The sequence below is a fragment of the Lampetra fluviatilis genome, chromosome 1 (assembly GCF_964198595.1).
Source record: "Lampetra fluviatilis chromosome 1, kcLamFluv1.1, whole genome shotgun sequence".
NCBI lineage: Eukaryota > Metazoa > Chordata > Hyperoartia > Petromyzontiformes > Petromyzontidae > Lampetra > Lampetra fluviatilis.
The window spans coordinates 24,886,432-24,958,520 of NC_136275.1; the positions used below are offsets into that span (position 1 = coordinate 24,886,432).

The following is a 72,089-nucleotide window of genomic DNA, read 5'->3' on the forward strand; positions in this document are numbered from 1 at the left end:
CTGTATGGGATTAAAGTTTATTCAATAAAGAGGCAAAGGAAATAAGGTTGGAGTGTTTTTAGAAACTTGAATTTAATAATGAAAAGCAACACACCAAATGTGCCTAAAGGTGTTCAATCAGCAAGTCCCAGAGAAGAAGCTCCCAGCACTTGGAGCTAAAGATTTGACACGCGATAACAGACCCAAGAACACATGTGAGAGCGACGCTGATTAAACTATTCAAACGGCCCTTTCTGACACTCCACCATAAGGCTGCGGTCAGAATCAACCACAAATGCAAAGCGAAAAAGGCCTCACACATCTGCTTTGTGGGTGTCGAAGATTCTTTCACATCCACAAACGTTTACCCGGATGAGACACTTACCCCCTGAACATACTGGCTATCGATCTCGTAGCCACCGAGCACAATATTAACGCAGGGTCAAGCATCCGATCGGTGAACGTTGAACCATAACGGCAAGTGAGTTAAACCACTGCACTGCCCAGCAGCAGCAGCAGCAGCGCCCTGCGGTGAACACGAGATGCTTTGACAGGTCACGTGACAACCGATCGATTTGGCATCCATGCCAAACCCTGCAGACAAACCGGGGGATTTGTGGAGAGAGGCACTGAGTCTGACATGACATAGCAGGGATTTTTAACATTGAAAAAGTCAAATATCCACAAGAGATTCTAATGGCCATGTTACCATTGAAAGATCTAATACAATTCATTATTACGTGCACATAAAACGCCAAAAAGTTACTTTTTTCCTCTTTATGTGCAGAAATCTGTTAACATTAAACTTGTGTGAATGAGAATCAGTTTCCAAAATACAGTAAGGTCTGGATCTAGTCTATTTTGAAACTTTGCGGAACAGCTACATTTTTAAAAGTTACGCCTATTTAACGTTGCACATGTTGCATTTGTTTTGTTTATCTACGTACATTTATCTGATGAACACTTTTAGGGGAAAACTGCTTGTCGGAGGCTTTTACAGGCATTTGTCATACTATATTCTCCATATTATAAGATGCTCCAGAAAGTAAAATGCCTCCAAACGTAAAATGCGACAACTCAGGTAACAATCGGGAGGATATGTCTCTATGGAGCCGTCTTGCAGAACACATATTTTCTGAAACATTATTCTAATTGGGTTGGTAGTGGTTTTATCTGTCATCTGGGTTGTAATGAACCACTATTAAAAGCTGTGTGACAGAAGATAATGAGAATACACGAAGTCAATTGATTATTTCAGGTTAAAACTGTTTTTTCCTTGACCTTCACCCACGTTAAACTAAATGTGCATTCTCCAGATAACAAGACAGACACACCACCACATTTTATAGCACGGAAAAATTGTATTATAATCCAGAAAATACAGTATTTTGTAATTTCCTTATTGAGAATTTTGTACGTGTGATGCAACGTTAGTATTTAGATAATCCATATATATCTAAAATAGAAAACACCCAAAATACAAATAAATATTTCCGCAATCTACTTTTTACTTATCACTTGCCATCTCATAGTCTTCCAGGTGGGTGTCTTATGCACATGACGATCTATGTATGATCCAGAAACTCCATCTGCAAAGAGGTGGATTACATGAATGCTTAACCACGCCCGGAAAATTATACCATCACTCAGTAAGCACGGAGACAAAAGTCAGATTTACCCAACACACAAAAGGGCATAAGGCTCACGCAGAATTGTGGTATTTCAGAGCCAATCAAATTGTCACCATTAATAGCAGAGGTGGCCAGGAGATGCAGTGGAGACTTAGCCAAGTCAACTTCTCCATGCTCCAATAAGCATTGGACAGTGCCCTGAGCCAATGGTGGAAATTTCACATTCTTATGATGGTGCCAGTCTGGGCACATGACAACCAACGTCGATTTACCCAAAAAAGTTAAACTCATTTTGCAGCACAACAGGGATAATGGACTGAGTTGAACTACGCATGGGATTTTAGGTCGCAATTTTACATTTGTGAGTGAAACACTCTAAATCCTTAATTCATCTCAAAATGGCTCGGGACATGAACACGGCACACCAGAACCACCCAATGTGTTTGCCAGACACTGAGAGATTGTTCACTCATAATCCCAGCAACGCATCGCTCGGTTCACACGACGCAACGACAAACTCCATGCACTGTACCTAAAAATGGCTTCACCTTTAAGTAGTCAAACGCAACAACAAAAAAACATCAAGGAAAAATGTGGGCTACTGGCAACGCCCTTTGACCAGGAACACTTAAAACACAAAGCATGCTAACTGACAAGAGGTAATCCTCTAGATAAAGGGCAGCCATATCCAGTGCTACCCCCAAGGGCAGAGTGGTGCATGGTGTCATTTGCCTTCTTTATGTGTGTGTGTGCATGCGCGTGTTTGTTTCTGTGAGAGACGCGACAGGTCGAGGCAGGGTGAGCTGTTTGTTTCCATGTGACCATAACACGGGGACATACAGAACACACACGACGAGAGATACTCCCCCCCACCAAGCCAACCATAGAGACATTGTCTTGGTGCATCAATTATATTATCAATGTGTACGCAGCGCACTGGATCTTCAGATAAAAAAATAGAAATAAGTCCATTAAATGAAATGTACTCCGTTATCAGCAGTGTTTGCATAGGTTTAATGCGATAGGGGGTAATGCTTTTTTTGTTTGCATTTGAATCTTTCCTTTGAAGAGAGGGTTCATCTCGCCTCCATCTCATATGGGGCTCATGCAAAAACAAAGACTGCAAAGCAAAGCGAGGAAGCCTGCGGCTTGATACATGAGGGCTACTGTGTGAAGCATGGGTGGATTGCACACGCAGTGGCTTCATACGCCACATTATGTTAAACACACTGCATCGCTCTCCGATGTGTTTTAGGGTTGAACACCGCGTGCTGTCGGCCAAAGTGTCCGGCATTTCATTCCATGTCCTTGTTCGATACACTTTTAAATCCGTTCTTGAAAAAGCTCCCAGCATTTGGAGCGAAACTTCGTCCGTTTCTAAACATTGTATTTTACCAGGTAAGGCCCACTGAGCAATATAGCTCTTTTTAGAAGTAACCTGGCCACAAATGATAGCTCAACGAAGTGGCTTATCGTGTGGAAATGTATCAAAGCCAAATACTCGAAATACACATTTTAAAATGTGGAGAGATAAACCGAAGGGCCCAATGAAAAATCCACACGACCAGGGGGAGAGAGACATGCAAACTCCAAATATACAGGTATCAGGGTTGGGATTGAACCCACGACCTCCTGTATACCAGGCGAGGTAGTTAACATCTCGCCACCCTGGCGCCCATCATGCCAAACAATATGCAGTAAAACACTAAAACACAGGAGAGCGCTATACAAAGCACAATCGCAAAAAAACCTGCACAGTGGAACATAGTGCACTGTTTAAAAAAAAAGTCTGGATCCAGTAAATTAGTCCTTTGGAGAGCATCCTTAAGGAAAATCACTCAACCGAACTGTTCTGCGAAGGAAAGTAGAGAACCTGAACATGTAATCAAAACGAGTGAATCCTATTCGACTACCCGGACACAGAAAATACCTGGCTCACTTCTGACTCGATCAGCGTTATCGCTTGGAAACCATACAAAAACAGCATACTGCAGAGAGACACACACATCCCAAAACAAATGCACCCGGATGTTGAGGATCCTACTGGAGGTCTTCCTATATATGTATGTTGAACTTATTTCGCACCGTACATAGTAAACCATGATAATCGGAGGTGCTTTATACAGTGGTACCTCGGTATACGTCGTTAATTCGTTCCAGTAGGTAGGACTTATACCGAAAATGACGTATATCAAATGAATTTTTCCCATAAGAAATAAAGGGAAAGGAAATAATCCGTTCCAGAGTATAAGAAATTATATTTTATATGGCACATTATACATTAATGGGGTTGTATATAAAAAAATTAGACACTACTTATTACTAAAATGCAACATACATTTAAATAAATGCATAAATAAATTAAAATAAATTGAAATAAAAATTAAATGTAACATCACTTTACCTTGCTGATAGGAGTTGATAGCATACGAGGAAGGGGAGGAGGAGGAGATGATATTTTTTGGAAGGAGAGTCCCCTTCCATTAAAACTTCAGGAAGCTGAAATTCTGGGGTTTTTTCTATTTCTCTTTTCTGTCCTTTTTTTTGACTGGACCTGGTTGAGGCTCACCAGGTTTGAGTTTTACCAAAAACCTGTCCATTGAAGTTTGTTTTTGCCTTCTTCTAAGAATGTTCCTGAAGTGTGACATTGGTCATTCCACACAATACTGTTACGGCTTGTTAGAGCCGTAACAGTATTGTGTACGCGGGTACTGTACGCAGTGACTCATCCCGGCCCATACAAGTTCTGGCAAGCGCGTCGTATCCCAAGACATTTTTTTCTCGTCAAAACACGACGTATACCAAATTCGACGTATTCCAAAGCGGTCATATACCGAGGTACCACTGGAAATATAAAGCCTCCTTAATATACAGGACAACTCGTATAGTGGTGATGGTTGTTTAGCGTCACAGTTCAAGCCTGGCTAGGGCTGCGGTTACATTACACAATTGTCATAAAAAAAGTAGCTGCAGATGCTGGGGCAGATAACTCTTGAAAAGGCCTTACACCCACAGCTGCCCTCCAGAATTGAGATGTGATGTAGAGGATTTGCCATTCTACTGAGATTCTAAGCCCTCTAACACGATGTCACTATCATAGCCACTGTCTATTTACCTGTGGCACGAACCACATTGAATCGTGATGCTTTTCTAACAGTTTGTTAATTCTGTTCTTGGGTCTTTCGGTAAAGTCACGTAGCTAGGTTCAAAGAAAGACCCAAGAATTTGAATTCCTACAGTCACGAAAGCTTTAAGTCAAAATTTAGTTTGTGAATTATAAATAATATTTCGTGTGGGCATTTTGAGCTATGGGTGGGGACCTGCACATCTACAGAACAGCCACTGATGACTTCCCACAAAGTGGTATATATTTTGTCGACAACATTAATGATGGGCTGAGACAACCCCAAACAAGATTTTATCTCTTAGCATTATAAGTATGGGTTGAGCTCTGCAGCATAGCACAGCCTAATTTGGTTTTATTTAAGAAGAAACACATTTTGTACTCCATTGTTACATTTGTAGTGGAGTAACGCGCGTGGGGTTTTTCAAACAGTGTGCATGCACTTATGAGCAGCTGACAGTGAGGTCACATCAGGGCGAACAGGAGCTGAGAGAAAACAACGCAAGAGAGACGACCAATTAAGATGCATAGCTGTGATTGGTTGGCTGCAAATGCAGGAGCGGAGTAGGCGTCTTGGGGTCTGCAGATTGAGGCGATAGCAGCGGACGCCACGTACAGGAGGTGACTGGTGGACGCCAGCTTTATTACGGCGTTTAATGAGGAGGATAAATACAGAACGGGTGAGGCACGGAGTTGAGTTTGTTGGAGTGAAGAGAAGAGGGGAGACATGAGAAATCCGGGGCCCGCTCTCCACACCTCTTCCTCTCCAGCGGTGATGGCTAAACTCCCACTGGAGGCAAGGTCAAGGTTGGAGAAGTGAGGGCAGACAAGCTAGCAGTAGAGAGGCTAGCGGAATCCTAAGTGTGAGTGTGTGGACTAGCATTAGAGAGGCAAGCAGAGTACATAGCGGAAGGCTAGCAGTGGAGAAGCTAGCAGAGTATATAGCTGGAGGCTAGCAGTGGAGAAGCTAGCAGAGTATATAGCGGAAGGCTAGCAGTGGAGAAGCTAGCAGAGTGTATAGGGGAAGGCTAGCAGTGGCGAAGCTAGCAGAGTAATTAGCGGAAGGCTAGCAGTAGAGAAGCTAGCATAGTGTATAGTGAGACGTTAGCAGTAGAGAAGCTAGCAGAAGATATAGTGAGAGGCTAGCAGTGGTGAAGCTTGCAGAGTGTACGGTAACAGGCTAGCAGCAGAGAGGCTAGCAGAGTTGTACGGTGGGAAGCTACCAGAGTGTGTAGTGATAGGCCAGCAGCGGAGAGAGCGAAGCGAGCGGAGCGTGGCAGGCAGGCTAACAGTAGAAAGGCTAGGAGAGAGAGAGCAGGCAAGCAGTGGAGAGGCTAGGAGAGTGAGAGAGCAGGCTAGCAGTGGAGAGGCTAGGAGAGTGAGAGAGAACAGGCTAGCAGTGGAGAGGCTCGGAGAGTGAGAGAGAGAGAGAGCAAGCAAGCAGTGGAGAGGCTAGGAGAGTGAGAGAGCAGGCTAGCAGTAGAGAGGCTGAGAGAGAGGAGTGAGCGAAGCAAGCGAGCAGCGCAAGCGGGAGACTTGCGACGGAGTTACGGGGTGTTGAACGCGAGGAGTTCTGTTCAATAAAAAGTTACACAGGAGAAAAAGGAATAAAAACACTGGTTGCATTGCCCGCAGGTGCCAGTGGGCACATCTCCCAAATTGCTGCAACCATAGAGAGGGCCGGTTGATGTGGTTCGAGTTGTGCGGCTGCAGTGTGTCCAGATTCGGTTTGGTAAACGGAGCTGGTTTGTACACCCCTATCGTTTTAAGCCGTTTATCGCGCCGTGTGAGTTTGTTTCATCTCCATATCGCAGGGGCCAAGTGTCGGGTGTGCCCGACGTGCTGGGGCGTGCGTCTGCCGACGCGGGTCCTGAGGAGAGTTTTTCTGTTCCGCCCCCAGGCACCGCGCAATTGATGCCTCGCACGCGGCCGCTCATGTCGGCCTCGCGTTCTCTGGACGTGAAGGACCTGACGACCCGGCCTACTGCTCTTCTTGAGGAGCCGGCTTCGTCGGTTTCTTGTTCCCCCCGGCCTTTCCAGGGCGGTCGAGCCCAACCCGCCTGGAGGGCTGGCGTCACAGACTCGTTCAAAGACTCGATTCGCGTGATCCCCGCGCATTGCACACTCCCACACCGTAATGGGTTGTCGCGCTCGCATGAGTCGTGGAGAGTATTTGGCTGATCCTGCTCGCCATCGAGCTCACGGGCGTTGTTACACGTTGTGGGTTGGAGATGTTAATTGTGGGGATCTTGTACAATGCGATTGTTGAGTTCATTTTTTTCTCTCGCTGTTGTGTGGTTTTTCTCTCTCTCTCGGTGTATATACTGTACAGTTGGATTTGGGTAATTTATTGCATTGTTCTGTTATTGATGGAGCACACTTGTTTGTTATTCTGTATAATTGTACGTCGGTTGCTTACTTGTGGGGGAGTTGGCAGCTGGGACGGTTGGAAGCTACGGAGGGGGGGGGGGGGTGATATAGTGACTGTGTATGTCACTGTGTGGTGCCGGGCTTACGAAGCCACGGCGGATAATGTGTTGGCTTTATGTGTAGCCCACTTACTGGGCATAGTACCAGCCCTAGCAGGGCTTGGGTGAGCGCTGGTCAGCGCGGAGGCACCACGTACAGTGTGTGGTGCGGGCTCCCGGTGAGGGAGCGAGAGGGAGTGTCAGCCAGCCACGGTTACATTGGGGCATTATACGCTGGTTGACCTGCCGACACGTGACCGGATGATATTGGAGGGGGGCCACCAGTGAACGGGGCCACTGGGCGGTCACGTGGTATAGAGGAGCTCTCGGGAGCCTTCGGGAAAGAGCTCGAGATATCTAGAAGGTGGGCGGGGCGTGGGGCGGAGCCAGCCCCAGCCCAGGCTGATATAATGGTGGGCCGTGAGGGGCTTGGGGTTCTTCGGTGTTGCTGGTGATGAAGATCCACGTCGAGTAAAGGAAGTCTCTAGCGACGTGGTCATGGACCCAGCTTGTGGTCCGGGCCGGGATAGCGAACCGTGTCTAGTTCTGCCGTAGTGTGGCTAGATGGGCATTCAACACCCAAGTGTAGATTATGTTATGTTATGTTGAGTTACTGAAATAAATAGTGTTGCTCCCAATACATAGTCTGCGACTCAGTTGGACTCACGACACATTAAAAAAGTGCACCACAATTATAAGACAACAGCAAGAGCAGTAAGACTCCTAATTGGATTAGTTATTCCTGTCACATTGATTTACAATTTGTGATGTGGGACTATTCTCTTTGAAGCCTCTAAGGAGAGAAAACAAAAATTTGCTTTATGCAATAGTCAAAAAAACGAATGCCTTTCAGGGCCCATATTTATTTCCTTTTACATTTCAAAATTCCACCAAATCCTATCACAAAGCTGTCCACAAAGGCAATCCATCACGTCAATTGCTCATGCGCCTCATCTCTCCTTATCTCTCTTTCTGCTACATTAATAAACAGCAAGGAGCAGGGTTTAAGCAGCAGTGATTGAGGCAGAAGTAATGCCTCTTACTTCACAGGTCACAAAGCTGCATTTCAACAAAGCAACCAAAATGAAGGTTATAACCTTTAGAGATACATCTATGCACAGGATACTTGGAATGTTATTGTATCGTAGGGTTAGCATCTCGGATGTCTGGAATAAAACAATGCAGGAAACTTTCTGGAGGTGTAATTAGGAAGAGTTTGTGACGCATAGGGGTTCGTGTGCAGGTTTGAGGACAAATCACAAATACAGACATTGGAGTGGGAACCCAGAAATCAAGAAGCACACAAAAAGCTCTATGATGATGCAAATGTAAGAACAGGTTTTTGAGGTCAGGTGCAACAGTTTCGTGAACTGGCAGTCAGAGGCAATCGCGAGGCATGGTGGTGTGTGCCGTGATGATTGCTTAACCTTAAGCAGCCAGACAGCATATATATTCAGTATTCAGGTACATTAGTACAGTATTTAGTATTTACACTGCTATTTATTGTCTCAGAATGTTTTTGTGTAAGGTTTTTACATGTTTATTTCAATGATTTTCGTTTTAGTTTATTTGGCATACGGTAACTACTTATTTCAATCGTGGTGTCTGGTTTTGGCTGCCGTGTACCTAACCCCATCATTTTAGGGATGGTTTAAGTATCGACTTTCGCGGTTTTGGGTTTCACAGCTCTTTCCAAAAAGGTAACCCCCGCGATATTCAAGGGTCGTCTCCCCCTGTATTCTGTATTCAGCCGCACAAATCGAAACTCATTTTGCCCACACAAACTGGCTCCATCGGAGACCAACCGTGACGGGCCCACCAGGGGTGCTTTCACCCCCACCATTAACGTTGCTTCGAATTCATTCCCAAACACTCCAAACTGCCAACAGGGCTCTCAGAAATAACATTTTCCCTCTGAAATGTGTCTTCAGCACAGCTGTAGTTTCAACATTCCTTGAGAAATCCGCACTGCCTGATGAAACATCAGTTGGCTTTATTTTTCTTTCCCAGCACCACTTTGATGCGCCCCGATGTTTGCTAACTTTAGATTTTGCTTGACTTTCTCATAATTTCTGCCAGTACCTTGTTCACAGACGTTTGTGAATATGCTTTTTTTATTTTAACCATATATCTTTAGACTGTTATTTACCAAAACACCCCAATTCTTTTATCAGTATCAAAGAAGATAAACTTTTTTTGTTAATTTATAATGTTTATTTTAGTCACACTATATTTTTTGGACGAACCTCGTAGGTCTTGCTACAACCTCTAAACGAAACTCTTGACTTAAAGCTTTTATGACTGCAGGAATTCATATTCTTTGGGTCTTTCGGTAAGGTCACGTAGATAGCTTCAAAGACAATAACACAAAACCACGACGTTTTGATCACAACACAAGCGGTTATCATCAGGAAAAGGGGGTTAGCCTCTAAAGGCAAATTGTTTATAAAGGTTTCAAATGGGCGTAGCCCAAGTGTCAGCAGCATTGGCGGGGTAGCTAATGTTAATGGAAGGGATGTTGCTGCTAGAGGTGATGGTCATATTGGGTAGTGATGGTGCTGGTGGTGGGCTTCCAGCAATTAAAGGGCTGCCAGGTCTAAAATGCAAACATTACAGCCAGTTATGACTTAAACTGGTTGATAACGTCCTACCAGTGATTGCTACGTTTGTACCCATCTTCTCGGTTGAAATTGTGTCTATGTCTGTATATATGAATGGCTTCATGAACGAATCTTTGTTGATAGCCAGTGGGTTTGCAAAGTTCCTTCGTCTTAGAGAAATCTATTTTGTGTGAGCCAACCACATTAACACAATGATCAGCCATGACTGAGTTATTGGTCGTCCCGTATTTCAAATCTGCCTTATGTTCATGAACACGGTCCGAGACATGTCGTTTTGTTTCCTCAATGTAATTACTGCCGCAGACACAGCTTAGTTTGTAGATGCTGGGGTATTGCATGTCAGGGATCACATCCTTCAGAGATGGGATCAGATCTCGAATTTTATGTACTGTGTTAAATCGAACCTGGATCCTGTGATTTTGGAAATATTTTGGTGACCCCTGCTATGTATGGCAAGGTGATAGTTTTGATTGGGTCCTCAGATGGTTCTTTCCCAATGGTTGGGGTGATAGCTCTACGGATTGTGTAGTCTGAATATCCATTCGTCTTGAGAGCTTGGTGTACGTGTTTCAGTTCACTGGCTAGGTGATGATGGTTGGAAATACATTGAGCTCTATGGTGTAGAGTTTTGATGAGGGAATTCTTCTCGGATGGATGGTGGTGGGAGTCAGGTTTTAGGTTGGCATCCGTATGGGTTGCTTTCCTGTAGACAGTGACCCATTGAGCGATCTGGTCTCTTTTAGATTAAACCACCCAAGAATAGTAGCTTGCCATCCTTTTCCACCTCCATGGTGAATTTTATGGCTGGGTGTATGGAATTAATGTGGTTGAGGAATTGGTTCAGAGCTGGTCGGCCATGTGGCTAGATGACGAACGTGTCATCTACATACCTCTTCCACAAGGGCGGACGTAGAGTGTATGCCTGGATGGCGTATGTCTCAAAATTTTCCATGAAAATATTGGCTACAACCGGAGATAAGGGAGAACCCATTGGGGTACCTTCAACTTGTTTGTAGAGTGTTCCATTCCAGGTGAAGTAAGTGTTGGTGAGGCAGTGTCTCACCAGGGCCGGTATATCAGCATTCAGTCCTTGTTGGACCATCACTGCCCACTACTATCATCACTTCTAGCAGCAACTTCCCTTGCATTAACATTAGCTACCCCGCCCATGCTGCTGACATTTGGGCTATGCCCAATTTACAGTAGCCCTTTATTGGTGGAAGCCCACCACCAGCACCAGCACTACCCACTACTCCCATCACCTCTAGCAGCAACTTCCCTTGCATTAACATTAGCTACCCCGCCCATGCTGTTGACACTTGGGCTACGCCCATTTTAAACCTTTATAAACAATTTGCCTTGAGAGGCTAACCCCCTTTTCTTGATGACGACGGCTTGTGTTGCGATCGAAACGTCGTAGTTTTTTTTTATTTTAACCTATCTACGTGACTTTACTGAAAGACCCAGAGAATAGAAAGGCTTTCTGTTATGCAGATAAGTACGCAAATAAGTCATCATAGGTGGTCGTACTATAATTAAGTACAAATCCATTTTTTTACAATAGTTATTTTGTGCAGTCATTGATGACCAGTTTGAGTACTTAAACTCAGGACATGAAAAACATAAAAATAGTCTCAAGACTTTACTTCCAGGAGCGTCTTGCTCGGGATGTTTAGCTAAGTCTTTATTGCACTTTTAACTGAAACTGGAGACGTATACAATGGCAGTGAGTTGCCATATAAAAACCTACACAGATAAGACTGCTGTCTACGAGTACCTACCTGCCACTGCAGCAAGGCATTATATAGATTGACAGCCTCCGCCATTTTTTGAAGCAATGCACTACACGTAATAGTGTTAATCTCATCAGATTTACCATATAAAACTAAAAGGTGCATTCAATACCATTGCATTTCCGTGTCTAACCAGATAATCATTACTATTGCACGAATTTGTTATTTAATTTGTAGGTTTACATGTACGTATAACGATGATATCTATATATATAAAATCGCAAATCTGTCTGTCTGTGTGTCGCCGGACCATACGCATTTTGATTGGACGGCGGTTGCCCCTGGCAACGGGTAGCGACGCATTCTCTGCGGGGTGGACGCCATTTTTAATTCCCGTTAAAAATATGCACACGCATTAACACGCGACTCTGAGGTAAATTCATTAAAGTTTCACGTCCTCTTCACTCCCCCCCCCACCACAATGTGTGAAATTACTATTATAGGGTCGGTAGATTATAAAATTATAGCGATTAGACAGCATTATTGTAGCGCGGGGGGGGGGGGGGGTAACGGCCCCGGTACCCAGCCTCAGCCGGGTGGGCAATCTAGGCGAGGCCGGAGGCTCTGCACGGTACTAGGCCTCGACACCCCACCACACTATAGGCCGTACATATTACTGCACAGCGGCCGAGGAGATCGTGCCTGGGGGGGGGCAGGGGTAGCAGCCCATCTGTGTATATATGTAAGGTTATTAAGAAATATATTTTTCACCCGGGCAACGCCGGGTACTTATGCTAGTTTTATCATAAAAAACTAGAGGGGAAAATTGTGCAAGCAATGTGGGTGATTGCAAGGACGTTAATAGTGCTACATCTATTCAGTATTTTTGAAATGTGGGGGTTAAATCAGCTTAATACAGCATACGTTGAGATATTTTAACTCACATGTTTATTCGAAAATAAGATCTTGAAAATAACCTAGTAATTGTATTACTTTCTTGATTTGAAGCTTTCGTGACTGCAGGAATCCATACACTTTGGTTCTTTCGGTAAAGTCACGTAGATAGAAAATTAATAGATCACTACGTTTCGATCGCAACACAAGCAACCATCATCAGGTGAGACAGCAGTTCTCCTGCTGTGTTTGTCTCACCTGATGACGGTTGCTTATGTTGCGATTGAAACGTCGTGATATATTAATTTTCTATCTATGTAACTTTACCGAAATAACCGAAGAGTATGTATTACTTTCCTCAATAAAACAGTGCCACTTTCAGGATTACAATTACCTGACTTAGGAAATAGAGTAATTTGCTGTTGTATCCTTCTGACTGGACATCTGTGAAAAAGAGCTTCATAGCTCATCGGATTTATCCAGAATAAATACAGATTCTGGTTCTGAATCGGTAGAGGGAAAATTACTTTCCCTAGAAAACCTTTGCAGCACTATTAGTCTTCAACACAGACCAACTCACAGCTTGTTCGCCTTTAGGCTCAGGCTTGGAACAAGAACTAAAATTCTCATTACGATTCCTTTCATTTCATGAAAACCGTCTTCTTCTTTCGTACGGCTGATGTAGATGCAGAACAACAACTATAATTTCACATTCAGGTGGTCAAGCCATATAACCTCATCAGGAGCAGCCGAGTGGATCGCTCCTATGTCTCCTTTGTATTTGTGGATTGGGCATTGCGTAGTTATATGCTGTTATGGTCTGTTCTGGATGACCACGGTCGCACACTGTAGAGCTTTTAATGTATCATTAGTGCATCGGGTATCCGCATCTGCCATGGTTTGTACGAATGCAGTTTAGGGTGGTCGATGAGCTTTGTGGAGGATCAAAACCAGGGATCTTCTACGTTGGGTCGTTGTGAGTTCTTTTAAACTCAATGGAGCCCATGGAAATACGGGAGTGTGCGCGGTAGAGGCTGCTCCAACTGATTGCTGCGCGCTGTTTTAATAGCGCTCCTCTCGTCACCAGAGCCCAGCTGCTCCGCCGCCGTCAGACATGGTCGTGCAAATTGGCGACATGGAGTGGCAGCCGCCCTGGAGCTCGCGGAGTGACTGCTGGGAGAGCATGCAGCCGTGGCACATTTGTTAGCAAGACCTGGTGGGCACTGGTCGCGTGTCCCCTGCGTTACGTCATAGTTGCCACTGCAACTCCACTGAAGGGCTTGCCATCTCGTTCTCATGGTCTTTGTCGCAATGTTCAGGTTCTACGCAGTCATCGTCATCGTCTTCCTCACAATCACCATTAGTCTGACCTTCATATCTGAATTGCACGCTTGGCCACAAACGGTGCGAAGGAAGTTCAACATACATGCAAATCAGTCGTCATAATCCTTGTCCTCATCATTTAAATATTCATGCAACCATTACAAAACCTTATAATTATTTAAATGCTTATATTATCAGCACCATTATTATATTATGCATGGCTGGTAATTGAACTTTAATCATGAATAACTAATTGATTTAGACATTTGCATGACTTTCACATTGGGGAAATAAAAGTATTTGGCAAAAAAAATCAGACGTGTTCCATGCACACAGCACACTGTGAAACTGCATTCCCTTCCAGATGGATAGTTTAAAAAAATATATTAGAATGTTTAAACCATGAGTTGGAAAATATAAAAATATATTTCAAATGCTAGACACATAGTTTTGCCTCACTGCTAGTTAGCAGCAGGGCTGGTTGTCTCCGTTAGGGCTGTATCTTGCCTTGTTAATGGAAAAGCTCTATCATCTAATCAGTCCCCACCTCTGTTTCAAGAAAATGCATGCATATGCATGGATTATGTAGCTTCAAAACATGTATTTGTCCTCAGAGTATTTAATTAGTGATAGCATTACCTCCTGAGCCATCCAATGGGCAAATGGATCAAAGAGCAACCCTTTTCTCAATTTGGCTGGCTTTATATAGGCCGAGGTCCCTAATTGCAATACGTACATTATACTCATATGTATTAATATTGTATCACGTTCATGGAAGTTATCATGACCCCTTGTTACAGAGTTAATACAAGTAGGAACAACAGTTCCCCACTGCCCACCAGGGATTATTTGTCTGTCTGTCGTGCATAACCACGCCCTCGATTTGTATTTCATAGAGCGCTTCGGGCGGGCTCAGCACCACGTGATGCGCCGCCCCACGCAGCTTGCGCCGCTTGACACGGATCGTACAAATGCGCTGTCCAACCAAGTTCCTACCTGCCCACTCCGAAGGAACGTGTTTAGTTAGAAAGTCTCCAAAAGAGTAGTTTGAGTCACAATAAGGGGGGATTAAACAGCTATGGCTTGCAATCGGCATGCCTTTGTTGTTTTGTCGACATTCAGATGTGTGGTATTTAGTGATAAAGTGTTTGCGGAATGTCTCTTCAGGGTACTCAATCTGAAACGTTGCTTGAGTTGCAGTCTGGATTCTTAATTATACGCGAGATGCATTTCAAATGAAAACGCCCACAGATAACATTCGAGAGTTCCGAAACAATTGTTCATTGACCAACAAGTCATCCTTTGGATAAGCCAACCCACGCCATACATTCTCACACGTGGCATATGGTAGCACGGAGAAAGGAATGGCTCCAACAAGTTTGCTTATTGGGAAGTTGTATTTTTAGTACAGCTGGCACGGGTAAGGGGATGGTATGTAAATGTCACTTTCCAATCAACCAATCATCATTATCATCCCAAGATAGAAAGCACGCCACCTTTGAGACAAATAAGTCAGCACTTGCCCGACTGCAGGCATTTTATACAGTAGGCCTCTAAAGCTTATGTTAATACCATTAGACATGCCTGAGAGGAAATGGGATGCCTTGGCCTCTAATCTGATGACTTGACTTGAGGGAGGCAGGGTGAGGGGTTAGTGCCGCTTGTTTGCAAACACAGCCAAATGAGGCGTGTGGGCCAAGGGCCACCCAAACATGATACCCACCTTATTCACATGGCTCCTCACAGCCCCAGAGACTAGGTACTAAACAGCCCACATGCTGCATACACCGATTGCTGTGATGTCCAATCATGGTCTACATGCTCAACAACCACTGTGATAGCTTGCGGAGCCCGTGGCTATAGCTGACTATCGCCACCCATTTAACAAAGGGCACGTCCTGCTGCGACATGAATGGTAGAGTCGGAGGCATCAATCGTAGTCGAGCAACTACGCTATAGACCAACACGAAAAACATAGAACTTTACGTGGGAGATTGGAATTTTAAACACATATCTCAAAACCCAGCACACCTCTTGAGAAGAGGGTGAGTGGGGGCTAAGTGCAGGAACTCTATTGGCTGCCTCGCCACTTCCGCCACGCTGTCCCTGTTCCCTGTGTTGTCAGAAACGAGAGACCGGCTTGTTGTTCACCCTGATCCCTTTCCCATAACTCCCCTGTTTTAAGTTGGGTTTCCAACTTGTGGACTTTCACTTCCCCCGTGCTTCCACACTGCCACTGGGACACGCTGTCAAACACGAGAAGAAATAAATATACAGCGTGCGTTTAAACAAAAAATATAACGGATTGGTCCGCACAATGTGTGGACTTTGCGCATGATAATATGTAAAGAAAACAGGGGAATGTTTTTTTTTGTAAAATAGCTGGGGCTGCGTGGTCCGCTGCATGACGCTGTTTTTCGTGAGGGCCGCAGGAACGGGCCGAAGGCGACAGGCCAAGCAGACTCCGCACGTCGCTTGGACAAAAAACAAAAACTGCTGCACTCCGATATCCGCAGCTCTGATTAGCACTTTCGGCTACATATGGTAGGAAAGACGTTCAACGTACATACGTACGTGAATTGCGCTCAACGCTTAGCCTTTGTGAAACAAAACTAAACCGCCTAAAAGGTCACTTTTGTAGGTGCATAATCTCCCTTTAAACAAATACATTTCTCCATTGTTCTCTTTCTCATTGAGCCTTGCAGATTGCGAGATCCTCCAATGAATTTTCTCAATGTTTTGTGTGTGTTTAAAAGACCATCCCGCATATCAAACCCTCGTGGGGACAGAACGTGCATTGAAAAATGTTATTTTCCCTGCCTTGGTTAGACAAAAACAGCACAGCTACTTTTAACATTGTAAATACTGTGCTAATGGTAGCCGTGTGGTAAATATAAATCGTATTAAACTTTTATCTCAAGACATCTGTAGCCGAGAGAGGGACATGGAACTGCAAAACTGAATGGAGCTTTAAAAAAGAATTTGTGCACAAAACCACTAACTTCATAACCACACTTAATATGGAATGGCCACAACCAATATAAACATTCCTGCATATTATAAAATAAATATGCACATCCGATATGTGGGATCAGTGGTCACAGATAAACAAATACATTTGTAAGAGTAGTTTTCATCCTGAAGAAAGAACTGATCTACCACATTCCATGTTTAGCGGTTATCAGGAAAGCGTTTGCAACGTTTTATTTATTGCATGCCTTACCCTCATCAATAAATCGTAATAAAGTACTTTAAATGCTTCATGAAATTAACCATTTCCCACTCCAAGACTTCCGCAAGTTGCAAGGTAGGTTTCGTTCACCACTGAATCTCGGAATGCACAAGCAGTTAGCATGAATTTTATTTAGAAAGGCAGAGAGCCATTGTTTTTAAAGACATTGTACTAACTGCAGAGAACTGTAGTAGCACGACCGCACTCTGTGATAGCTGCAGCCAAACTGTCCCACGCAACCCCCCGCATGGCCTTGAGGGAGCCTCGGTACGTCTTCCGACTTGAAGACGTACCGATAAAGTTTTCCTTCCGATTCCGTTGTGATGATGGACACGTACGTGTGTGCACAAAAGCGCTAACTTAATAACCACACTTAATATAGAATGGCTCCAGGCAATATTCAAATGCATGCACATAACAAAAAAAAATATGCACATGTACATCATCGGAACAGAATCAAAAGAAAAACGGATGACGTACATGTAGGTATACGTCATCCCAATTGGGAAAGGGTTATTAACATTACTTGTCATATGGGTTTAAAGTTCTGCTGGAGGTGTTCTGTAAAAAAATATCCGAATGACATTGCCGGAAGTGTCGTGGACACATTAAATAATATCGCACGTTAATAAGACAAACCACAAGTGTTCTGTTCAACAGGGAAAATATATTATTTTAAAATGACAAGCAAACCCAAACCAACTTTACGGACAACATCCAAACGCACCGTAAAATTGACGTACTACATTTTTTTTAGAAATTACCATGACGTCATCCTTGAAGAATAATGCGTCCACACGTGGGGAAAAAAAACACACACTCTACAGTATTTTACCAAGTGGCTTCAGCCATAGTCCGCTCTGCAAGACAGTAAACATAAACTTAAAACATAAACATAGACAAAAAAGATACGTAAAAAAGACACGTGTATTTGTCGTGAACATGCACTGCAGTTCACAAAGTTTCAGTTCCTCATCAGCAGTGATTCCCTTCGGCTGTCAGGTCACCACGAGGAGCGAAGATAGTCCGTGGAGCAAAGTGACGGCTCGGTCCACACACGGGGGCTCTGTGGCCCGGCTCTTCAGGGCTTCCTCCCCAGATTTCACAAGACTTGCCCTGAAGTCTTCCAAATAGGCCTATAAGTTATTCTTGTTTTTTTACCTTTTTCTCTTTTAACTCCTTTCAACAACATCAGGCTTACACAAAAAAGTGAACGATATATAACCATGCTGTACTGAAAAACAAGCCCATTTTAACGACGGTGAAACGATGTGCTCTTTAAACTTGTGTACAATTGAATAACAACACCGACAGCATCTCCCACTGTTAGTCTGAGGCCACAGCAGCCAACGCAGCAGGAGCAGCAGGAGCAGCAGCAGCCTCCCCACCCCCTCTCCGGGCTGTGCCTCAAACAAACGCAACTTTCTCGTTGGCGCTGCCAGACGAGCCCCAGCGTCCAAGGGACCACGGCATCGGCTTGCGAATGCAGCTCGCGCCGCCCGCGCCGCCATCCGTCTTCTGCCCGCCGTAGACGTGGCCCCAGGAGGGCGCCAGCGAAGGCCACGCCGGGGGAGGCCTGCGCACTGGGCGGACGCACCCCAGCCTCTCGCACGCCGGGCAGCAGCAGCGGCGGCGGCGGCCTTCCCCAGGCGGCTCGCGGTGGGGCCAGCTGTACGGGAGGCGCCGCCGGGCACCGGCGTCGCGCCGGCGGCAGCGCGACTCGCTGCGCAGCATGCGCAGGGCGAGCACCACGAGCAGGGCGAGTGCCAGGGCGCCCGCCACGGGCACCGCTATGACGGCGGCGCGGAACCAGAGCTCGCGCGAGCCGTTCGCGTCCGACGGGGGCCACGCCGCGGGGAGGCCTCCGGCACCACGGCTGGGACCGCCGGCGCCCCGCGGCGCATGCTCTGCTGCTGCCGGACCACCGGTGGGGGGGGGGGGCAAGGGGGGGCAGCAGCAAGGGAGGAGGCGGAGTGAGAATAGCGGACGCGCACGTGGGCCCTGATATTGTGGTAGAAGCTAGAGATGGTGCACGTTTAGCAAGCGCAGTTCTGATATAAGCAACACTTCCTATATCACACTGATGGGGGAGGGGGAGGCAAAGGATAGATTCTGATACAAGCACACTTTGAATATCAGCACACATGGAATTGCTCCCAAAGCAGTGTGCTTGTGTTTGGCTACATGGTTTTATTTTATAATAATCTTGAAACCCAACCAACTTGTGTTTCATATAGACCATGTTGTTAATGCAACAATCATTGCTTCGTCAAATTTGTGGTCTTTGTTTGGATGTCACATGATCAACTACAGGCACTGCAGTGACCTCCAAGTCTCTCTGCACCCAGGATGAACTCATATACATCCACACATCAATACGGGCATGCACATGAGTAGTCTAACGTCTCTTTACATTGTTGCAACGAATGCTGTTGAGGGGCACAGGATAATTATGCGAGAGGGCGGTTTCTGCAATGTAATACCAAACTCGATATGAATCTTAGTCTGAGCTAACCCACAAGATACACAGACCAGGTTCAGGTGCATATCATATGATGCAATGCCTTGGAATTGAACCTCGGTCACTGGGGTCATAGCAGGGTTCTAACTATCATAGCACTGATGCACTCACATACCCACAAATGCACGCAAACGTGCACACACGAGCACCCATACACACGCGGAATGCAGGGTCTCAGCTAACCACACATTACTCTCCCTCCATTACCAGCAAGGTCACAGGAGACAAGAGCCATTAACCTTTGGGGGTTTTTAAGAATGACTTCCCCGACTTGTCCAAGCATCCTGCCGATGGATTTTTAACCCTTTACATTGAAGCTGCTAAACCGTGAATGAAACTGATCTGGGAAGCTACTATACCGTGCGTCATTGTTTTAGCAGCCATAATTAATAATAATAACATTGCCAAGTTGCGTAGCATGTCAGACGCGGTTGTTTTTCACATTTGTCAGGTCTACCAGCACAAATAACATAAAAATTATGTATTTTAAGAACAGTTTTTTTTAAATATATGATCCTTATGGCGGTACCCCGGGATAGCAAATAATACAAAATGGCCGAGGCAATTCAATATTTTATTTCTAGGACACTATTTTTTCGAGGGGTTTACTTAACTCCGCGACTGGAGTTCCAATCAATCCGAAATCAGTGCTACTCCGCGATGTCCAAACGCAGCGAGGACGATTTCGCTGAAACCCTGAACGCACCGTAGTGGTGCATCATGTACAGCTCGTCGAGATGAGCCGATTGCCGCATCGACGACCATCAGCAGACTAAAAATTACTGCATCACGGACATTATGCGAGAGCCGAGGTATTATGGTACCCCGGGGAACTGCCATAAGGTTCATATATATAATTTGCTATTAAAATCAATAAAACAAGCAGTTTAATAAAGTTTTTTTTTTAAGATCAAGAAGTCACCTTGGCTAAAGCCAATGCTGCGAGACACCAAACGGTAGCAACCATTTGACTGCCCATCAACATTGGTTTCACCACTTGCAGTGTTAATGCACTTTTTGTCGTTGTACGAAAGGTGTGGATGCTTTTGAATATTATGAGCAAAATCAAGATTGAAAGAAGATTGGCATCATAGCCAGAGCCATTGATGTCACCACACCTCTACCTGCAGTTGCTGCACAGTAGACACATGTCACCTCCAAGAAGGCAGCACATGGAACTTACAAACAACACTCGAATTTCATAGCAGCAACCCTTTTCTGGACTTTCCCATGTAATTGTATCATCAACTACAACCTAATTTGTGAAGTGGCAAATGAAGAATATTCCAGAACTCTCAGAGCGAGCAGTCTTATAAATTAAGTCGGGGACCAGCCTTGGAAGATGACATCACAGAACTACATCTGAATCACTTCAATCATCCTCTCTCATTCAACGATCAATGACGTGCCCATATATTCCCTATCAGCAGTGTTTGTCGTATAGTAATTCAGCCAAAAATGTGGGTGCTTTGGTCCGAGTTGGAATACATGAATGTAACAACAAAATACTGTATCATGACATTCATGTCCAGTCAACGTGGGAGCAAATTAATCTTATTGACGATCTAAACGTTTTTTCTCTCCAAAAGTATGTTATTGAACAATCACATCAGGTACACACAGAGGGCATGTATGGGAATTGACACCAATAGTATAGATACAATGCAAAGTATAACGATTATTACCAACGTTTTATATTTAGAACCTATCTATGCCATGTGTTTAAATAAACTCTACATCCCTGGTGTCTTATTCCTTAACTCAGATAAGCATGAGGTGCAGGGGTTATGATCTCTATGTATGTATGTATGTTGAACTTATTTCACACCATACATAGCCAGCTGGGCTAACCGTAGGTGCTGGGGAAGGACAACAAATTAAACACAACAATGGTGCAGTTCTCACCGGGGGTGTCTGCACGAGCCGGCAGTGCAGGCAGCCGGTCGCTCAGCGCGTTGTAGTTGCACATGTCGTCCTGGCAGCAGCGCACGACCGGCCAGCGGCCCGTGTGGTTGCGGGGGCGCGGCGCGTGGCACGGGTGCGGCGGCGAGGGCGACAGGGCCTCGATGCAGCCGTGCGCGAGCGGCGAGCGCGGGTCCGTGGGCTCCAACAGGCGACGGAAGCACACGGACATCTCCGACTTGCACATGTAGCCCGTGGGCACGCAGTGCGCCGCATCGCAGTAGCAGCGGATCTCGCCTGCATTCACAGTGATATCAGTGTCAGCATCACGGTGGCGAGATGTTATCTCCATCGCTCAACATAAAGGAGGTCGTGGGTTCCATCCGGAACCTGACTACTGTTGTATATTTGGAGTTTGCATGTTCTCCCCGCGGTCGTGTGGATTTTTCTCTGGGTCCTCCAGTTTTTCCCCTCCACATTTACAAAAAAAGCGTTTAGATTATTTGGCTGCTATAAATTGATAAGCCACTTTGTTGAGCTATCATTTGTGGCCAGGTCGCCTCTGAAAAAAGAGCTCTGTAGCTCAGTGGGCTTGACCTGGTAAAATAAAAAGTTGTACCTGTTTTGTGCAGTTGATCATCATAATTACCATCAATATCATCATCAGCACTTGGGCAAACCTAAACCGCATCAATTTCAGGAGCAAATGGAAAATAAAACAACTCTTTGTTCAGTGTGTGGTGACTGTGGTCGCACAGAACAGATCCTTGGAACAGATCATGACTCAATGGCTGATTCACAAATACGAAGGAGGCATCGTCACAGAGATACACTCCGCTAATTCCAGACGCAATCATCTGGTTCCACCACATCATGTATAATAATAGTTGTTGCTCTTCATCTACATCAGCCATACGAAGGAGGAGGTGGAGATTCACCAATACTTGAGCTGGATAAACTGTTGAAAGGTCATAGTTATGCATATCAATATGTAGGTTCTTGTAGTTGTGCTGCATAGCTCTCAGATACAGTTTTTGTGTTTATCTTGATACTGCAATTTCCTCCAAGATGAAGTAAATAAATAACGTCACCCAGCCAACAGCAGAAATCAGCAGCAAAAAGCAGCAGCTCACAATGCTGTATAATTGAGGGAAAATACGAGCTGCTTGCTCAATTACATTCCTGAAGAGGCTCCCAGCACCTGGAGCGTTGAAACGTCAGGCCCGAAAAACATGCAAGTACAACCCGCAACGCATCAGAGAGCTGTTTAAGTCATGGAGTTCGACTGGCAGGGCGATCATTTGACTATTTTTCAACTCCCGCGAGTGCAAAGTTTTCATTCACCAGACAGTCTATGCAGCATGTGCGGTCAGCTTGCCCTTAATACGCTTTGGTCAGAGCATGTATTTTTTGGTGGCTATAAGTAGTGCAAATTCCACATTATTATGGCAGGGTCCAGTCCTTTATCAGGACAACCACCGTTGGCTTCTAAAAAAAAATGTTTTTGCTGTTATACGTTTTCTACTCCGAGGCATAACTCCTTGGCCCAATGTCATTTAAGAGGTTATCCTCTGCCACACATTATGCTGCTTTTGTTCGCTGTGTAAAAGAGAGAGTGGTGCACTCAATGGGAAAGGTGTGTCAGAAGGGCCTACACTGGATGAAGCCTCCAGAGGAGTCCTCAATATAAAGTAGTTTGACCTACTCTTCAATGCTGGCCAGACATCTAGGAAGAGGATTACCCACACTTTACGCCACCAGAAGTGACCTGCTAATCGCAAAACTGGAGTATTCATGTTTACTGGTGGTTTGGCAGTGGGGGGGGGATTTTAAGGAGTCCTTCCCATTGTTTCGTATGTACGTTGACTTTCTTTTGTACCATGCGTAGCCACCCGTGCTAATAGGAGATGTGGGGGAAGGACAACAAACTAAACACAAAAAGCAATTCTAAATAAATGAGTTTTCAATCTATATGATAGCTTCAGTGGCTTCCTAATATTGGAAGGAAGAGCGTTCCAGACGGCCGCAGAAGTGCATCTGGAAACATATGCAGTAACCGTCTTTGTTCGATGGCGAACCAAAAGCCGCTGCGAGGATGATGGTAGTCCGTGTGTGATGGTTGATGCACCTTGACGAGATCACCAAGGTATTGTGGTTCATTTGTGGCAAGCACTGTGTGTGTAATGAGTGCAGCCTCATCATGCATTCGTTCGGGAATCATAAGCCAATGCAGCTTGGTGAGCACTGGACGGACATGATCGGATTTTGCAGTAACTGTCACGACATGCACCAAGGGATTTTATACACGCTGGACCTTGGTAATGTTTTTTTCCAGACGTCCTCTTGAGTAGTGAGTTGCAATCATTGAGCCTTGGCGATAGTATGTGACATGCCACTGTGATGGCTACGTTATAACTCAATAGTGGTCGAATGTGCTGGGAGATGGAATCAAACCGGCGACCTGTGGATATCAGGCACAGTGTGCTGAACAGTGCACCATGATGGCAGCACCTTAGCATGTTTTAATAAACATGCTATCGGTGTTGGGACTGAAAAATAACGTGCTCCAAGATTTACAATGACTCGAGTTTTCACAGCAGTAATTTGTGACCTCGCTGAGCAAATCAAATTATTTTTGTAAAGTTTCAACATTCTTGCACACTTAGGTATACTCTCACGGAAACACACAAACACCAACATTTTTGCAAGCTTCATTCTGTAAATGTCCCTTAACACAGTTTGGGTATTTTGGCTCGTGGAAGCAGTGCATACGTCATCATTTCACACTCTCCAGCTAAAACCATAAACAATGACACACGGGTGAGTGACTGAGTGTGACAAATGAATTTAGCATCCCAGAGCAAGAATTGTCCAAGTAAAATGTAAAACGTTCACACATTGCTATATAATTGTGAATGAAATATATAATACATGCCCAAGGTGTAGAGGAAGATGGGACACAAACATTCAACGTTTGTTAGGCAAACTTTAGTTATGTAAAATAAAAACTGGAAAAATAAAATTGGCAATGATAAAATGTGTTGTAAAATGTTATATTGCAAACTCAACACCAACGCTTACTTAAACTGATTTCCAATAATTAACAATGGACAATTTCAACAGATGTTTTGTATGTGCATAGTAATGACGTGAAACTTCTAACGCATTTGGTATGACAGAAGGTTACTGCCGAACGTTGTGATACAATGATTGTGCATTAATTGGCATTTGGTATTTCAATTGGTATTTGGTATTTAACAAATTCGAGATGTCAACTCCCTCGCCTGGTATACAGGAGGTCGTGAGTTCGATCCCAACCCTGATGCCTGCTGTATATTTGGAGTTTGCATGTTCTCTCCGTGGTCGCGTGGAGTTTTCTCCGGGTCTTGCAGTTTTCCCTCCACATTTACAAACATGCTTTTAGAGTGTTTGGCTGCAATACATTTCCGCGTGATTATCCACTTCGTTGAGCTATCATTTGTGGTCAGGTCGCTTCTGATAAATAGCTATATATCTCAGTGGGCCTTACGAGGCTTTCGTTGAATGTATGACTCACTGTTTGGCGCGCATAGCTTGCCACCTGCGAGAACGCTACGATCACCACACTCCGGAACATAAAGGTTTACGCAAAGAAAAGTAAATACCATAATAACTCCCAGCTTGACACTGAAACAAACAGAAAACAACCCAGCAGTGCCCTGTAACAGCGGAACATTGCATTCCTTTTGCTTGTGTTAAATAAGATTCGTTTACTTTGAAGGTATAGTATTACGCGAAATTAGGGTGTACGTTTATTTAGAAACCGTTTGTGATTTGAAAAAAAGAAATGCCAATGATTGCATGCTTCCCCCTTTTCATGTGAGATTAACGTTACGCTCGTGAAAAAAATCTTTAGCGCCAATGGACACTTTCAATCGATTTGCTGAAAGGAAGGAGAGGTTAAGGAGGAAAGAGAGTGATTGAGGAAGAGATATGGATGAGAAGCAGTGAGGAATGGAAAGAAAGCAAGAGTTATGGATCTAAAGTCTCGGCGAGAATACAGTCCACAGAAAACAAAGAAACACGCCGTGTTTGCATGTGTGAGTAGATGTATGTTTCTCTGCTGCAAGTAAGAGGAGAATATGAAGCAAACGGGGACATGGTCGGAATAATATTAGAGGGGCAAATTCTGAGATGATAAACCCACAGCATAGATAAGCAATATGTCTCGTTCATAGATCTGTCTGTCCACATAACAAAACAATCGTGTATTTTGCACAGTATGTCGGCCTCCCATTAGCCCGACAGCCTTCTGGGCGTGCATAATTTCAGCAGCATTGGTTCAATACAAGCAGACGGGTTATAACATCCAGGCTCATCAGCAGTCAAGCTTATGAGAACCAATGCCGGTGAATAAACCCACGTATATAAGGAACCCAATAACAGGAAACTAAGTGTACCAAGTCTGCCTGTTTGCTCAAATATTAATTCTTGATTGCCTACAAGCGACGAATGCAATTAAAAAAACTAAATAAGTTAACCGCTTGTCCTAAAACTTGATTTGAAGCTTTCGTGACTGTAGGAATTACTCTTTGGTTCTTTCGGTAAAGTCACATAGAAAGAAAATACATTAAATAATAGAATACGACGTTTCGATTGCAACACAAGCAACTGTCATCAGGTAGAACTAAATTGAGAGAGAGACAAAACACAGACACGGAGACACACAGATAGACACACAAGCAGAGAGACAACACACACACACACAGAGATACACAACATAGACACACAGAGACCCAATGCCTCTGTGTCGAGGCCTTACATAGAGAGAGAGGGGGGGTCTGCTGGATCAGCTGCTGGAGCAGAGAAAATGACATGTAATAATAGACATTGGTGTAATATCATCGACAGATCTATCTTATATAACATACACATTCCACTCTCATTATGTTTTGTTGATGATAGGGGTCGGATTTGAGGCTACAAAACTCGGAAGACATGACAATATGGCGTTATTATAGCAATAACTGGATTGGTGAAGTTCCAAAAAAACAACACATTAGCTTTAGAAAAGCAATCACCACAGTAAATGTTTGAGAAACTCAACATTCTTGCAACTGCAGGAGTCATTCCAAATAATAAATGTAATACAATTAATTAATAACATTATATATTAGTATTCTTGGTTCCTTCGATAAATTAAAAGCAAAAAAACCCACGACGTTTTGATCGCAACACAAGCGGTCTTCATCAGGTGTAGATTTAGATTTTTGTTTTCTATCGACGTGACTTTACCGAAAGAACCAAGAATATGAAATCCTGCAGGCACGAAAGTTTTAGGTCTAAATTATATATTAGTTCAAATTCCTAGGCATGTCATTTTACAGTGATTTTTGGGTGTTTTACATTATTATTTTAACTAATCACTCTCCTTACATTTACATGAGCGATTTAGTTATTTCAACATAATCTTTCACCAGGAATTGATATCCATGTATCTTATCCTTTGGTTCCCTCTGCAAGATGGATTCATCTCAATGTTCAGTTCAGTTTATTTCTGAAGTACCCCATGAGACAAGAAGCTCTTAAATCGGGTTTTATCAACAAAAACAACACCACTGCTTCCCCCGACAAACACAACATGTCACAATAAAATAAATCAATAATAAACAATAGCAGATAAGAGAGAAAAAAATGCTAGCAAATCATAATCGTTAAATAAAAATTAAGTTACATTTATCATCAAATACCATGCTGTATCTCTAATTAATTCTAATTTAAATCTGCCATGGTAATTATAATGCAGATAGCCTCAAACATAGCATTATAGTGGGAATAAAAAAACAGCATCATTAAAAACGTCGTGTAAAGCATGCACAAAAAGTAGTTGCTTACAGGCAAATTATATTTATACCTCGTCTAATGCTTTATACATTGGCAGCTAGACAAGAATTAACTTGAAAGTAGCAATGACTACAGACAACGCTTTGGCCAATATTCTTCCAGAGACGAGGGGCAGCCACCGAAAACGCTCGTTCGCCAAAACTTGTTTAATATCTAGGAACGTTCAACAGAAGGAATGATGAAATCCTCAGGTGAGGTCTGCCCTCCCGTCGTGTCAACAGATCCAACAAATATTCTGCCGAATTACAACTAAGGATATTGTAAATAAACAAGGCCTGGTGAATCGTTCTACAATCAATGGTCTCTCACCTCTTATTAATGTAAGGAATACCCTTTATGTAAAAATAACAAGTCAGTAATCCTTTTCCTGAACAGAAAAGCCTTACAAATTTGAATATTCTTTCAGGGGCAACTTGCATTTGGGTGTTGGGCCACTACTTGAACAAATACGAGTATAAACCAGTCACTGTTCTAATTCTTTCAAGAGATGTTTTTTTTCTTCCATAAAATGTAATTTTCATAGGGTTGAATGTCACTCAAGAGAGAGAGAGAGAACTCTGAAAGCCAGGAGATAATGCAATCCAGGCCTTCCCTGGATAAGTGTTTCAACCGAATGCAGGGCTTCTCAGTAACCCAGGAAATGGCACAGCGAACTCTGACATGCTCGCCCTAAGAGCCTGTTTCTTCTCTCGTGTGATTTGCTACTAAAATATCCCAAACCTTTTTTCATCGGAAGCCGAGACCAGCATGGCATGGGCCATTAGCAATCTTTTAGTCTGTGTGTGCATAGGCGTAACTGCCATCTATCCACACTAATGGCTAAAGCAAACCATTTTTCGTCATAGTTCTACTTGAATATTATGTCACCAAAGAAAATGTTGGTTGGTGAGCAGTGTGAAGTTTATGGCCCGCTGAAAGGTTCTTCCAATAATACTTGAAATATTACATTAATCATAATCATCAAACGCAAAGTCTAAAGTGTCCCCATACTCAATCATTTGGCAGTACTCACCTTTGTTGGCAGTACTGACCCAGTGGTGAAAATTAAACAATGTTATGGCAGGGGCCAAGCTATTTATATACCAACCACTTTTACACATTCTACAAAGTGCTGTTCATTATATCAACCAACTCAAGTATGATGAGTCAAGTCAATACCAACTCGAGATTTGAACTCCTGACCTTTCAATTGTGAGACAAGCACTGCCACAGCATCACCCAGGCCAGGCATAATTAACAATAATTATATTGTACTATACTCCACCCATCTCACATGTTTGTCCACCCATCTAAAAAGTATCCTGGTTACACAACTTGAAAATAACTGAACATTTTGACGAACCATTGAACGCTCTTCCTTCCGATATTAGGAAGCCACTGGGACTATTAACTTTTAAATCTAGATTTTAAATTAATTTCTTTACAACTGCTTTTAGTGTTTAGTTTGTTGTCCTTCCATTGCACCTGTGAATAGCACGGTTGGCCATGTACGGTGTGAAAGAAGTTCAACATACATATGTCTCTATTAAGAAAAATTACTTGGAGGCAAATGCAGTTTTGGAGAACTGAGAGTAAGTAAAGAATCGAGCTAACGTTTTGGAAAAGTCTTTGTGGGGAGGGTAAACAGTGAAGATAATGACTTGTCTCGGTGGCAATGTGAAGAAAATACTCTGGTAGCTAAGAGACAAGTGGAAAACGGGGAAAGCCATGCAAACTGTTTTTACCTCTCCTGCTTTTACTACTATAAATTACAATCTCACAGCTGAGGTTTACAACAAGCGTGAGCAGTCGGCGAGTAAAACAATAATTTTGTCCTTGAACAACCTTAACTCATAGAGGTGCTACAAATTTCGCCCGCCGAGCAATGTTCATCGACACCGCAAACTCCGCAGTGGTGGCCTCTCGAGGCGGTGTTTGCTGCACGTACTAAATTACTCGAGGCTGCGAAACGCTGGAAGAAAAACCCTCTAGATGTTTCCACGCTCGCACTTTATGTTCAAACTCTTTTCCCAAATCCTCACATTGACCCCCGCCAAAACTCCCCCAACCTTCTCCGCTCTTGCTGCATTACTAGTTCTGTTGGCTTCATGCAGGACTCATTGTTATTTTCCACATCTCACAGAGGCATCAAGCATCTTCATTGCCAGCAGGTGCGTTTGATAATGTATAGGGTTATCAAGAGATTCACGAGCTCTTCGAGCAAGGGGGACTTATACACACAGTTAGAGGGAAAATGTATATATAATAGACAATGTGTTGGGCAATGACCCTTCTTCATAACACATTGTTATGAAATAGGACCAATGCTCAAAATGTTACTTATTACATAATGATTCATTGACAAACGTGTTGTGTTCTTGTTATCTGTGCTTGTGCACCACTGCCAATGCAGTATCATCGAATACATTTCAAGGGATACATTGTACTGTACTCACAAGTACACCTGAACATGCATCTGCACTATGCAAAGCGAAAAAATATGAATTAAAAAATAAGTGTCCATATGGTGTGAATAGCAGATATCTCTTTAAATTCAAGTGACAAATCTGAAATATGTTGGTACATTCCTGACATACGTGTCACTCGTGTAATGCGAACAATAAACGCCTGATTTGAACCAGCCGTACAAGTGTGCACATAGCACGTAACAACTAAGTGGCATAATTGCGGTACAACAAATGTTAGCACAATGACATTGTCTGACCAGCTTAGAATAATTAATTTGGTGTAATCCACAAACACGGCAATCCAGGCGGTTTTGCCAATTTTCAATTAATAAATTGCGGTGAGCTAATATGACTGTCCAGAGCACTTGGTTCTGGAGCATAAAATATCTGCAGAACGTGTCAATACCTAGTGGCCTTTGGGTACACTTAGAACACATTTCTAAATATGTAATGGACCATACACAACAATTACATTGTGTTTACAAAACATGAGGTAAGAAAGAAAACAAAATAATTATTGTAATGTGCAGGTCCTCTTTCATGTTTTTTGTTTGTATATTTAGTGGATATGCATTCATTGGCTCAGATATAGCAAACGCAAATTGTTAAACGTTGCGTAAGAATACATTTGACTGGAGGAAAGTTTCATTCATAGCTAACTTAAGTTCTGACAATAAGGTGGTGCCTCACCAGAAATAGGATTTTACAGTCTTACTTAAAATCACCACATTCCTCATTATATGTTTTGTTTGTGCCAGTATGGTTTTTTTTTACATATTCAAAAATAGGCCCTCATTGCTATATCTGTTTTGGTGAGATTATACGCTGAGAGCACATAATCATATTTTATTTATTTGTTTACCCTGGCGAATTTCCCGATGATGCTGGATGTAATTACCAGCAAAACGTCGTACTCAAAAACTGTAAATGTTGTGGATTCACTCTTCAACACACCGGTGGGCTAAAGTAGTGAACTATTTTGTCTTTTGTCAACGTGACACTTTTTTGCTGATTGGCCGTGTCGGGTGGGGGAGGGTTACGACACATTTATAAATAACGCGATCTAACCCAAAAACGTTTATTATGAACTAGTGTCTTGCTTGTCATGTTTGGCAAATTCTTCTTTGAATAAATTCGCTTTTTGAGGAATGTGGAGAGCCCCGAGAAAATGGGGACAAACAAGGGAAGAACTAACCCAACACAGAGAAACAAAGAATGTACTTGCTGTACTGCCAACGACAAACGCCTCAACGGACTCTGCAGGAAGGGTGTCTCGGTCGAATGAGCTTGGCACGATCCACCAACTCAGCCTTTTAGACACTAGATCACAAGCATTTGTCCATATGCCCCGTTTTACCTTGCTGTGTGATGATGAGTTCAATACATTCTTGTTCGTATGATCAATACACCGTAATCATGTCTCCATATTTAACTCAATACATTGTGTTGTGCTCATGTTCTTAAGCACCCCAAGTACAATTGTGAAATCTCACTTTCTTATGCCAGAGATGACGATATTTCCAGAACCACCACCACCGACCTCCCATAAAGCGGTACAGTACTTGTTTGATCAATGCAAAGCCAATATCCAACCAAGATTTGAACTCGCAATCGTTCTTATTTTAAGTGATCCGACCACAGCGACACCTGGCAAAATTGTGCATAGGGTAGGTCTCCCAAATGGCTGTTTGGCAACGTATGGGGGAGACAGAGAGAAGGTGAATGTACCGAGAGAAAGCAAACAAAATCACTTGGCATTCCTGAGATGTTCATTCCACTTCGAATGGAGAATTAAGGCGCAGTGTTTACCATCCTGGCAAGTGAGGGGCTTTACTTCCTTCAAATTAGGTCTGCCCCCACGATCACCCTCCCAAGTGGAGTTTTGGAATTTTTTGCTGGGCACGTCGCTGCTACTGCAGTGGGCGCCTCGACGATGACTTGGTAAATAAAGTCCTCATGGTGTTTCGTAGGTCATAGCATTTTTTAAAAACAACAATTTTATTTTAAACTCAGGAGCCAATTTTTGCTGAAAGTTCTAACGTGATGGTGCCACAAGCATGAGGAAAATACATCGATGCAAATTAGTAGATCCACTGGTCGCTTTGGAAAGTGCACATTAAAACGTTGTGAAAAATATCACCATGCTCGTCTCATTAATACATCGCCAGTAGCTGACTCATGCATTTGAACAAATTAGGAACAGCGATATTCACGGCCATGGAAGAGCCCCTGATGATGATAAGAATCACATCATGAAGGCCTTGATATACATTCCATGGATGTTGAAGAATGTCGCAAAAGAGCTGTTGCCTCTGAGGCTGCAGCTGATATCCTGGCTAACTCTTCGATGTGAATGTAATTTACTTATTCATGCAAAGCCATGTAACATTTTATTTATTATTCATTAAAAAAATTAAGGGTGAGCCTTTACCACTAAATACATGTTTTATGCTCGTTGTGGGTGATTGCAGGAGACCATGTGGACAGCGTAGCAACAGAAGGGTGGTGATCAATAAAACCACAATTACAACACATCCCAGATGGCTTCGAGTTAGCTGGAATACACGAAGAACAAATATCCCTGTATGGCCAGATATAATGTTGGGGTAATTGCTGTTAGCAAGCGCCCACTCAGGCGTGTGTGGCGCACGAGGGTGTGGGTGGTAAACACGACCTTTGACCTCCCAATGCTGATGGTTACAAACCATGCAAAGGTACTAATTTGAGGCAGATTCGATCTAGGAAAGGCCCAGGACCAGTTCAGATATCTGTCACCAATGTTGGTTGTGAGTGGGAATCAAACTCAGGTCACCAGGGTTGGCAGTGCACTGCGCTAACCACGACACTATCATTCCCCAAACAAAAGCACACACTCACAAACACCCAGGCTACGTGCACACCCACACACAGCACACAGGAACCACATATCCAATACGTCCTTGTGGTAATTAATTGACCCATCATTCACCGCAGAGCCAGTGCGATGCTCCATTAGGGCACTGAAAGCACGTATTGCTCAGCACGCCAATAATGCATCCTGGGAAATTGACTATGTTTTAGATGGGGCATCCGGTGTGTCAATCTACGTCCTTTCTTTAACCAGGTAAGGGTCACTTCATATCCACTATATAATTCACAAGGGAAACCCATGCAACCATTGGCAATTATTAATTATAATAATGTACTGGTGGATGCATTTTTTTTTATTTCTGCATATTGTCTTGAACGTATTTCAATTGGTGATAATTGGTTATAAATAGAATGCATTTACAATTTAATATTTGGCACACTTGTGAATAACAAAGCATGAATAATCTCAGACATTACCGTGCCACAACTGGAATCAAATCATCCAGCTCTACTAAGTAAGGTGTCTAAAGGAGATAATGTAGCAAGTCGGTTCGCCGACCTATGCATGCACAGCAAGAATATTGTGTAATGCACAAATGAGAATTAAGGCAGCACAATTCTCTTGTTGGTAGCCCTGGACGAGTGTGGGACTTCACAAATTTGCATGGTGGGAGCCAGTTTATCCATTTTATGATTACTGTTGACTGTATAAAATTGGTAATCGTTTGATTCACCTGGAAGGATAACAACTGTAAATACGTTATTAAATGCTGTGTTTCACATTTTGTATACATTTCATAGTGTTAAGTAACCCATTGGCATTGTACGATTTGCTGGATATCAGCTTTAGTATAGCGATTTGTTTTAGTTTAAAATGAAAGCAGAAAGTACAACAGATTAAAGCCACGAGACCATCCTCAAGAGATATCCGTAAAGTCAAATAAATAAAACATTAAATACGTTTCATGTTCCGAAATTAATTTTATCGCTACCTTCTTTTTCTGCCAAACTGGCAATAACAAAAAACACAACATGTATAGAATAAGGAAGTACTTGTGGTATTGCTTAAAAATAGATCACACATTACATACACAGGAAAAAATATTACCCTTCTTTTTACAAACACCTTTTGTTTCTGAATGCAAGATATAACCTCCTAGACCGCACCTCCGATTACCATGGTTGGCTACGTATGGTGTGAAAGAGGTTCCACACACATACATAGCGCATAAACAATGCATAACTAGATTCTAAAGCCTGCATCAGTGTTTGCAAACAAAAGAGGAATGTATTGTATTTATGGTACTTAAATTGAAAAGTTACTTTCAAAACTATTTTGCATACAACGCAAATCCTATACTGTTACCTAGTTTACAAGAAGTTTATATTTCAATTACGAATTTTTGCATGGAATTACCTATGATTTATTCATGGAAATCCATCAGTCCATGAACTGTGTGGGCACAAAACTCTCAAATCATATGAAGTAGCACTGTGGCAGAGCAGCTGCCTCAGTCCATCATCCCTCCAGGGCAGATAAAATGAGGACAGTTTTTTGTGGGGAAAAACAACGGAGATTGTCCTTTGAGGATCGTGGAAAGTCCACCTTTGTTTCAGAGTAACTAATAGAGATGAGTACCTCCCCACGCACGAAGACGTGTTTGTTGGACCCTCATCCACACTGCATACCACCACCACTGCACAACTATACACACTATAATCACCCAGGAATGTCCTTAACGCTCGTGACGTCACTCCACATCGACCAGCCCCCCTCACTAATATTCATGAGCAGGTGACGTCCTCCAAATGGACACCCCCTCATTATTATTACCGATTATGAGCCAAGAATGCCTGTGTGCATCGCTCGTGACGTCACTGCACGTTCACCAGCCTCCCTCATTAATAATCATGAGCAGGTGACGTAACTCCACATCGAATCGCCCCCCTCATAAGGTGACGTCCTCCAAATGGACCCCCCCATTCATAATAATTAGCGGCTGACGTCACTCCACATGGGAGGACGAGGCGCCTCCTCCCCCCTCCTCGGCGTCAACATACAACCCTCACTACAAAGGCAGAACCCTCACGTCACGCGATCTCCGTAACGCTGTTGAGACATAGAAGTAAAAAGGTCGTCATGATGAACAACGGATTATAACCTTTAAATGAAATAGGTCTGTGTCACCACGCCATTACAAATTTCACACGAATGGATGCAATGAATATCACGTCGCGGTCTGCTTTTCGCTTGCAAGTTTCATATTTACTGCACTACACCCGTCTTTGGACGGGCAAAAGGCTAATGGATACATAGTGATCAAAGCTTCCCTTGTAAGAGTTTTATGAATACAATTTGGCACCCTACCTGGTTAGATGATGAGACAAACTCAAGCAACTAAAGCAGCTTCCCAGTCTATCATGATACAAGAGAGGGCCCCATTCGATGCCAGAGCTGTTTTCTGCATTCAAAGTTTAGGATGACAAACGTCGTTGCACCCCTCAATAATTGTGGCCACAACAACCACCAGTCTTTAATATTGTCCGATGTCCGTGTATCTGAATTTTAGATTAGGTACGTTCAAGCAGCTCAGATCAATGCTAATTTTACACCCAAAGTCTTGATTTATTACAGTATATAATTAGGTGATTTATTGTCTCCTGATATTCTACCCTTACACTGCACAGATAAAATTGTGATGTGCTTCGACTAAAAATAAAGACTCGTTTCGAGCACACGTCTAGAAGAGCATTTTCAACCAAAAGCATTTTGAGGATAAACAGTGGAAACAACTCCACAATGTAAGCCATTCAATCAAGCATCCACAAGCAACACATCCGCACAAGCAGCGTACGTTAATTTCACAAAACACATATAGTTTACTTGCAATATGTATATTGAGTTACTCCAATGATAAACGTAAAAACGAAGGGCCTAAAATTAGGATTTTTTTTCCTTCAGAAAATCCTAATACAATCAGTTGTGTCGGCATCATTTGAATATATATTTTTGAACTGACGTATTTTATTAGTTAGGCACGTTATTTTTTTTTATCTTGTGTGGCTTATTTAATATTCTGCCTGGTGGCTGTGATCTTCTTGCCTTTTCATGTTCAACACAGCTCCCATTGTGCGCCGCACAGGTAGGGTTCTCCGTTCCGTGTGGTCTGGCTCTTTTCACTGGAGCCATTTCTCAACGTTTTCACGGCAGGAAATTCCAGCCCACAAACTTGAACCGAATGAAACACTTACGTGCCCCAAAGGAAAATATAGTACCATTTTCCTTTTCCCACTTCCATAAAAGTGTACTTGTTTTCCTGAAAGCGTTTGCTTGGTGTGGATTTTGTTCTCTCGTGCGAACGCCGAGCACCAACGCCCGCTAAGCGGAAGGGCAATGGATTTTTTATGCAGTACTCGCGCTACTGTAACGCGCTGCCTTCCTTGGGACGCTGACCTCTGTATCAACAATCCCCTGAATCCACAATCACCCAGCCGGTGCTGCCAAGGGAAATGAGTTACGACGTGGGCCACAAGCTGAATCTGGAAGGAAAGTTAGAGCAGCTATGCTCGTTCCAGCCCCACCGCACGTCACAACCGCACGCTCACAACTCCGTGTCGTCACGCTTGACAAGCAGCCACAGTAAACATTAGAACAGTTACTTTTCATTAGAACGTTTTATTCGTTTTCTGCTAATTGCAGGATTTTGGCAATTAAAAAAAATACCTTTGCACGCTCTGAAAATTATATATATATACACATATTTAAAAAAAAACATGCTGCGAGAGAACAGAGCGTTATTTTGTCGGAAAATCACTGCCCGCCACTCCGGCGGCGGCGGTAGCCACAAGCTTGGACGCGGTTAGCGTCACATAAATCACGCGTGGTGCCCACTGTCCAGGTCAGGCTCGCTAAAAGGAGGGCGGCATGTGCTGTTCATCAGTTTCACACTTGCATGGAACAATTACTGGCCCAGCACACCACACAGTGCAGCAGAGAAAACGTTGACAATCATTCAGAGTTAAACTTAATGTCGCACGGCACAGTAGCTGGAGTACTGTATGGCTCCATGAAAAAAAATGGTTGTGGCTGGGTGGAAGAGGGAGTTCATGTCCAGGATTGCAGTCAGTGGTACTGGTAGCCCGACTTGAAGCTCTTCTTGGAAACGTCAAATCAAGTGAGGTGTTCACATTTAGCGAGTTATCGTGGGTGGATCATTGCTAATATGTTTAGCATGCTGCGTAATGGTGATTCAAAGTCGATGTCAAGCCATGGCTAAAATCAGTGGCAATGTATGCATGTATTTTGAACTTTTTTCACACCGTACGTAGCCAACCGTGCTAATCGGAGATGTGGGGAAAGGGCAACAAACTAAACACAAAAAGCAGTTGTAAAAAATGAATTTTCAATCTGGATTTCAAAGTTCATAGCTCCAGAAGCTTCCTAATATCGGAAGGAAGAGCGTTTCAGATGGCCGCAGAAGCGCATCTGAAAGCGGGCGATGCAGTGACCGCCTTTGTTCGACCAGCAGCCAAAAGACGCTGCTGCGAGGATGAAAAGTAATATCAGAACTGGTCCTGATTCCTTCCCCCCTCACCAACACGCACTGACCAGTGTGGAGAAATTAGGTCCTCTCATTAATCCCAATGGCAAAAGTCGTAACTACATTCCATCATAAGGTAATTTTGTAAGCTCAAAATTCATCTGGGCCATATAAAATGGCTGAATTTGCCATATTCTACATTTACGCAGTAAATAATTCACTCGAAAGATGATGTATTGGTTCTGATGAGATACACCCAATGAGTACTGTAAAACGAAGATAAAAGTAGACAAAATGTGGAATTTACACAGCTGACTCAGGGATGCCTAGGGAAATGAGCACCACCGCACGTGTTTACATGGAGACTTTATGGTTACACTAACCCCTGCACTTTAGAAAAAGTTTGGTTAAAAAAAATCTGTTGAGATTACAAAGTTATTACCACCCCACCCAAACATTGCTGGCAATGTGCGTGTACTATGTACTGTATATGCTATTCAGAATGAATAGCATGCTGTCAAGAATCGTATCCGTAAAGATAATAGCGATCCCAAAAGCTAAACCACTGAAACCGATATCTGAATAGGCTTCCAATCCAACCGGCAATTAAAGCTCCCGACACAAGGACAAAAAGTCACCAGCACTGAGCATCCAGCGCATGTCCATTTTCAACTTAACCAACCAGAAAAACAAACTCGATTGGTATAAAATAGCCCACACAATATTCCCCGCCATAAAAACATGGACTTTCTACCAACGGTGACAGATGAGCAATGCCAAGGACTAATTTGATTGCGGGGACGTTGAGTACTCGATGAACAAACATTATTCCAATGGGCTGCGTATGGTTATAACTTGTTCCTTTAGCTACCTTTTCACACGAGAGTAGATCTGCTTCCGACTGAATCCTGACAATCTAACACATTCTGGGATGTCACTGTGCAGTGCCAGCCCTAGAGAGGCACGGCGTGTGGTGTAGCGACATCGCGGATAACACAAGGGTGTGAGTGTAGTACCGGCCCTAGAGGGGCCCGGTGAGCGCTGATTGATAGCGCTAGATGGCACCATGCTTGGCGTGCAGTGCCAGCCCTACAGGACAGGGTGTGGGAGTGCTGGCCGTAGGAACGAAGTTGCTAAAGGCCATGGCACTCTGGTTGACCCGAGAGGACACGTGACCAGTTAAGTCTACAAAGGGACCCCAAGTGGGGGCTAGGGGGGTCACATGGTTGGGATCCAAATCCTGCCCGAGGATTCTGGAAGGTGGTCGTGGCCAAGGGCAGAGCCAGCCATGCCGCATAGAATATAAGCCGGGTCTCGATAGGGACCAGGGTTGTTGTTGTTGTTCATCCTGAAAGAAACCTTCGTCTACGTTCTCCGTTCAACGAGTCTCCAACACGTGGACCTGGACCCGAGCTGTTGGGCCCGGTCCGTAGTAGCTAGTTATGTTGTAACTAGTGTAATTAGGTTGGTGGTCACCACCACAGGTTGTTATTCTGTTAAGGGGGAAGTTACCCCATGTGTTGGAGTTAAATAAATGTGTTGCCTCCAAATATACATCTGCGACTCAGTTGAACTCACTACAGTAGTAATAATTGTATCACCCTAGGTGGGATAATGGGCTGAGTCTGCCACTAACCGGAATGAACTTTGCAACCATTAAATTGTGAGTTGAGCACTTTGCCACGGATATTATTCCAATATACTCTACATAAGTGAACAATTCGTGCCTTAGCCCTGATGTTTTAAAATATTGTGCCATCACATTAATCTGTCACACATCTTGAGACATCGTTAAACGTAAATACAGTATAAAACTATTTGCTAGAAATAAAATGTAATTTCTGACATGCAGTGCACTGCAGCATTGCAGTATTTATGAATGCAGCTTTTAAGACCATTCCAAAAGAGCATGAAATCGGCTGTGTGTCTCTCACCAACGACAGCTCTCTTCATTCACTCTGATGACATCTGCAAAGTGTCTGGAATTGGGACCGTTTCAAATTCACTCTGGCAGGCTCACTCAACAAAAAGAAAAAGTGTTTTTATGTCTCAGATAGAATTCCTTAAAGCTGAAGTCTAGACAACCAGATGAGAGGGGAACATTTTCAGTATTGTGACATTATTTTTTGATAATTTTTTTAAAATAAACAAGTACTGTTCAACCTCACAGGCAGCTATTCTGATGTTGGAAATTCCACATTACTATGGAGGGGGCTGCCACGGTTTCTCCATAGACAACCTCAGAGAGATTATAGGCTGAGTCAACCATCGGCTGGGATTTAAACTCACGTCTTCGCAAATTGTGAGCCACGAAGAAGCATCACCAGATCAGGCATTATTATTATTATTGTTCCTGTACTATATCATACATTTTCAGGCCAGACATTACAGAGCCCGTCTGGAGCCAGGCTGATTGAGGGAAGACTATACACACGCCCCTGCAAGATATCGACTGGGCTGAGAGTGCACACCTCCCCTGCATTTCAAAGGGCAGCGATGCAGGCATAGAGCGTAATGAGCCACGGCAGGGAGGAGACACCAAGCCAATGTAATGTTCCGCTGTCAATTACAACACGGAGCCAATCAATCTCTGTTTTTGTCTCTACAACGCAGGGCATTGATTTTACAACAATTTGCATTACTTAAAGGTGGAGAGAAAAAACTTGGGATTTTTTATAAAATCTTTAAGTAATTGAATAACAAACTAGATTCGAAGCTTTCGTGACTGCAGGAATTACTCTTTGGTTCTTTCGGTAATGTCACGTAGAAATAAATAAAATAAAATAATAATTGAATACGACGTTTCGATTGCAACACAAGCAACCATCATCAGGTACAAATGAATGAGAAAACAAACATAGTAAACTTGGAAATATAGTTCAATACAACACAGAGAGTCGGCCAACAAAACAGTCAACACCCCACCTGGCTGATTACGTTCATCCAAAGATTACTACATTTGAGAGAGAGACAAAACATAGACACGGAGACACACAGACACAAGCAGGGAGAGACTCCTACAGAGACAAACAGAGAGAGACACACACATAGGCACAAAGAAAGACGTCTCTGTGTCGAGGCCTTAAATAGAGAGAGGGGGGGGGCAGAGGGGGAGTTGTGTGGAATTACTGCCCATAGGTGACGGACGAGCTGGACACTGGACTTCTAAACAAACAAGCACGGAGCGTTGTGTGGAATTACTGCCCATAGCGGCCGGAGGAGAGAATGGACCCATTAACAAGCACGGTAGAATGCTAATTTAGTAAAGTTATGAAGTGGAATGCAATGCAACACAGAGAGTCGGTTACCACACAGTTAACGCATAGCCTGGTTGATTACGTTCTTCCACAGATTGCTAAATTAGAAGTTAAGTGTGAAACAAACAAGCACGGCAAACCCTCCCCGTAGAGGTGTTTCAAACTCGATTCGAAGCTTTCGTGACTGCAGGAATTACTCTTTGTTATGGGCATTATTAGTATACTATTTTTCTTAGTATATTAACATGAGTGGAAGACAAATTGACCCTGTGATGCATTAAATCATTAAGTTATTTTGAACGCACTGTCCCAATAATCAATCTAGAGGATGTACAGCACAGTAGTATCAAAGTCAAGGCAACGTGTCGCTGCCTAAACCGATGGTGCTCATCTTCTTTGACAGTCCTGAGCCTGTGATTGAAACTCCACCTTCACATGGCAAGGTCCATTCCATCCAGAGCCACACCACTGTTGACTTCCGAGAAAAAGGTCGTACTTGTATACGCTGCATTGTAAATGCAGCGCCTCGCGTCCATGTACATTAGTAGCACTCGATATGTAAAAAAAAAATAAAACTTTTGTTCGTCAATGTGTTAAAGTGTAATCAATTGTTGAACATTTTATATATTCAGGATTATTTTGGCTATTTTTGGACTATATAATATTGATATTCCTAAAAAGTCACTTGATTATGATATATAATGTAATATTGTTCAGAAAATTATAAATGTAAAATGGTTGTGCCAGTAGTTCTGTCATTATTAATTCAAAATCAAATAGCATTTTAAGCCAACTTTACTGTCAGTGATTTTCATATATTTTACACTTGCTAATGTTGGCATACCCATGCGATGAGTAAGTAAACAAAGTGCATCCCGCACATGATTGAAAAAAATTGACATGTACATATTTTTCTTTGGAAGTTGACACTGAGGCAAACTGCATTGCACAAGATCCAACGACACACTAAAAAACCGGTTCAGTCATCGGAGTATTTCTAATCATTTCATAGTCTGTACAAATGACTTCCTTAACAATACATCATGACCAGATGACAACGCACTGAGACTAATCTCTCGGAGTAGAATTAATAATAGAATAAGAGTTGTATTTGCATAAACGCTACTCTTACCATTAAAACCCGCACCTAATACTAACCCGATCCCTAAAATGACACATTTCACTAAGTTACCCACAAAATCTGAACTCTTTTCTAAACACGAGTCATGTGCAGACACATGAATCGTAACGTTTGCAATCTTCTATAAATCCACTGTTGCATGAAGGCTGCCCACAACATGTCGATCGTGGGTGCTATTGATTGACCAAACCTCACGACACAGGTGAGTGAAGCTTCGCCACTGACGCATTTTGGATAGGGTTTGTATTTTATTTTAGCACAGTGTATTTCAATCGGTGTCTAGAATACATTACTATGCACTCTTAAGCGCACATCCGCGGAACCGCATATATATACAGAGAACTAAAGTCACCAACAAGCACGGAAGTGAGTACTGTGCTGCATGACAGCTCATTTTCAGCCTCTAGATTGTTAGACAGCAGCTGTCAGCGAGCATCTATGAATAAGGGGAACACGGCTGCCAACTCATACTTCAACAGCGCCGATGCCCATGACACTACTACTGCTGCAGCAGGCACTTTAGATGTAATGCCGAGTCAACCGAAGGATGATCGAGTTCACATTCAAACACAGACGCAACAGATCCCTGTTGTATATACTGGTGTGGTACCTGGATTTTGTATGACTGCGTCTCATATCGTGTCACAAAGACACCCCGGCATAGCCTACACAGCCTGTTGCGCAAGTAATGTTCGGTAGCATCTATTCACGGCGCACGAGGGGACGCGATGTGGGTCAGAACCACACCGCGGCCGCCTTTGTCTCCCTAGTGGTGATGTTAACAACAAACCACCCAGACACTCGTGAAAGGACGACGCCGACCATGGAGAGGCGCAGGCACGGCCAGGTATCATTCGCCGTGGCTGGGAATCGAACTCGGGTGGCCGGGTATTCGAAGCACTGCACCACCGCTGCCCACAGGGAATGCACGCGGAGCTGCACGTGCGCGCTCGGTACTTGTTGCGGTACCTTTAGTCGCGGCCAGGAGGAGGGTGAACACATCCAGATGCAGCCAGACGTAGCAGAACCCAAGCAGTCGCTCCATTGCGGCGGCCTCCGCGGAGAGCGCTCACGGCTGGCTCTCCGCGCCTCGGAGTCGACACAGAAGCGTGAGAGATAGCAACGTCCCGATCTACCCGCAGCGTATTCCTCCTCCTCCTGAGCCCAGCTGATAGCGATACACGCGTACAGCCCTGGCCGGGCGTTTAGAGGCTCCCCGCACGAACTCTGCCGTGATTGCGCGAAAGCGTGGCTTGCTGAAACTGAACTAACAACACGCCACTTTCAAACTCCGTGATAAATACAAAAACGCGCCCCCTGACCCGCCCCCTCCTTTCCCCGCGACTTCTCATAGACAGCGCATTCATTTGTCGACACGCGTACTATGCGTGCAGACAGACACTATATACACACACACTATACATACACAGCGTGTGTGTATAGTGTGTGTGTATAGCAGCTGACAGCCTCCTATGATGCCCGTGCAGAGCGGAGCCTACGAATTCGTTGCGCTCCTTTTTCCAGCCTTTGTGGCAGCGCTCACTTACATATAGTTCCGCTAATATATACACACATCGAGTTAGTTCCCTGCACGTCTATATATGTGTGTTCGCCTCTCCGTGTGTATGCGTGTACAGCACAACACACATATATAGAGAGAGCCTCCCCGACCAACGCATGCGCTTAACGCTCCGGGCGAAATGCGGGCTGACGCCGCCGCCGCCAATGCTGTTGGATGCAAGAGTTGAGGAGCGCGCATTTGGGGGGTAGGGTAAAGGGATGGGAAGTTGGGCTCTGTTGGCTGGGAGAACAGGGTTGGGGGTTGGGATGGCTGCAAGGGGTGTAAGGGGGGAGAGGGCACTAGTTTTGGCTGTGCGCGTTGCACAAAGACAAAGGTCCTCCCCCCCACCCCCACCCCCGTATAGCCTTTCCAGGCTGTGGGGGCAAGTGATGTCAGCGAGCACCGAATGAAGACGGGAACGGTACAACGCGGGGGTGGCCAGCACCACGCCCGACCGCCTTTGTCTCCCCCGAGTGGCGATGTTTTTTTTCGCGCACCACACCAGGTACTCATTTGAGGCTGAGTCGACCTAGGGGGGGGGGCAGGACCGGTTCAGATAATCCTCACTGGTGTTGGCCGTGAGCTGGAATCGAATTCGGGTCGCCGCTTTACCCCCCCCCACACACACGAGTGGGAGCCCAGCTGAGAGCGTGGAAGAGAAGGGAGAGAATCATGAATCGGGTCTGAAAGAAACGGTTGAAGGGTTCCGATGTACTGGGAATGCTACTAGGGTTACATATTTTTGGTTATTTCGGTAAAGTCACGTAGAAGGGAAATAATAAAATAATAACAAAAAAACATAATAAAATAATTCTCACGACGTTTCGGCCACAACGCAAGCAGCCGTCCTCAGGTGAAGACCAGGTCTGTCGGGGAGACAGAGATTAAGGCGGCCGGGCGTAGTTGCTATACGGGGGGGATCTTTGTGTGCATCGTGAGTTGTGTGTGTGTGTAGGATGCGGTATGATAAAAAGGGAGACGCATGTCGTTTCCGTTTGCAGTTGCTTTGTCAATCCACTGCTGGACGATGTTCTCCACACGGCGCGTCGGTCGCGAGGATTGTTTGCAATGCGCCAGCCACTTCGCCACCGCTCGCCCTTGCTGTGGTTTGCTACCAAACGGGAAATCCATGCATCGCGTCGACCCGCTCGTGCCATGCAGAGCTAAACCGAGAAATGAACGCGCCACACACTGTAAAAAATTAACCCGTAAAAACAAAGTTTTTCACTCTAAATCCTTTATATGCGTGGCGGCTAGAGTCCTCTCGTCCTCTGGCTTGAGATGGCTGCCACCTATGGGTCAGATGATTGTCTGCCAGCATTAAGCAATTGGTAATTAAATATTTAAAAAAAATTCCCTAAACAGTGTAAAATTTTGGAAACATTTTTTCACGAAAATTAATTGTCACGCACAACGAGTCTGTGTGGAAAATGTCAGCTCGATGGGATCACGGGAAGTGTGTTAAAAAACGACCGAAAGATTTGCACGGTCGTAAGCAAGCAAGCAAGCACGCAAGCAAGCAAGCGAACTTAATATAACGGATTAAAAAAAAGGAATGGGTCAAAGCGTAACTCTTTACCAAAGCTTCGTCGTTAACCCTGAGACCACAATTGTAGAACATCGGAATCGTACGGTAAAGTCACGTATAGGTAGAAAGAATAATAATAGATCACGACGTTTCGATCGCCACACGAGCAATCTCTCCCACCTGAAGACGATTGCTTGTGTGGCGATCGAAACGTCGTGATCTATATTATTATTTTTTCTACCTACGTGACTTTACCGAAAGAACCAAAGAGCATGGATTCCTGCAGTCACGAGAGCTTCAAATCAAGATAGGAATCTTATTCGTAACTTCAGTGAAATCTGCACGGTATTTCGTATCACAGAAGTATGATCCGATGTGCAAGGTAAAGGGGGGGTCGTGTGCATTCAAACACTAAAACCCTAAATTTGCACGTTTTGAGAACGCGACGCTAAAAAAGGGAACTCTACAGTTACGCGTCGCTACTTTATCGCCCCCTCTTTCTAGCAATCCGTAAGCGTCACTCGGCTCGTCGACCGTCTGTGTTCCACATTCCGATGGCGATGATGGCCAGGCATGCCGATGGACAATCGCTGTTGAGTTGCGGCAAAGGGGCCGTCCATAAATGACGTCACGCGATTTTGGACGATTTTTGACCCCCCCCCCCCTTCGTCACACGGCGTCACACAAAGTCAGACCCCCCCCCTCAAATATGACGTCACAAAGCTCTGCCCCCCCCCAAAAAAAACATGCTTCAAATCGCTTCAAACTATTGTCATTGTAGTGCGTATTTAATGTAGCGCTGCACTCTGATGTTGTAGGAGAAAACATTTATTAAAAAGTATATTTAATTAAGTCGAACGTTTTGTCTATATTTATTTAAAGTTGCGCATTTTTACGTGACGTCACATTTCTCAACCCCCCCCCCCCCATCGTCACACATCGTAACAAATGTCTGACCACCCCCCCCCAGGTGCGTGACGTCATTTATGGACGGCCTCAAAGTGATAAAGAGGGGATGGACTGAATCGACCAGCCAACCGGGGTGTAAACGTACAATATCGTGTAGTAGTAATAATAATCATCATCATGAGAGTTCCTGATTCCAGAGATTACTACGTTAAACAATAAGGTGACATTTTAAGTTTTGTCTTTAGCCATGGTAAATCTACTGCTGGATGAAGGCCTCACCAAGATGCCGCTGCTACTCACGATCATGCGATGTCATAATCCGCCTAGCACCTGCACGCGAACTGATTTCATCGCTCCATCTCTTGGGCGGATGTCCTCCACATTATGAGTGTTATCAGTTTATTTGACAATTCCTCGCGTATGACGCCAGTGACTAATAGACGAGTAACTCAGACCACAGACGAGATCTGTTCCCCCCCGCCCCCATTCATATTTGGAGAGTCATTCATTATGTTTAGAGGCAAGAATGACGATATATGGACGCGGCATACGTTCGCATTCAAAGAAAACCTTATCAGGATCACAACTTTACTTGTCATTGAATGTTGCAACCGCCTGTTATTGAGGGTGTGGTCTGAAAATCATGAATGACAGTGTTAATTTAATGCCATGGTGGCCAGGAAATGAAGTTATAGCGTCGCCCTCGGCAGCAATGCAACGGTGATATGACACGATATGGCCTAAAATTAAACTAAACTTTTATTTTACCAGTTAAGGCTCAATGATCTATACAGCAATTTTCCCAAATGATAGCTCAATGAAGTGGCTTATTATGTGGACATTTCTCAGGGCATGATATAACGGATAAAGTCATGCCTTTCACGATTAAACGTGGGGTTAACATGACATAAGTAACTAGGTGTATACTGTATACGTTGCAGATAATCATATTTACATATAACCAAATCATACGGAATGCGCCCTATCTCGTCACATCTCGGAAGATAAGCAGACTTGTACCTGGATAATGTTTGGATGGGCGGCCACCACGCATGACAGACATTTTCAGTTACTGGGCTACGTTGTTTGCATCAAACGGCAGTGCAACAAAATAAATTGTTGTATTGTATATATATGCGTCAACGTCAGTTTAACACGTAGGCACGTAAACACGTAGAATAATCCACGTATTTCGGATGCTTCTACGTGTTTGCTTCCTGCCTTCAAGCGACCTTCGCGAGGAAGCATCGTCAAATAGCCCCCACGGGTGCGCACGCCGGGGGGATGCCGTTCTCATCCAGCAGTGGATTTTATGAAAAGTTGGATTTGCACAACAAACCGCGGAGCGCTGTTGTTAGATTATGAGTCACAATCGGGTTGCGAATTTACATCACGGTCACCCTGCTGTCGATCTCCACTCATTCAAATCGGCATTACATCCATCTATAGTTCTCCCGCTAGCCAGCCAGCCAGCCAGCCAGCAAATCTTAGTTTCAATTGCAGTATTAAAAAAAAAACACACACACACGTAAAGATACTCATTCGCCAGTCGCTACTTGCCCGCTGCCCACAAGTGCTCCGTTGCCGACAGCGGCAATGATTTGTGGGCGCGCGTCTGCTGCACCTGTGCACCGCGGCGCGCACACGTGCGTGCATCACCCCCGCAATGCCGGCTGGGTTTTCCGCGTCGCAACAGCAGCATTGTCACACAGAGAGCACTGCAGTCAAATGTGCCTCCCGGGATCATCACACGTGCTCTGGACGGAACATATCACTGTTTGTGTTTTGTCGGGGGCCGCACGCCAGGGGCCGCACTAAAGGCCACAAGGGGCCGCTAGTGGCCCGCGGGCCTTGCACTGAAGAACACTGCTTTATTTTCCTCCAGGCTAGAGTCACTCCACACGGTACGCATTTCCCCCTCCCCCCCCGTGTACCTGCCTCTTACACCCGTCTCATCCATACACACACAAAATAAGTCGTTACACGCTGCACGCTCCGACATGTTCTGCGAGAGAGAGCGCACTCATTCAAATTGAGAGGAGCGTTAACAACACAGTGGTGGGGAAAGTGCTGATAGCGACGAGCATTTATGAAGGCCGGAACGACACACGAAGGCGTGGGTGTCCAGCACCGCGTCCGGCCGCCTTTGTCTCCCTAGTGGCGATATTTACATTATCGCACCAGCTACTCATTTGAGGCTGAGGCGACCTGTAGAAGGTCCAAGATCGGTTCAGATAATCCTCACTGGTGTTGGTTGTGAGCGAGAATCGAACTCGGGTCGCCGGCTTCGCAGTGCGGTGCGTTAACTGCAACACTACCGCTCCCCCACACACTCCCCAAATACGCAATGTGCGTCATCGTTGCCAGTATCAATGATTCTTATGTGTGTCTGGATTAGGCCACGCAAGTAGTTTTATGCCCAAACCCTTGCCAACATCCTCCTCCACCAGACAATATCGTCGCGTCTACAAAGGCATAATTTGCGCCTGATAATGTACCGAGTCAATTCTCACCTGAGCGTTATTGATTTCATAAGTTCAAGGTGCAGGAGGATTGAGATGGGACGGTCGTGGTGCTGGACTGTGGGGGGGGGGGGGTGGCGACGGTGTGGGTGGGAGGCCTTCACCCAGGAGTGGATAGACAGATAATGATGACTTACTGCTTGCCTGTCGCTCTGTACAGCTCATAATTTTGCTCGGCCACCCGGGGCGTGACGCCTCGCCTGCAGTTACACACCTGGGCGCGGTGGCGGCGTCACACGAGGCTGCAGCGCCTTGGCATCAACCAACACACGCACACAAAGACACCGTGCCGCCCCACGTCGCCTTAACAGGCTGCTTGGGGACAAGTGCTGTTAGCGAGCACCTATGAAGGCCTGCACGACGTATGGGCGTTGGTCGTGAGCGGGCATCCAACTCGCGCGGGGCGCTAACCATTGCGCTACCGCTCCACACGTGGGACGCTGGGACTCGTTACATCTCGCGGAGGACCGCTCCAATGAACGATATAGTCACCGCGGTTCAAGTCGCATGTGCGAGTTCGCGTTCACAAGTCGGTTAAAACAAGTAAACCCGTAAAAACAAAGTTTTTCACTATAAATCCTTTATATGCGTGGCGGCTAGAGTCTTCTCGTCCTCTGGCTTGAGATGGCTGCCACCTATGGGTCAGATGATTGTCTGCCAGTATTAAGCAATTGGTAATTAAATATTTAATTTATTTTCCCTAAACAGTGTACAATTTTGGGAATTTTTTTTCACGAACATTAATTGTCTCGCACAACGAGTCTGTGTGGAAAATATCAGCTCGATTGGATCACGGAAAGTGGGTTAAAAAACGACCGAAAGATTTGCACGGTCGTAAGCAAGCAAGCAAGCACGTAAGCAAGCAAGCACGCAAGCAAGCAAGCGAACTTAATATAAAGGATTTAAAAACACAATATCTTATGGGATTCATCTTCTTGGTTCTTTCGGTAAAGTCACGTAGAAGGAAAATAATAAAATAATAAAAAATAAAACATAATAAAATAATTCTCACGACGTTTCGGCCACAACGCAAGCAGCCGTCCTCAGGTGAAGAACATGTCTGTCGGGAAGACATTCAGGCGCTGTCTTCCCGACATTATGTTTATTTTTTATTATTTTATTATTTCCCTTCTACGTGACTTTACCGAAAGAACCAAGAAGATGAATCCCTGCAGTCACGAAAGCTTTAAATCGAAATTTATCTTATGGAAGTTCGTTCATAAGTACGGGTGTTCGTGTCGGGCGTTCGCAAGTCGGGGACTTCCTGTAATTGCAACTGGTATTGGGGATCGAACTCAGGTCGCCGGGTTTCGTAGCGCAGCGTGCTCACCTCTCCACTGCTGCTCCCAACACAGATCCCCCCGTATAGCCTGAACCAGACTTTTGGGGTAAGGACTGTTTGTAAGCGCCTATGGAGGCCGGCACGGCACAAAAAGGCAGTGGGTATCCACACGACGCCCAGACGCTCATTCCTCCCCCCGTGCTGATGTGTACACGCCACACCAGGTACTCATTTGAGGCTGAGTCGACCTATGAGAGGTCCATGACCGGTTCAGATAAGTGCCACTGGTGTTGGCTGTCAGCGGGAATCGAACTCGGGTCACCGGGTTCGTTGCGCAGCTACACGACCACTCACAAACACTCACGCAATGAAACACGCACCTCTTGTCATGAGGCTTTCGCACAGCTGGGAGCTGGGTGCGTGTTAAAATGGGCAAAACACATTTAGAGGATCACAGTTTTACCGCGATGAATATTTAAGTAAACGTTCCATTTGGCACAGTTTTTTTTTACACTGACTGTTTAATTATATTGTCGATGGCTCATATAGCATGCTGGAGATGAAAATTATGGTGGATCTGATTCAACCCTGAATGGGAGCACGATTACTCTAGAAAAATGCCCAAATGGATTAAAGGGTTTTCGAAGACATTGAGACGCAAACGCACGTTTGAAAGCGGTTAAAATCCATGCTGTATGCACGCTTTTTCTTTCATTGTTAACCAATCCTTCGCTGAGTGAGGAGTATCGTAGTGGCTCCGCATTAGCCAATGATGGAAATTTCACTTTTGAAGGCGGTAGCCAATTAAGCTCATGTAACAATCACTGCCTAAATCGCACAAAGCAGGATCTGTATTAGCAACCCCCGGAATGAGGGTAAGTAAGATTTTACAATGACCAAAATTATGAACTCGCAATATATACTGTGTGCACATTATGCAATAGGCAAATATACAGCAAAGTAAAGAAACACAGTCACCCTCTGTCGTTGCTCCGTAATCCCTACATCGCCAGCATCACGAGGATTTCGTGCAAAAGGAGCGAGAGAAAAGCTAATCGCAATGTTGGGTTTAACAAAAATGCGAGCAATGCGGACAGGCGCCTGTTTATCAGGCGGTAGGGCCGGCGTCACTCAGTCAAGCGGGCACCCCGCGACGTTAAGCATCGGACACGCAACACACGCACTGCACACAGTCTGTTTATAGTCAGGAGTCAGCATCCGCACGTTCCGGTCCCACTGGTCTCCGTCTACCGTTGTGAACCAGTGCTGGAACTTCAACCTTCCTATGACCGAGGCTAACACATTTATAGGATATCCAGCCCCGGAAGGATGACGAAATGATATGACACCAACCGAGGATGTTACCTGGTAACATTGTGAGACGAGCGCTGTTGACATGTCATCAACATCAGCAGCTATGTTCCAACCACTGCTGGATAAATGTTTCCCAACGTCTTTACCATCAGGCGTGATTTGCAATGTGGAATTGCTGTGGACATCATTCAACGGGCCTCTTGAATCAAAATGAGTTGGACTTGTAAACTAAATGTTCACACGGAAATAAAGTGTGCGTATTGTGGAATTCCAGAAACATTCCCATAATCAAAAAGGGAAACATAATTACATACACATTAGCCTCTTCTCGCACGTATATAAACTGTTCATGAAAATCATAGAAAACTAAATAATGGAAAATGTCGAGGCCAACCTAACACAATGCCAGTTGGTTTTAGAAAGTGTTTCGATCATTAACCACATACATACGGCCAACCACATTCTAGGCAGGACAAATACAAACTATACCTATTGCAAATAAGGCATTTGATGCATGACACCGACACAGATATACAAGCTGTCACAAACGAAAGCCTTATTAGCACGTACTTACTGTAATGCACACTAAAGTAAAACTATCAAAAGTGGAGTCAACCAACGAGATACACCCTCACGAACGCTATTCATTGACGCTAAAACGCATTTTCTAATGATTGTACTGGAGCTATGAAGGCATAAAGATACACTGTGATCAAATTCAACTTCTCACATTTGGCCTGAAGGTAGCAATGTTAATGTATAAATGTGCCTCTGTGTGGTTAAGCATAAGACATCTTACAAACGCTCGTGTAGTGTATTTCACCCTTCCATTCATTGAAAACTTTTGTCTGGTCAGTTCTTGATGCTCGTATAAATTTAGTGATGCACATATGCAAACCAGCGAGTTAGAGGTGAAGATAGCGGATCATGAGAATATTCAGTCATCTAGAGGCACTTCTAGAATATTTTGCAAAAAAATGGGTCTACCCATTCTGTACCGGTACGATTGCTTGCTGCACAATGATTGGGTTTTCTTTACTCTCTAGTGTCCACCCACACGCAGCACACTACTCAACATGAATTAGACAATTGTCACAAAGACCATTCTGCAGACGAGTCTGGAGATTGTGAGCTTGCCTAGGTAAATAACATTACATTGCTTAAAGTTGTCGAGAGGGGCTGTGGCAGAGCGTTCCATTTAGCCCATCACTTATCCGGTGTTAATAATATAAATAGGTCACACCATTTTGTTGGTAGTCAACAGTGATTGTCTTATGAAGTATGGCTCCTTCATACAAATGTGGAAATTCCACCACTGGCGCAGGACTGTAAAGGACAGGAGGCCTGATTGAGACATTTTAACTCTTATAGGGTTATTACGCCCTTATATTCACTTGTCTGTGCAGCGTTAAACCTGTAACTATAATGGTCGTAATAAAGCATCCACTGCTGATACGGGTTAAGAAGCCAGATGAAGGCTTTATATTGTGTACCGAGACTACACATGCCCAGTGGGTAGACGCACTCTGCACATGGGTGACGGGCTAGGGTTTGCTTGTGGTCGGGAAGGCGGCATCACGAGGAGGGTGCCTGGGGTAACCTGAGAGGCCACAATTACAGTAATTGGAGGTAATGCTGCGCGGGCGCCACCGGTGGATCTGCTTTCCATCACATCAATAGGGCGCATTGAGAGTGCTGCTGTCACCACAACAGCGGCTCCAGCCCAGACCATCGACAATGAATTATTCAGTTTGATAAAAACAGACATCCTCTCTGTTGCGGGAGGTTATCATTGTTTTTATTTCCATCTATCCATTCACTCTCAACCAATCCTTCCTTCCCAGCCACATTGTCAGAGCGAAGACAAATGGTGACCTTCCCAAGTGATTTCTGGCCGTTTAGCACATCCCAGGTTTGAAACCCAACGCTCAAATTGGCGTCATTTCAGCTCCAATAACAGGAAGCTTTCTTTGTGAGCGCAGTCGCTATTCATGAAGCTTACCTGTCGTGTACCAACATTACATTTCAAATTGCATGTGCAGACAGGTCCGGTTATGTGTATGCAAAATGGATGCTTCTGCAATTTGAACATTTACATGCTGCTCATGCACTATATTTATAAATGCACACAACCACTTAAGTTAGTTCATATGCTGGTCGAGAGCGGACAGCTCATTAGCCCTCCGGGATATTTGGATTATAACTGTTGGAAACCAAGAGGGCATACTACCCCTGTAATTGGAATGTGAAAATTTGCTAATGGCCCTGGGCCGCCAATACAGATAATCAATGCCCAATGATAGTATGATCGTGAACTACGTTTCGTTTTGCTTCAAATTCATTCGACACAGCACATTTATTTAAAGACGGCAAGGAAACGTGCATTGTATTGCTGGTTCAAACACGCCTCCTACTGAAAATGAATATGCCCTGCATCCTATTGTTTGAGACTCCTTCGGGTTACTGCGACGGCAGGTGGCTAAAATTCAGTGCACATGCTGGGCGGTGAGAGGGGGGGAAACCGAGCTTGTTTATTTGCGCCATTGTCCAAAGCACGACGACTGCTGAGTAGATGTGACCTCAGAGTGAGCCTCGTGTATACGAGTTGTTTTAAAGCGAGGGTGGAAAAACAAGGGTCGGCATGAAAATAGCTGGCGAGCGCACCAATGTCATCACCTTATATGGCCATCAGCCATAACAACTTGTCAAGACCATTTGAGCCTATTGTAAAAGCTATGTTGTGCATGAAGTGGCAAGCTGCTGTGACCCATTGCTTGTTCGAATTTAATGGAATAAAAAAGTTCATCTTCAATGTCAGTTCCGGAAATACATCTCTCGAAACTTAAATGTTTGCACAATTGTATTTGACAGGACAATGAACATATCTTCCATGACATTCCCTCATTGTTCAAATTCGGATTACTTGAAAACAAAAACTCAACGTTAGGCCAGTCTTCCTCATACGAGCATTGGGGCAACGTTTCTTCGCAGTTAGTGGCCCTGAGCCAGTGGGTGCAATTGCAGAGCATCAACTGTGACTTCTCAAAGTTGTACACCTTTTCTAACCTCGATGACTCGAGTCGACACCCCAGATTGGGCTTTGGACCCACAATCTTCCGTGAATCGACGACTGATTCTGTTGCGCAATCTGGAATGTTTTAGGTATTCATAAAATACTTCCGTAATTAAAATGTTCGTGCAAAAGGGAGATGCTTAAAAACATTATCTGCTCGATCTCACTTGCTGTACTGCTTTCTACAAGCCACCTCAAGCAGGGTGTTAGACGATCCATTTACTGCATTCCATTTTAAATGCACATATTTCTATATTGTTATTCATATCAAACTACGTAATTTTACTTTAGCATTTTTTAAACGTCATTTAACCAGTGAGAGCACACCAATATACTAAACCGCTTTGGTGATACGCACCTTGTCAACAATACAAAATAAAGCACACTTATTTCCCTCAAATTCTCCGAGTGTAATTACAAGCACGAGTCTTGGATTATGACGGCGCATTGCCCGACTTGTAAAGGTCACTGGGTCTTCAACGTGCACTATACGGTTTGAAAAAAGTCATGTTAAAACACGAACATATTGGCATTAAGTATGGGCTTAGCACGATTTATTATTTTGCCGCAACGAATACACACGGCGACAGTTGAAACATCAGTGATTCATCATCTCCGTGTTTTCACCTCCTGTTGAAAATATGGGTAACTGTCGCCCACTAGTGGCTACCTCATGAACTGTGCATGGGTCATGATTACCAACCCGCAAGGATTGCGCTGACAAAGTCCACCATCATAAGGCCCACAAACCTAGGCTGACTGCACTTCCACATACCAGATATGGCAGGCAAGACACGGTACTATTTAAATTGGCTCATATAAACGCCTTGATGCTCTCCATTGAAACGTCATGGGTTCATAACGAGTAAGCATGCAGTCATGCTAGGACGGAGGCAAAATAATCTTTTAACAAGTGCAATAGCCTCATGCTTTGCAGTGGCTGCTTGTGAAAAATACAATGCTCCAACAAAACATTTAACCAGCACTTGTTCGTAAAATTGGTTTCTCTTGGCAAGCGCTGACGGAATTTCGAGCCGTGCAGTTGGCGACCTCAACTTTATTGGCACACAATCTTTACACTCACCACCTTTAATGAAAACATGAGTTATTTCTTGTCATCCCACCAATAATTCGGCGATGGCATCACCACGATGTCCTACGTAAAAAAAAATACTAACCAATGATGAAGACCTTACATATTGTGTTAAAGCTTCTAAAGGGATTGGAAATGAAAATAAACCCAAAAAGGCACCACCAGGCGCAAAACTATGGAGGTTTTGGGTGATCAAGATGGAGACCAATAAAATTATGACAATGCATTACACACACTAGGATGTCCTTATGCACATTTCCCAAATTGCACAAAATAAACTCTTCACATATAAGCAAAGAAAAAAAAAATCACATTCATCGTGACAATCTAAATTACAAATGAATGAGTTAATTCCCTTCTCATCACTTTGCTGACCCTGTAAAAAAAACAACCCTCCATCCTACCAAAGCTTTATCATGAACAGATAGACGTTAAGTGTGTAAACGTGTGTGGGTGAGCAGTTACAGACGTGCTGCCAAGGCTCTAAGGAGATCACCCCTGCAACTTGTAAGGTTTTACTATCTGTCTACAAATTACCAAAGCCAAACCATAGGAATCTACACTTTCTGGACAAAAAATAACTAACCAAAGCCATAACTTAAATGTTAAAGGTAGTTATGTCCCGAGTAACTGATTGTGAAACACTATTGTATTCCTGCATTGTGTCGTAGCAGCATGGTTATAGGTGGGCATGGATTTAATGAGGGTGCTTGGGTGCATGTTTTTTGTTAAGATAGCAACAAATTTGGCAGAATATATTAAGTCTACAAAAGCATATCCGCACATTATAAATGTATGCTTCGTGACATTGTGTATTAATCATATAATGCTATCTATCGGTGAAGTGTGTTTAATCATTGGCGATTTTAAACAAAATAACAAAAATGCAACCACAGGATGGGGGTGTGAAGGGTCTGCAGGTAAAACAAAGAATGTCTTAAAATGTAACGATTGTTCATTTGACTTACGTCGACATCTCAATGCGGGCATCCAAAGCTTAAAAAAAAAATGGTGAGCTTTTTAAAAAGTTTAAATCTACACGTGTCCCATTGCCTGTTGATACCAGCATTAGTAATTGTTAGAATTGAAATAATTAACCATAAAATGTTTGGTAAAACAAAACTCAAATTTAAGTGTGGTCATTTTTTTTTACTATAATGAGCATCCGTGTTATTTATTAAGCCATTACCATATGTAGAACAAAAGATGAGCTTCAAATTGGACACCAAAATGAGAAGTTGCACTGCGGATGGGACATGAAACTTGTTGTATTGTCCTTGTGGAGAAACTTTAGTATGTGTAATACGTGGAAAAAAAACTGAATAAATTAATCAACGTCTATGATTACGTGCACATTGCAGCACAAGACACTTCTGGAAATGATACCGACATCTGAAGTCAGCAAAAACAATACCAAAAGCTAACAATAACTTAAAGGTTTAGAAAACTAAAATCCACAAACACAACAAAGGTTAACATGTCTGGACGTCACCCAATCATCTGCACCTCAACATGGACCACAAGCACAGCTCATGAATAGTGCCGCAAATATTTAGCATGCCACCAGTTGGTACATGCAAAACACCTGCTGCGTTTAACAGTATCTTAATTGCACAAAAGGCAGCCAACAAGTGGTTTTACAAAGCACACCAATTACTCGCTATACACCAATACTGAGCTTAAACCAATGTGATTAATGTTTCTCTACATTCAGCTTTTGTTTTCACGATTTCAGAATTCACTATACGTGTTAAGATTTTTTTTTATATTCTCCGCTTACATCCATTACAAATGAACCTGGGAATTCAGTGATGTAAGCCGATTGGTAACACCAAGGCTGATTAATTATCACAAGTCCATGCCATTTGTATGCATTATGCAAGCAGCTTACAGGAAATTATTGAAATGCATTGTCCTTTTTTTCTTTCCTTTTTTTATGAAAAAAATGCAGAATGTGAAACAAAACTTAAGGGGGAATTTTTTTTTCGTAACACAGGAAAAATGACAAAATACAATTAAAATAATAAACATTTAAAATATTACAACTGGTGTGAATATTACAACTTGGTGTAGAGTGATGTGATTACTTACAAGGTTAACATCCTAATCAGCTGCTGTATCACCCATCAAGAGTCATCCAGTCTAGAAAACGTTTATATATACAAGTGGACCTGCGCATTCACTTTGGAAAACAAAAGTTCTTGTAGTCCTTTTCCAGCATGTCTCACTCAGCTTTAGAGACAGTCTGTACATGTGAACTGAGGCATATGTATTTTCAAAGCATTTGGCCATATTGGTCGCTCAGAAGTGAAGGAGTAATCGAATCTTCTCAAATAGGCAAACGCGTTTCTTCGTTAATTACAGCTAGATTCTCACATCATGAAGGAATTTTGATTCTTCAGTTTTTCAAGCTCTTTATTCTGCTGCCGCAAGAAGAGTATCCTGTAAGACATCCATTGTTAGCATACCAAACGGTTACCTAATAATTCTAAAATAATTGCATCATTCCTACATCTGAACAATGCATATTAAGATATTAAGTTACACAGCTTGTGATTTGTTACAATTATACACTGCAGGTATTTCTATAGTATAAGCAAACTGTTAAGCCACTCCGTTTCATCGTAAACAATGTATATCAAGCAACGGGCCTTCCAGATCAATGTCCGAAAATAGCATTTGTTGAAACAAGAGAAACTATGAATTCTGTTTTTCTTTCACCGAGGCGCATGGCCTGTATGCTATTCTGAAAAGAAATTGGAAGGTCCACTTGGTCATTGGAGAGATGGCTATTAGATTCTGGCAATGAAACTATACCTATCCATTTCTGAAGAAAAAATATACCCACGATTTTTTATGGAAGTACAATTGTTTACGATTTTTTTTTGCAGAAGAACCTTGTTTGCCGTTTGTGTTGAGGCATAGTGATGTAGTCATTCATTACCATCAATAGCTTGCAGAACAAAACAACATCTACTGGGGAACAATTCTGGAACAAACCATGACGTTTCTTGCGTGGGTTTGCTGTGTTAAACATCTACTTATTTTTAAGAAAACAATCCATTAGAGTTGGTATAATCCAAATAGCAAAACCAAATAAATATATGACAATTTGTATCGGGCGGTATCTGAACATTTTCACTTGGAGAAATGGAGGCCGTGTGTGTTTCTCACCACACACAGCCCCTTGTAGTGCAAAGCTGACCTTAATAAGTTTGCTTACAGCATGTACCCCATCTTTAAAGTAAAATTGGGATTTATTTTGTCCTTTTCTAAATCACTTACTAACCAACACCTTTCCTTGACAGTAAAATAAGAAAAACAGAGGGGATGTGTTTTGTCCTGTTTGGTATAACACTGCAACAGGTGTGTTTGCAACTCCTCAATGCGAGTTGTTACCGTTGCTCCCGTAGTGTGGCTTGGATTTCTGATACCCGCACCAGCGACCTGGCGTTCTTCAGTTCAGTACAAATTTCAGACATTTGTAAGCACCCCAAGCTGTAACTCTCTTCCCGTAATCTTGCTGCCTAAAACAATGACGAAACATTTAGCACCCATTATGTATAGAAACGTATACATAACGATTTAACCATTATGCAAATACGGTGCAATAACAGAGCGCTCGACTTGCAGTAATCAACAAACATTGTGCCAGAGAGTAGCATATGAGAAATTGAAATCATAGTTAGGAGTCTGGAGATATTGGTCGCAAAAGCATACGTGCTAAACTAAGTAATGACAACTGTCATGTGTTTCTTAAATACAACGAATTAGCACTTAAGTAAAACCAATCAGTTATTAAGGACTGCACAATACATGGGTGGTGTATCTTTAAAAACATCATAAAACATCTAAACTTAAATCCCAATCGTGCTATAATAAAAACTAAATCAGGCAATGTTCCTCAAAAACATTTAAGTCATTTGAGCCACCTGTTATAAATATATATATTTTTAAGTTTAGACATTCAAATGTAGTCCATGAGCCAAAGTAGATTTCAGTCCCACCACGACTACCAAGTGGTTTCTGTATGTGACTTACAAAGAGTGGATTATGTGATAACATAATTCATAAGGTCATTGCAAAATTGTCATTGACAAATTTTAAATATTGGTACAAGTGTTCTCAGGTGTACCGACACATTAAATATTTGATATGGGCATATTGACAAATTGAATCCTGCAAATAATAAGGCACACAAGGCAGACCTGTTTCTCCAAGTGTTCAGCTGGCCATCCCTGGACATGCTTGGTGAGGTTCTCGCAGTAATGGGAGGACAGTCCAGGTGACAGGGAGCTGAGGCCAGATAGGGCCTGGCAGGCATTGCTGTGGGAGCTCACGGAAGGCTGTGCACTTCCAGCATGTGACCCAGACATAGTGCGGGCAGGGCTGGGATGACTGCACACAGCCAGATCGCAAGGAAGAACTTTACAATTCTGGTGCATTTATTATATTAATCTTTAGGTTTGAAATTACTAATTATATTATGTTTGTGTTAATGCCACCACATTGAGATAACACTTTCTATTTCTAATCTGGCAGTAACCAGTAGCTGGTGTCAGAAAAAAAAAACCTGGAATAGGAATATTGAAATTCCTTTAGTAAGCCTCTTATTCATACAGGTGGTATACCCGTATATGTCCGAATAGTATTCTTCACCAATGGGTCAAACCAAACTAATAATTTCTTGCCAAATTCAATGAAAAACCCATTGTTATAGGTTTTGTTTTGTGCAATGGTGAATGGGCTAAGATCATCCACTCATTACACTTGAGATGATCCACTCATAAGACTTATAATAATGGCTTAATTACATGTGCATGTTGGGATACAATAGCAGAATCACAGTATTACTCTAGCAAAGTTATTTCGAGCCATCTGAGCCACCTCCATCACAGTGTAATACAATATAATACCTAACTCAGCTGCAAGTTACCCCAGAAGTCCAAAAATGGGCAACTGTGGCAATTTGCGTGAAAATAATTAATGGCTCAATTACTAAACCTGCCTGCTAATTTCTACTCGGTAAACTGGACGTTAAATATCCTAAGACCAAATTACTAAATAGTTGACCATTGTGTGCTGCTAAAGCTTGAATTTGCTTAAATATAAGATATGTCAAATGTATTGTATGGTTTCCATCAACAATCAAGCCAAACCAGTGAAGATAATTTAAACACTTACCCTCCTGATGGATGATGCCTGTGGCCTCCGCTGGTAGCAGGAGAACCTGGACTGGTGTAAGTGTGCCTCTCTGTGCCACCAGTCTGTTGAGACCCTTGGCTCTGATGGACACCACATTTTACAGACATAGCACTGGCCTGCACAGAAAAAAAAGGAACCATGAAATGAAAGCCATAGCAATGCTGCGATGTTCAATAGTTACACCTTCATGGGAGACAAACTGCCTAATATGGTTATTTCAAAAGACTGCAAGAATTAACTTATTTGATGAATGTTAAATTATTACAATACGAGCATACATTTTGAGAATGGAGACTCAAAGGACTGTTAAATGTTCACTGTAAATTGCAGTATGCATATCTTAATTCAATCAAAATAATAACATCCTTTGCAGACGGCTAAATACATATTCTTCAACTTTTCTGCTCCAAAATATTAATGTTTTCTTCTTTTGATCAGAGCATACGCATTGTAATTTGCAGATAAAAAAATGTCTATGAAAACAACACACTGGCACATTAGGGCTGCAAATAATTTTTTCGATATTGATCATATCTAAAAACGATATAAAAAAGTATTATTGATTTGCCATACATATCATCATGTAAAATGAGGTCTGCAAAGGATAGAGATTATAAGATAAAAGGTAATGTACAAGTTAAAAAAACAAGTGGAGATACGGCACAGGGACACAATAGGAAAACATGGCAGTAAGCATACCTAGGTATACCTTATTGAAAGCAGACCACGATCAAAATGATGAAATACAAGAAGACCATGGTAGGTTGGAGTGTTTTTGGAAAGGTTAATTGAATAATCAAAAGCTACCTATCAGATGCAAAGAAAATGTATTTTAAGCAATGCTGTGACTTATGGGTCAGACATAGACATTAACAAAGAAGTTGAAAACTAAAAAATGTGCCAAGAGGTGAAGTAAGATGCATGCTTTGAATTACAGACAGATACAGAACATTTATTAGAGAGCATACACAGGTTAAAAATATCAATTTGATTGTTAAAGGGCTTAGGCAGAACACACCACTACAAGGATGGCCAGTGGTCAAGAACAACGATGACAAATGCTGCAAACTGAGGAAGAGTGCTCCATAACATAACAATTTGTGAAGTTATTTCCATGTATTTTATCCAGAATAGGTGGCACACATATATGGCCTGCATAGTGTAAAATGGCAACTGTTGGTTGTATTTTTTTCCTATTATCACCTGTTAGTTGTGCAATATTCCTTAAGGACCCTGGTACTCATTCTCTGCAAGATGAAATTAATTTGTCTTTTGTTTTTCTTGCTCCTGTGAATCACGCACCAAATATATCCGTTGTATAATAGCTGGGAAACTGGCTAAACAGAATCATCTACGTGACAACTTAAAATAAGCTGTATTCATTTGATAGTGCCTCTTGGAGCTCAATGGAAAAACAGTCACAAAGATGCATGTGTCCCACCTTTGACTGCGCAGAGCTGTGACTGTGAGGTGTGGTGGCATGGGCCCTGGTCTGGCTTCCACTCGTCTGAGGTGTTGCCACCCGTGGGGAGATGTGGGAACGAGGAGAGGACACGTCCGATGTTTGGGATGCAGGCGATTGGCTCTGCTGGTGAGCTGAATACGAGGACAGGGCATCGGAGCAAGGAAATAATGATTAAAATCACAAGGAAACTAGCCTTACAGGATGGGCATTATATTTGACATTCCATTTAATAAGCTGGATATTTTACCAATTGTGCTATCGATATCATCGTATGAGATGGAGACATACCCACTCTGTTAAATAACTACAGGTAAGAGGTTCATGTAGCACACCGGGCAATACCATTGGAAGACACTGGATCACCACTCCCAGAATCTCTTCACGAACCATGATTCACCACAGCCACTCGACAATACTTTGTCATGCTGGGCAGGGTGACAATACATGTAAATCGTAAAGTTCCAATCTGTAAGCTCCAGAAACCCTATATCTGATCTTAATAGAGGGTGAGAAATCTAGAGAAGTATCATTTTATTCAAGCAATAACATACCTATTGAAATACAGCTGCAGATAACACTGCGCACACCAGTACACTCTACAAACAGGAACATCGCTTTATGGCCGACAAATGTTCGATAATATAAAGAAAACAAACGCAATTTATTTAATATGGTATCATTACACCGAGACAGAAGAACTTTTCAGTTGGTTTACCTTGGTGTGCTGCCTGTACTGCTTGGGGTAGTAGCGTTGGGGCTGCTGCAAGCAGGATTTTGGAAAGTGTTTGAGTGAAAGCTGTAAAATATGGGAAGGGGGCATAGAACATTACTTTGACTTTCAGACTCATAACTACAGGATATATAATAGATTACATAATCGTTTCCGTTCATATTTATTGTTGTTGTACGCATCCAATTGTTCCTAGCATCCATGTGTGTATGTAATGCATTTTGGAAAATATATACAGTAAAACCTTGGATTGCGAGTAACTTGGTCTGCGAGTGTTTTGCAAGACGAGCAAACATTTAAAACAAATATTAATTTGATAAACGAGCGAGGTTTTGCAATACGAGTAGTACGTATACGCTTTGTCTGCCGAGCTTCATGTGATCACAACTGATATACGAGTGCTTTGATATACGAGTGCTTTGGATTACAAACATGTTTCCGGAACGAATTATGCTCACAATCCAAGGTTTTACTGTATAAGGGAAATTTGTGAATATGTGTGTCTGTTCGAAAAGTTTAGCATACTTTCCAACATGCAACAAACTTGAAATTTGGCATGTGGGTAGCTTCCAGACTGTACACAATGCAAAAAGTATAATCCAGATGTACCAACTTTGGTAAAGCACCATCTTACCAACACATACTTCACCTGGAATGGTACATTCTACAAACAAAAGGAGGGTACCACAATGGGTTCTCTCACTTATCGCCAGTGGCAGCGAATGTTTTCATGGAGAAATTTGAGACAGATGCCATCCAGACATCCACCCTACGTCCTTCCTTGTGGAAGAGACACGTAGATGACACGTTCATCATCTGGCCACATGGCCTGCCAACACTGAACCAATTTCTCAACCACATCAATTCCATACACCCATCTATCAAATTCTCCATGGAAGTGTAAAAGGATGGCAAGCTACCATTCCTGGATATTTTGATCGAGAAGAGACCTGATGGCTCGTTGGGACATTCGGTCTACAGGAAAGCCACCTACACGGATACCTATCTAAAGCCTGACTCCCACCACCATCCAGCCCAGAAGAATTCCCTCATCAAAACACTACACCATAGGGCTTGTTGTATCTCCGACCAGCACCACCGAGCCAGTGAGTTGGAGCACGTACACCAAGCCCTCAGGATGAACGGATACTCGGACCGTACAATTAGCAAAGCCGTCTCCCCAGCCATGCAGAGACAACCTTCTGAGGATCCAACCAAAACCATCACTTTACCGTACATAGCAGGGGTTATCAAAAAGATTTCCAAAATCTTAAACAAACACAAGATCCAGGTTCGTTTCAACACAGTACACAAAATCCGTGATTTAATCCCATCTGTAAAGGATGTGATTCCTGACATGCAATACCCTGGTGTCTACAAACTGAGTTGTGGTTGCGGCAGCAGTTACATTGGGGAAACGAAGCGACATGTCTCGGACCGCGTTCGTGAACACAAGGCAGATCTGAAACACGGTAGGACTAATACCTCTGCCGTTGCCGATCATTGTTTTAACGGTGGGCTCGCACGAATTTTTTTTTTCCAAGACGGCGGTACTCTGCAAACCTACCAGCTCCCTTCAGAGATTTGTTCATGAAGCCATCCAGATATATAAACGGACACAACCTCAACTGAGAGGATGAGTACAAACTGAGCAAGCATTGGAAGGATCCTATTAACCAGGTAAAGTCTTAACTTACTGTGATGCTTCCATCCTACCTGCCTATGTCAGCTGTTATTTCCAACTCTGTGTCTCTCTCTCTATGCCCTTCTCTTAGATCTCTCTTGCTCACATGTCCTTTGCATTGCACTCTCATGCCTTTGGATTGCACTCTCATGCTCACATGTTCTTTGGATTGCACTCTCATACTCACATGCCCTTTGGATTGCACCCATTGGGTTGCACTCCCTCGTCGAGGAGGCCGCTCTCCTCCTATCTTACAGTTACATGCTAATTTCTCACATTAACTTCACTAGCCCCGGCCACTTCTTTATGACCCTTGGGCTACACCCATTTCAAACCTTTTAAAACAGTCTGCCTCAGCAGCAGACCATGCTTTCCCACCTGATGACGAACGCTTGTGTTGCGTCCAAACGTCGTGATTTATTTTATTTTGTACCTACGTGACTTTACCGAAAGAACCAAAGACTATGAAAATAGACTTTTATATTTTGGGGGGCGGGGGGAGGCGCAATAATGGATATATTTTGCACGGCAAGTGAGCGGTGACGTCACATCTGTGATGTCACCCGCATGCGGCAGTGTTACGCAGTGTGCCTGCTGACGTCACACATCCCCCCCACCCTCCACGTCGGCGTGTATTAATCCAAGACAAGAATCCAAGTCTCGGGCAAAGCCGGGAAGTAAAGCTAGTCATACAATAAATGTCAGTTTATTATTGCTCTCGTTTTTCCGTATTGTAATAGTGATGTAGCCATTGTAGTACTATTGCTCGAAGCATTGTCGCAGTTGATGCACTAAAAAAATGGTATCAGTTGCTGGAATCTGTAGTGCATCCTCATGACATTTGTTACCAGAGGACGCCTAGTTTTGTTGCCTTTGGCGTCCTCTTGTCTAACACCATTTTGAAACTAGGCTAAAAAGAAAGCTGTATCTGGTGTGGACCAATCAGTTTCAAAGGCAATGCATATATTAACAGAGGACGTTTTTTGTTTGCATTCTGACCACAAGTACTGTGGTTAATGCAGACATGATTCCTTGTAAAAGGTTTCAGTTTGGTGTTTTAACATTTTAACACCTGTTTTGTTGCCAGGAAAAAGGGGAAAACCTATTCCCATATTTTGGTACTGGCAAAGGAGGTCCCATGATGTAGATGCTCACCCAAGCCTTCATTACTCTGATGCTTGTCTTTGTGCTGTACGCCTTTTGGCGTCCTCTGGCCTAACACCGTTTTGAGATTAGGCTCAAAAGAAAGCTGCCTCCTGGTGTGGACCAATCAGTTTCAAAGACAATGCATATATTATCAAAGTACATATTTTGTTTGCATTCTGACCACAAGCATTGTGGTTAATGCAGACATGATTCCTTGTAAAATGTTCAGTTTGGTGTTTTAACATCTTAACACCTATACTCTTTGGTTCTTTCGGTAAAGTCATGTAGGTAGAAAAATAAAACAAAATAAAAATAATATATCACGACGTTTCGATCGCAACACAAGCGGTCGTCCTTAGGCGGAAAAAATAATCCAGCAGTGGAACTGCTGAAACAGCGAGAGAGCTGTTACAAGGTTATATTTTTGGCGATGGGCAAGCAAGCAGGGTCCGAGAGCTGGAAAGGAATTCCATCCACGGACGCAAGCACGTCAGTTGTGTTAATGGGAGAGATTAGGGAGAGAGATTATCATGAATGAGCTTTTGTCGCCGCATAAGAGTATCATCCCCGCATATGCGCACAACAGCAGTGTTAATGAGAGATTAGCACCATGAGAGTGCAATCCAAAGGACATGTGAGCATTAGAGGTGCAATCCAAAGGGCATGTGAGCATGAGAGTGCAATCCAAAGGGAATGTGAGCATGAGAGTGCAATCCAAAGGACATGTGAGAGATCTAAGAGAGAGGCATAGAGAGAGAGACACACACAGTCAGAAATAACAGCTGATATGGCAGGTAGGATGGAAACACTACAGTCAGTTAAGACTTGACCTGGTTAATAACGTCCTTCCAATGATTGCTCAGTTTGTACCCATCTTCTCAGTTGAAGTTGTGTCTGTGTTAATATATCTGGATGGCTTCATGAACAAATCTTTTCTACCTACGTGACTTTACCGAAAGAACCATGTGAGTGCTCGCTTATTCTGTTGAGCGCCTACTGGTGTACACTGGGGCTTACAAGTTCTTTATCCATGTTGTACTTTTTCATTCTTAACAAAGATTGTGCATAATGCTTACTAACATAGTATGCATATTATGCTTACTAGCATAGTATGGACTAGTGCTTACTAACTGATCTTACTACAGCACTTGCTAATGTTACAAGCAGATTATAAAAATTGATACTTTTACCATAGTTATTTCTGCTAGTTAATACAATAGTTAATGATTACGAGAGTGCATACTATTGTGTGCATTTGTGCTTACTACTTCTAATTGCAGTGAGCTAGAGTATCTTAGTGGTATAGACTGTACTGAATATTTCTGAGAATGGGGTTTATTTATTGCGTAAAGGCATGTCTTTTACTTCTTAGTATTTTGGGGGAAAAGAACACGCACACATGCTTTATCATTATGAAATACCCAGCTGGGTATACATGCATAGCAGGTGATGGCATCATGTGTCATGTCTGCTGCACTGCTACGAGTGGTACCAGGTATTCCACTCTCCAATGTGCACCTCTCCAGGGAGGGATGTGAAGTGCAACTAAAAACGTAGAACCAATTCTTAAAGTTTGCTACGTAACTTTTGCGGTGGACGCACACATTAGTGGTTTTCATGGTGAACTGGAAAAGGTCATTGGAACAGCACTACCGTGTGTAGAGATTGTGAAGATTATCATTGGGCTCAAATTACATCCTTTAAGATGTCAAAGTTACATAACCAATACACTACACTCTTTTCAGTGTAGCCAATACACTACACGAAAAAGAGTTGTGTGATCAGCATGCATCATACCTGCCAAAGGGACACTCCAGACATAGCCCAGATAAATTCCAGTTAAAAGACACTTTGAATTGTGTTAATATGCTCATGCTTAACAGCCTAAACTCACGATTGATCAACAACATCCTTGCTAGTTCATGTTAATATGTACAGGCCTTTTTGTCGATCCACTGTTCAGCTCATGGGAGATTATTTGACCAAACTTCACCATGCTGGTCAGTGTGGGTTGAAGTCGGGGACTAAGAAGTATAGCAAAATAATTTTCTGAACAGCCCCTCCCTAGCACCGTGTAGCCCTGCAGCCCTATGACAAGCTATTTGTGAATGGTGGTCATCCACGCAAACACTATCCAGTGTTAACTCTGCTTAGCTTGCAAGATCTGATGAGATCGGGTGCATTACATGTGATTCGTCAAAGGCTTCAATATACGAACAATTAGGGCTGTTAGTCCAGTTTGGGAGTGCAACCATCAGGCCAAGTGTGACAATAGAACTGGTTATTTATCAAAAGAAGTGCCGTAAATACCAAACATCTATTTCTTTATCAGTACAGGTGTCCAAAAGTTTGATGTATTTGGAAGAATATGCTCCAAAACACTGGGCATCCAAACTTTGAAAAGGATGTACTCATTCTATAATTGGCTCTTACAAGGACAAATATAAATATTAATTAAAAAACATGACTTGCAGTGTGGAAACTAGCATTCTTTTCATGGCAGTCGAATATTTACTCAGACTTTACATTTTTATACAATATAGGCTGCTGGTTAACGTGATAGTCATTAAGTCATACAACCTGTGGCCAAAACAGATGATTTGCTTTAAAATGAAAATTAAATATTCAGCTCATGGATTAAAATATATTCTTATACTCATGATAAATGCATCAAATTTAGTGTAAGAATATATATTTGGTTATGTGTATATAGTGCATCGGTGATGTAGTGAGTAGATTGTGCTATGAAGCCTGAGACCCACGTTTCATATTCAGCCACCACCAATATCAGTGGCGAGTGATAACTGAACCAGTTCTACCCCACCCCCTTCACTAACCAGCAATAGACTAGAATAGCAGAGAATGGTCAACCAACTTCCATGACCAATATATTAGGCAGGGCTATTAATGGCCTGGCCTGTCAGCTGTTCTTTTAATGCAGTAAATGATGACCTAGCTGAGACAAATTAACTCACTACAATTGAGTACTAGGATAATTCAAGGGTTGCCCCCTCTGGATTCAAACTCAGGATCTTGCCAATGCCGATTCGGTTCACTGACATGGGCATTATCCTCCAGACGGCCGAGGCTACTACACGTATCACTGATGGATGTCACAGATGTTATGCCGGGCGTACTACATGTTTTGGATACCTTCTTGGAGGCGCTCAAGGCTCGGGTTGATCTGGGGAGAGGTGTGCAGGATCTGTCGCAGCACTGCAGGGTCTTGGCTTGGCAGGGAGGGCATTGTGGCTGAAGTAGGTGTGACAGGCGTCAACCGTGAGGTGGAGGATGGGGAGGGGGAAGGGGTGGCACTGGCTGTTGAGGCCCTGTCTGTGGGAGCGTCTGCACCTACACAGCAGTGCACGCAGGCACAAAGAGAGGATATGATCAGCAACTGATATCCTAATAAAAATCATCACATTCCATTCCCCTTTTTTATTTCTTGCATGTAAAACTGATCTATTACCAACAACTCAAACAATGGTTACACTAACCAAACTGTAAAGTAAAAATTGTAAGCCAAACACTCGAAGGCAAAGTTATGTACTGCTCACCTGAATGGCCCAGTGGTCATCTCCTGTTCTCTGCTCTAAGCCAGTTGTGTAAATTACACATTACTATAGTAGGGGTCATTATATCCAGAGAACAACCAATGCCAAACTCCCGTAGAGTTTCTCATGTTATTGACGAGTAAAATGCAGGGAGCATTAACTTACAAATCAGATAGAAACATACAACTTCCTGCTTGCAAGCTGCATATTCTAACCAATGTGCAATCCAGAATAATAATAAAGTATTGGGAGTTTTAGTTTACTTTTGATTTTTGAACTTCCTCTTCAACTTTTAACTTTTTATATCCATTCCTATATTCTTTTTTTATTGGTGTTATTAATCTTCATGTCCCTGCTGGCTGTGAATTCTTATATGCTTGCAGTGACATTTCTTACTAAAATTCTAAACTATATGTTAGTGTTCTGTCATCAATTAGAGATTGGTTAATGTCATAACACTGGTCAACAAAAAATACTTTTTTTATGGCCTGGACTTTTTCAGCTGTTTAACTAATTTCAGGGTGCTGATTCCAAATCTGATCTCAGATTTGCTCCATCACATCTCATTTTTATGCTATCGGCATACCCCATTTTCATTGATTTTACCCGAAATTAACTCTTGTCACTTATGATTGCAAGTTGTTGCGAGTCAGTGACTGCTTTAGTGTTAAAATATGGTGCTGTATTTTTAGGATAGTCTGTTTATAATATCATTTTATGTAGATATCCACATATATTTAATATTTTCCTTCTGCAGTTTTTATTGAAAATGCAATATTTGATATCTCAAAAACCTGATGTGATAGACATAACCTGATGCCAGATTTGGAATCAGCACCCAAAAATTACTTTAAAACCATTGGAATACCTTATGCCAGAAAAAGTGTGTTGACCAGTGTAATTTATCTATTTTCATATCGTCAGGGCTTGTTGTTGGAGTAAATATGTTAGTCTTCAAACTGCAGAGGATAGCTTCTAAATGTTAGGTAGAAAATGTATTCAATGATCTCCTGAATCCTGAAACTGTTTTGATTTTCAGCAGGAATAAACATCTCACTCTTCGATAACGAGTCAACTTTCAGAGAGAAAAGTTGCAAATTTTGTTTAATATAAGAAGTTTGTTCTCACATTACCTTCTGTCCTCAGTCAATGTAATAATTTGTTTCTCAATTCTGTCTCCAGTTCAACAAGGTTTGATTCTTCAGTTTGATCTTAACCAAATTACATAAAATACTAATCTAACTTCTAAGACCAAAAATATCACAGCCATAACTTGCACAAAACTCTAACAAAGAATACAATAGAAATTACGACAAAATATTCGAATAACTTATTGCAAGTCTTTTTACAATTCGTCCTATATTACAGGACTCAACTGTGAAACCGGTTAATGTTAACAAGATAATGATTAAATTTACTGTTCACGTATAATACTTTGAAAATACCTTTTAATGCTTACTTTTTAAACCAGACATTAATCATGCTACAACAATAAATTGCAATACACTAGGTTATGTAGGTTTTTTGCAACGCGCAGTGGACGATACCCTTTTTTTCTGGCCTCTGGCCTGTGGATGAGCCTGCAGGATGTGGCTTTGTGAGAATGTTGGCTCCATTAGAATCATTCTGCTTCTTGTGGTGCTGCTGATGCTGTTGTTGCTGTTGCTCAGGCAGGTTAAATGGGCTGCTCGGCACAGGACTCGGTGTGCAATTGGGAAGCGATGAGCCTGGCTTGACGCCGAGGGATGCTTGCTGCTGGAGTGGAGTGCTGCTTGACGTCCCACTGCCCGGCGCTTCAGTACGGGGCAGCCTGTAGTCCCTGTCGTTGTGTTTGCTCGTCTGTGACAAGACGGTTTGTGCGAGCACGCTGCCCACCTCACTTGAATGCTTGTCTTCTGTGAATAGAGTTCAAGAGAACATCTACACTGAGTGGCTGTTAGAGGAAGCAAAGACTAATTCTGGACACAAGCAACTTTTTTTTAAAAGTCCAATGCTCCTTCACAAATTGTCTATACAGTAATACCTCTGTTAACGAATGCTCTGAGAACGAAGATCCTTTGTAACAAAATCGGCAGTGGAGCGCCAATTCGCTCCCCTATTTTTGCAAAAGAAAAATCTTGAGCAATCATGTTAAACGATTCAAAAGAATAAAAATGTAAACCGCTGCGCACCATGTAAACACAACCAAGTCGGGTTTCGATTTAAAGCTTTCGTGACTGCAGGGATTCATCTTCTTGGTTCTTTCGGTAAAGTCACGTAGAAGGGAAATAATAAAAATAAAACATAATAAAATACAATTCTCACGACGTTTCGGCCACAACGCAAGCAGCCGTCCTCAGGTGAAGAACAGGGCTGTCGGAAAGTTTCGGACACTGTCTTTCCGACAGCCCTGTTTCTTCACCTGAAGACGGCTGCTTGCGTTGTGGCCGAAACGTCGTGAGAATTGTATTTTATTATGTTTTATTTGTATTATTTCCCTTCTACGTGACTTTACCGAAAGAACCAAGAAGACAAGTCAGGTTTGTTTACATTATCAGCAGCCAATCAGCGAAGAATATCCCTCAATTGGCCCAATCAGTGGCGCGCTACAACAAGTCTTCCCTCTCCTGCATGGCATTGCTCGAGCTCCTCACATCCCACCACTGCCAATTCGGAGCAGGCCTGCAATAGGAGCTAAAGCAGCTGTGGTAACAAAGTGCTAGCCCGAGAGATGTCAAGGTGAGTGTTATTTTTTTTTATCTAATTTAATGTATTTCAATAGATATGTATTTGTTAGGCATATTTCATATTTTCACTCACATTTTCACCTTATTTTTGTTGTATTTATGTTTTACTATTGTACTGCCCCCTTCTCTGAAGCACTGAGCGCTTGCGTTGCCATTGAAAAGTCGTAGTTTTTTGTTACTTTCTTTGAACTAATCGATGTGACTATACCGAAAGACCCAAATAATATGAATTCCTGCAGTCACGAAAGCTTTAAGTCAAAATTTAAGCAACGAACCCACTTACTGTACTGCAATATCGTGCTCATTAAACACAGTGCAAGCCACAAATGAACCATAATACTTGCTGATCTCATGAAGGAGCATGAACCATCAGGCAAGCTCCGGTCATCCTTGCAGCAGCTTTTGGCTAACCATCGAATAGAAAAACGGTCACTGCATTGTGCGCTTTGAGATGTGCTTCTGCGGCCGTCTGGGATGTTCTTCTTCCAATATTAGGAAGCCACTGGAGCTATATACTTTCAAATCTAAACTGAAAGCCCATTTCTTTAGAACTGCTCTATTTAGTTTGTTCTTCCCCCACACCTGATCAGCAAGGTTGGCTACGTGCAGTGCAAAAGAAGTTCAAGATTCATACATACCCTAGTCACTTTTTAACATAACATATGGTAATCTCTCCGTGACTCATCTACCCTGGCACAAATTACATTACAGCCTCTTGTGGACACAAGCGCAATGTGAACAGATACATTC

General features: G+C 43.1%; 2 protein-coding genes across 5 annotated transcripts in view; both read right to left on the reverse strand.

The window, feature by feature from the left end:
- Positions 1-15,267: 15,267 nt before the first annotated feature.
- On the reverse strand, positions 15,268-42,835 carry LOC144937909 (BMP and activin membrane-bound inhibitor homolog). 2 transcript variants are annotated; one of them, XM_078865635.1, is made up of 3 exons: positions 42,517-42,835; positions 21,432-21,725; positions 15,268-18,915 (listed from the first exon to the last, which is right to left on the reverse strand). In XM_078865635.1, exons 1-3 carry the CDS (start codon positions 42,590-42,592, stop codon positions 18,413-18,415), a joined length of 873 nt encoding a protein of 290 aa, XP_078721761.1. In that variant the 5' UTR covers positions 42,593-42,835; the 3' UTR covers positions 15,268-18,412. The 2 variants fall into 2 exon arrangements, with proteins under 2 accessions (XP_078721761.1, XP_078721674.1); XM_078865548.1 differs by having other exon boundaries at positions 15,268-18,918.
- Positions 42,836-56,053: 13,218 nt separating this feature from the next.
- Positions 56,054-72,089, reverse strand: part of WAC (WW domain containing adaptor with coiled-coil) — a 24,309-nt gene continuing 8,273 nt past the window's right edge. For 2 of the 3 annotated variants that reach the window (XM_078860004.1, XM_078859988.1), the window contains 8 exons: positions 70,161-70,508; positions 68,213-68,410; positions 62,215-62,295; positions 61,476-61,630; positions 60,014-60,150; positions 59,038-59,227; positions 58,229-58,356; positions 56,054-57,271 (listed from right to left, as the gene is read on the reverse strand). In XM_078860004.1, coding sequence (XP_078716130.1) covers positions 57,202-57,271; positions 58,229-58,356; positions 59,038-59,227; positions 60,014-60,150; positions 61,476-61,630; positions 62,215-62,295; positions 68,213-68,410; positions 70,161-70,508 — 1,307 coding nt within the window. In that variant the 3' untranslated portion in view covers positions 56,054-57,201. The remainder of the gene's footprint in view (positions 57,272-58,228; positions 58,357-59,037; positions 59,228-60,013; positions 60,151-61,475; positions 61,631-62,214; positions 62,296-68,212; positions 68,411-70,160; positions 70,509-72,089) is intronic. The other variant, XM_078859997.1, reaches the window with a different exon arrangement.

Excerpts from the sequence above, each read along its gene's own strand:
- LOC144937909 (XM_078865548.1), bottom strand. The coding sequence starts at position 42,592 with ATGGAGCGACTGCTTGGGTTCTGCTACGTCTGGCTGCATCTGGATGTG. Across the intron at positions 21,726-42,516 it reads CCTCCTGGCCGCGACTAAAG|GCGAGATCCGCTGCTACTGC; the intron begins GTACCGCAACAA and ends CTGTGAATGCAG. Across the intron at positions 18,919-21,431 it reads GGCTCGTGCAGACACCCCCG|CAGCAGAGCATGCGCCGCGG; the intron begins GTGAGAACTGCA and ends GTGGTCCGGCAG.